At 55.2% G+C, this 69,147-nt stretch overlaps 11 protein-coding genes across 11 annotated transcripts; 3 read left to right on the top strand and 8 right to left on the bottom strand.

The window, feature by feature from the left end:
- Nucleotides 1-16,310: 16,310 nt before the first annotated feature.
- Nucleotides 16,311-19,365, bottom strand: IUM83_16354 (uncharacterized protein; the record flags this gene model as incomplete). The annotated part of the gene is made up of 3 exons (XM_067941230.1): nt 16,311-17,329; nt 18,467-19,024; nt 19,095-19,365. 3 exons carry the CDS (start codon nt 19,363-19,365, stop codon nt 16,311-16,313), a joined length of 1,848 nt encoding a protein of 615 aa, XP_067798477.1.
- A 2,326-nt stretch (nt 19,366-21,691) lies between these two features.
- Nucleotides 21,692-23,430, bottom strand: IUM83_16353 (N(6)-adenine-specific DNA methyltransferase 2; the record flags this gene model as incomplete). Its single annotated transcript, XM_067941229.1, has 2 exons — nt 21,692-22,990; nt 23,146-23,430. The coding sequence occupies 2 exons, from the start codon at nt 23,428-23,430 to the stop codon at nt 21,692-21,694; spliced, it is 1,584 nt and encodes a 527-aa protein (XP_067798492.1).
- Nucleotides 23,431-27,032: 3,602 nt separating this feature from the next.
- On the bottom strand, nt 27,033-27,914 carry IUM83_16352 (Kazal serine protease inhibitor PbraEPI2; the record flags this gene model as incomplete). The annotated part of the gene is made up of 1 exon (XM_067941228.1): nt 27,033-27,914. The coding sequence occupies one exon, from the start codon at nt 27,912-27,914 to the stop codon at nt 27,033-27,035; it is 882 nt and encodes a 293-aa protein (XP_067798476.1).
- Nucleotides 27,915-28,269: 355 nt separating this feature from the next.
- Nucleotides 28,270-29,211, bottom strand: IUM83_16351 (CDK5 and ABL1 enzyme substrate 2; the record flags this gene model as incomplete). The annotated part of the gene is made up of 1 exon (XM_067941227.1): nt 28,270-29,211. One exon carries the CDS (start codon nt 29,209-29,211, stop codon nt 28,270-28,272), a length of 942 nt encoding a protein of 313 aa, XP_067798463.1.
- Nucleotides 29,212-39,387: 10,176 nt separating this feature from the next.
- Nucleotides 39,388-39,945, top strand: IUM83_16350 (Myb domain-contaning protein; the record flags this gene model as incomplete). Its single annotated transcript, XM_067941226.1, has 1 exon — nt 39,388-39,945. The coding sequence occupies one exon, from the start codon at nt 39,388-39,390 to the stop codon at nt 39,943-39,945; it is 558 nt and encodes a 185-aa protein (XP_067798474.1).
- Nucleotides 39,549-40,078, bottom strand: IUM83_16349 (uncharacterized protein; the record flags this gene model as incomplete). The annotated part of the gene is made up of 4 exons (XM_067941225.1): nt 39,549-39,679; nt 39,761-39,778; nt 39,855-39,976; nt 40,059-40,078. 4 exons carry the CDS (start codon nt 40,076-40,078, stop codon nt 39,549-39,551), a joined length of 291 nt encoding a protein of 96 aa, XP_067798483.1.
- Nucleotides 40,079-41,443: 1,365 nt separating this feature from the next.
- On the bottom strand, nt 41,444-41,909 carry IUM83_16348 (Tubulin/FtsZ family; the record flags this gene model as incomplete). Its single annotated transcript, XM_067941224.1, has 2 exons — nt 41,444-41,464; nt 41,550-41,909. 2 exons carry the CDS (start codon nt 41,907-41,909, stop codon nt 41,444-41,446), a joined length of 381 nt encoding a protein of 126 aa, XP_067798482.1.
- A 164-nt stretch (nt 41,910-42,073) lies between these two features.
- Nucleotides 42,074-43,695, top strand: IUM83_16347 (Splicing coactivator SRm160/300, subunit SRm300; the record flags this gene model as incomplete). Its single annotated transcript, XM_067941223.1, has 2 exons — nt 42,074-43,429; nt 43,531-43,695. The coding sequence occupies 2 exons, from the start codon at nt 42,074-42,076 to the stop codon at nt 43,693-43,695; spliced, it is 1,521 nt and encodes a 506-aa protein (XP_067798423.1).
- A 296-nt stretch (nt 43,696-43,991) lies between these two features.
- IUM83_16346 (Splicing coactivator SRm160/300, subunit SRm300) lies at nt 43,992-44,983 on the top strand (the record flags this gene model as incomplete). The annotated part of the gene is made up of 2 exons (XM_067941222.1): nt 43,992-44,348; nt 44,420-44,983. The coding sequence occupies 2 exons, from the start codon at nt 43,992-43,994 to the stop codon at nt 44,981-44,983; spliced, it is 921 nt and encodes a 306-aa protein (XP_067798481.1).
- Nucleotides 44,984-45,231: 248 nt separating this feature from the next.
- Nucleotides 45,232-45,867, bottom strand: IUM83_16345 (E3 ubiquitin-protein ligase; the record flags this gene model as incomplete). Its single annotated transcript, XM_067941221.1, has 1 exon — nt 45,232-45,867. The coding sequence occupies one exon, from the start codon at nt 45,865-45,867 to the stop codon at nt 45,232-45,234; it is 636 nt and encodes a 211-aa protein (XP_067798425.1).
- Nucleotides 45,868-58,687: 12,820 nt separating this feature from the next.
- On the bottom strand, nt 58,688-59,843 carry IUM83_16344 (uncharacterized protein; the record flags this gene model as incomplete). The annotated part of the gene is made up of 3 exons (XM_067941220.1): nt 58,688-58,956; nt 59,039-59,451; nt 59,602-59,843. 3 exons carry the CDS (start codon nt 59,841-59,843, stop codon nt 58,688-58,690), a joined length of 924 nt encoding a protein of 307 aa, XP_067798424.1.
- Between the last annotated feature and the right edge of the window lie 9,304 nt (nt 59,844-69,147).

Here is a 69,147-nt window from a genome sequence, read left to right as displayed (position 1 = left end):
ACTCCTGCCTGCGAGACAACATGTCCTAGGAAATCCACTTTGGACTGACCAAACGAACACTTTGCCATGTGCGCAAAAAGCTTCTCGCGACGCAGTACCATACAAACTGCACGCAGATGCTCCACATGCTCCTCCATACTCTTCGAGAAGACGCAGATGTCATCGAGATACACGACGACAAATTCGTACTTGTCGAACAGCTTGTGCATGAGCCTGGACCATGTCCCTGGCATTCCAGGCACTCCCATGGGCGCTACACACCACTGATACGTTTCCTTGTGTGTTCGAAACGCAGTGTACGGACGACTTGACCTCACCACCAGCATTTGATGATATCCCTGCGCAAGGTCGATCAACGTGTAGATGACACAACCTACCATCTTATCGAACAACTCCTCGACTAATGGCAACGGGATCTTTGCAATGACAGTCACGCTGTTGAGATAGCGGTATTCGAACACCCAACGCAACGGAATCTTCAAATTGCCGCTACGCAACCATTCAGCCCTTTTCGGCATTTGACCTGTGACTGGGTCCTTCTTCGGGATAGCGAAGATGTTCGAAACCCACGGCGAGTTCGGCACTTCAATCCATCCTTTCTTCAACTTGTCTTTGACAAATTCTTCGAAAGCATCCTGTTCCATCTTCGACATGCGGAACGGTGCACAAGAGCTTGGTTGAGCCTCCTTCTTCAACATCACTTCAAAGTTGACTTCACGCATCGGAGGCAATCCGTCTGGTAATTGCTCCGGAAACACATCCTTGAACTCCTTACCGAATACGTTGAAGATCGGTACTGGAATTCCTTCCACTTCGGGCACCAGTTGTATCTTCATCCGAAACACCTGCTCATACTCGCCTTCCTTCAAGTTGTGCGAGAACGACGGTGCATCGACGTCGATGAATTGCATCCGGTCAGGTATGACAACCTCCTCCTTTTGCCAATCCACTTGAGGATTGTAGTCCTTAAACCACGGTTTCCCCAAAATGACGTCGTGCGACTCCGGCAACTTCCATTCCACGAACTCGATCGCTGGAAAGAAGTACCCATCCATGCTCACTGGCGCTTCCGCGTGTTTGACATCCGTCGCCGGCGTTAACGTGCCATCAAAGCGCTGAGCTTGAAGTCGGCTTGACAGAAGCACATTACTAGCCAAACCTGGCATAATCATGTTCGTGCTTGCACCCGTGTCCAACAGAATTCGGACATCTCTGCCATTAATGCGACCCTTCCTGATGAAAATACTACTCGTACGTTCGGACTTCACTGCGTTCACCTTCAAGGTCTCCGTTGTGCTTGTTGGTTGCGATCCTTGCTGAACCAACTTCACTGGCTGCTTCTCATGCAACTCAGCTTTCCTGGTCTGGCGGCGATCCACACACACCAGACTCCAATTCCGGTTGCATCGCATGCAAACTCGGATCGTCAGCTGGCTGTAGTCCACACGAGCCAGCATCTTCCGTCCTTTCTGACGCTGCAGTGACAGTCTCTTCCACTTGTGCACGTGCCGTGTCCATGAATGCCTGTAACTCATCCGCTTGTTCCTGGATGTCAGCCACACTCATAGTCACGCGATCCATGACTACACTATACACCTGTTCGTCATCCTCGAGGACCATGTTCATCCTCGGCTTACACCCTTGATTACTGCCCGAGTTGTTGTACTTCGGCGCATTCCACTTAGCCATTTGCGTCTGCTGCGGCTGTATCGGACATTGGCGAGCCCGATGAGCGCTACTCCCGCACCGGAAACACAGGTTTCGGCGCATACATTCCTCCTTCGACGGTACCCTTACGTTGTCGATCTCCATCGGCACTGGTCCATCGTTGTTGCTCTTCGATCGTCTGTTGTCATACGATCGGTACCTCGGTCTGTCGCGTGCTCCATCCGAGCGTCCACGATGCGCATGAGACCGGTCATAGTCGAGCGCTACGGTAATAGCGTCGGTCAACGTTGCACTCCTGCGATACTCGACTTCCTCTCGAATACTTGGCGGCAGACCACGCAAGAAATACATGATCTTGTCCAGTTCGCTCATCTCCTGGACTTGAGTAATCAAGTGCCTGAACTTGCTGATATAATCGGGCAAGGCTCGACACTGACGCTCCTTCAAGTCATTCATCTGGTCCCGAAGAAGTTCTTGCAGATCCGGAGGCACGAACGCTTCCTCCAGCTTCAAAAAGAAGTCTTCCATACTCTTCACATAGTCCTTCGCGATGATGTACCACTGCGCGGCTCCATACTTCAGCGATCCCGCTAACACAGCCAAAATGTGTAACGGGGTTACACGTACAAGTGGCTGCAAGCCACTTGTGAATTTAACAGATAGGTTATCTGTTAAACGTTTTGGATACTTCCTCACATTGGTGTAAGACACACCGATGGATACATTGAAGTGGACCACCACAGTGAGTGGTCCACACCTACCCAAAGATCCTATTGGTAGAAAGCAGCATTTTTCTACCAATCAGAGTCATGCATATTAGCGGGGCTCTGACAGCCAGCCGCTGTCAACCCTTTCATAGATGATAAACAGTTTTAGCAGATTTTAGAGGAAGATCAATTACAAGCAATACAGTTCTCATTTTACCTTAAACTAGCTACTTGGAGTCTTGTCTAAGCTAACTTATATTTGTGTATTCAAATATAATTAACCTAAGTAATTATTAAGTACTTACGCTTCCTCATACACGTTGCGCAACGTGTAAGCTAAAGTAGTGAGTCAAATTAGACCCACTACACCTGGTAGCACGTTGTAGTCCGTCCAACGACCGACTGCTTGACGTTCGTACGCGGTGTACGAACGCGGAGCCGAGAACCACATGAGCACGGAGGTGCCCATGGAGAGCTCCAACACGCCTGCAACGCATGTTGCACGCGCTGACTGCCCCCACCTGTCTGACCCAGAGTGGGAGGCCCTCCAACGACTGTCAACAGTCATTGGAGAAGCGGCGATAGCTACAATGCTGCGTACGCTATCGCCGACGGAATAACATGGTGTTGCTCTGGGGTTCATCATGAAGGAGCGGCGTGACGCTGCTTCCTCAGTGACGGCGTCGTCAGGGACGACACCGCGTGCTCAACCATTAAAGTTGAGCGTAAGCAATTACGTGGGAAGAGAGGACGAGCCTCTCCTCCGATGGCTTGTCGAGATGGACACAGCCATAGCGGCTCGACGCATCGTCGACCCGCTGTCGAAGGTCGCGTTCGCCATGTCCTGCCTTGGCGGACGCGGAAGGTGTTGGGCGTATGGACGCCGACTCTCCGATCCTACGTGCTTCAGCACGTACGAAGTGTTCAAAGAGGAACTCAGACAAGCGTTTGAGCCCCCGCAAAACGAGTTCCGGTCGAGGGCGGAGTTCCTCGACCTTCAGCAGGGTAAGCATGACGTCCATGCTTACGCGCAGCGCGCACGATATTTGGTATCAAATACCGTGACTAACCCGATTGACGAGGCGACCAAGGTCGTCACGTTCATGAAGGGACTTAGAGATGGGCCTGTGAAGACCTATCTCTTCCGAGAGTACCCGAGTACTCTCGAAGCTGCGATCACTCTTGCCATGCAAGAAGAGTTTAGCCTGCGGCAGGCTAAACTGCATGTGAACGTGCCGAGGCCGCAACCGCGCCCGGTAGCGAAGCCGGGAGGTCCAGAACCAATGGACCTCTCGAATGCAACAACTGCTGGTTACCAGCAGCAGGGAGGTAACGTGCGATGCTTCCGTTGCGGAAGGATCGGTCACTTTGCACGGGAGTGCACAGCTGCCATGCCCCCTGGATGTGGCCGTCGTGGCGATGCTACGCATCGCCGCGGACCAACAAATAACGCGAACATCCAGTAGGCGCGGGGCGCCCTACTGGTAATGCAGTCGCGCGTGCCGACATCGGGCACGCGACACTGAGGACTGCAGCCCCCAGTGAGACCAGCTCTCACTGCAAGAAACAAGATGACAGGCCAAACCTAGTCATCTTGAAGGTTTACTCGAAGAGAGCGAGTGACTCTCTTCGAGCATTGGTAGATTCAGGCGCGTCGAACAACTTTGTTCGACTACGAAGCCTGTCGAGACTTGACTTCGAGGAGGTAGATACACCTCGAAGTCTTCTGGAGGTACGACTGGCAACAGGTGCCATCGTGAAGACCGAGAAGCGCGTCGTGAACGTGCGCTTCTCGTACAAACAACGAGTGTTTGTCGAACACCTTACCGTCCTGGACCTGGACGATAAGTTCGACATGGTAATGGGCATGCCGTGGCTTGCACGGCATGATCCGGTAATTGACTGGAAGAAGCGCACGCTCGTGCGCTTCGGTCGCGACTGCGGAACAGAGAGCGATGGCCCTGTTACCGCAGCGCACGCACAAGCAGGTGCGCGCGGCTCACCAGTCGAGACAGCGCTGAACGCTGCTGTCCCGGAGTGCCCAAGAAGTGCGCGAGGGCGCACACAAGCGAGACCCACGTCGGCAATGCTGCCGACGTCGGAAGAAAAAGATGTGCAAGTTCCGGGAACCAACACCCACGTTCAAGCGTGTAAGGGACAGTCCCTGACCCGAAGTGGTCAGGTCGACAACGACGCGTCGGCTCCGGGAGCCGACGCACCCTCAGTCATGAGGGGCTCCGCCAATGAATGGCGTCGAGGTGACGAAGGCGTGTCAACTCCGGGAGTTGACGCTGCAAACAGTGCGGACGGTTGCAAACGTACCGCACTGATGCAATTTGCATGCTGTCGTGCAGCCGGGCTGCACGACGAAGCGCCATGCGATCAAGCCGGGCTTGATATCGCGCGCCCGCAGACAGGGTCTGCCGGCGAAGGGACACATTGCCGTGCAGCCGGGCTGCACGAAGGAAAATGCGGTCAAGCCGGGCTTGATACCGCGCGCCCGCGGACAGGGTCCGCCGGCGAACAACTGTCCACGGCCGGGCCTGGACCAGAAGAACAACTGTGCGGAGCCGGGCTCCGCACAACAAGAAGACGGCGCAAGCGGAAAACGCTGCGCAAGTCTCGGTCCGGGACCGAGACGCAACAAAACCAGTCTGCTGGGCAGACTGCGGCGGTGACGCCGAATGTCAAGACGCTAAGCGTCTTGACGCGCACCGATACTGGATTCCAGTATCGTGACATGGAACTCGCTAGTCCTCCGACGACGGCGTCGGAGTTGACTTCGCTTCCAGCCATGAGCTGGAAGCGCTTCACGCGCGACTTGCACGATGGACGCATCGAGCAAGTCTGCGTTCTTTCGGACAGCGAAAGAACGGCGAGCGAGAGCGAAGAGCTGAGGCAGCTCTTCATGGGAACTACCACTGAGAGTGAAGACACTCTCAGTGCGAAGACGAAGCGAGAGCGCATCGAGGAACAAGGTTGGGACTCGCTGAAGTCGAGTCCCTATTACGATATTATTGAGGGAGTACAAAGACGTACTCCCGGAAGAGATTCCTGCGGAGCTTCCGCAGGATAAGGGCATTCAGCACGAGATTGATCTCGTGCCGGGCACGAAGTACTGTGTCACGCGGCAGTGGCCACTGCCGCGAGAGCAAGTAAAGCGATCGACGACTTCTTTGAAAGTCGTCGTAAAAACAGGACAAGTGCGGGAATCAAAGTCCCCGCACAGTGCTCCGACGTTCTGTGTCAAGAAGCCACAGGGCGGATGGCGCATCGTTCATGCCTACAACAAGCTGAACGATGCGACGGTACCGGCGCAGACGCCGATACCACGAAATGATGTTATCATCGATTCGATGGCCGGGAGCACCGTTTACAGTGCTCTCGACTTGCGAGATGGATTTTATCAAATCCTAATGCGTGAGAGCGATATCCCTCTCACGGCAGTGAGCACGCCAAGCGGCATGCTCTGGGAATGGCTAGTAATGCCACAGGGGCTTAAGAACGCCCCTGCGACTTTCAACAGGTGCGTGACGCACTTGTTGCGCTCGGTGCGCGACTTCGCACCGAGCTACTTCGATGATGTATTCATCCACAGCCGGGCTGTGGACGGAAAGCCCGACGTAGAGATGCACAGGGTGCATCTCCGGAAGCTACTTGAGCTTATGCGAAAGCATAAGCTCTACGCGAACCTGAAGAAGTGTATCTTCGGGGCGAGCGAGATACCCGTCCTCGGGTGTCTCGTAGGGAAGAATGGTGTTCGCCCTGACCCGGAAAAGGTCAGAGTGATCAATGAATGGCCAACGCCTTCAAGTGTCAAGGAACTGAGGCAGTTCTTGGCCAGCCACGTACTTGTGCAAGTACGTGGAGGACTATGCGGGCAAGATCCGTCCGCTGTCACAGCTTCTCAAGAAGGAAGCTGTGTGGAATTGGACACCCGATTGCCAAAAGGCATTCGATGCAGTCAAGCGGGGCTTGACTGAGGCGCCGATCTTGGCAGTGGCTGACCAAGATCGCCCATTTCACGTAGTGTGTGACGCATCCGACTTCGCGATCGGATGCGCGTTGATGCAGCACGATCACGAGGGCCGTGATCGTGTCGTCTACCAATCGCGTCAGCTGAAGCCAGCTGAGCGCAACTATCCGGTGCATGACAAGGAACTCCTTGCCATGAAGTATGCACTCGCAAAGTTCCGAGTGTATTTGCTTGGGAGTAGACCATTTGTGGTCTACACCGACCATGCTTCACTGCGCACCGCAGTGAAGTCGCCACACATATCACAAAGAATGGCGAGATGGCTCTCATTCTTTGCGGAGTATAACTTCCGGGTCGAATACAAACCCGGAAGATTGAACGTGGTGGCCGACGCGTTATCACGTCGGCCGGACTATGCAGAAGCTGTTGACGTCAATGCCATTGACGCCATGCGATCGAGCACACTCACGTCGTCTCTGCTGGACGTTGTGAAGGCCGCGTACGCGCACGACGCGGACGCCAAACTCTTGCTGGCCTATGGCACAGCGCCTTCTGACAAGTCCCGTCAGAAGCTGCCCAAGCACCTTCGAGCGCGTGCACACCGCTTTCGTGTGCACGACGGACTGCTACTTTATAACGCAGTCGACGACAACGCGGATCGCGTTGTCGTGCCAAATGACCATGACCTGCGACTCAGGATCATGTACGAGTATCACGATGCCCCGACTGCGGGACATTTCGGACGTGAGAAGACTTACGTCCTTCTCACGCGCGACTTCTACTGGCACCACCAGTATAAGTGGGTGCGCAAGTACATCCGTGCTTGCGAGGTATGCCAACGCGTAAAGCCTGCGCCATTCGCGCAGGCTCCACTGCAATCACTACCGACTCCGTCGGAGTGTTGGAAGTCCATGTCTTTGGACTTCATCTTTGGTCTTCCCCCGGATAGCGGAGGGAACACCGGTGTTGTGGTCTTCGTCGACCGCTTCAGCAAGATGTACCATCTTGCTGCGGTGCCGGCAGAAGTGACTGCGAAGCAGACGGCCCGTCTGTTCGTTGACATGGTGTTCAAACACCATGGCATGCCGACCGACATTGTGTCGGACAGAGACCCGCGCTTCACAGCGCACCTGTGGCAAGAAGTGTTTACACTTCTTGGGAGCCAGCTTTCCATGTCGACAGCGGATCATCCGCAGACGGACGGTCAAACCGAGCGCGTGAATCGCGTGCTCGTCGATATGTTGAAGAGCTACGCTCACTCGTTCCAATACTGGAGCGAGTGCTTATCGATGGCAGAGTTTGCCATCAATAACTCAGTGCATGCCTCGACAGGGCATACACCGTTCTACGTGAATGCCATGCGGCATCCACGTCTACCGAGTTTACTCGGGTGATGGCTCCCACTTTAAGTGGGGAGGATCTACGACTGCAATACAGCAGCCGAGAAAACCGCTGACACTTGCACAGTGTCAGCTGCAACAATGGACAAACCACATGAGTCTGCGCAGGGCGCAGACACCGCAAAAGAACCACGCAGAGGCCGGGCCTCTAGCGGAGAGCGAGCTGAATGACTTCAGCTCGGATGCAATCAGTTTCATCACCAAAAGACAAGCCGTGATTCGGTTTGTCCAAGACACAATAGCAGCTTCTGTTGATCAACAGAAGCTGAACGCAGACAATGCGGGCAGAGGCAACACAAATGAATTTAAAGTTGGTTCATTAGTTTTGTTAGCTACACAAAACCTGCCTAGACATGCAGTTTCGGATTTCGGAGCAAGCAAGCTTGCTCCGCGCTTCATCGGGCCGTTCACTGTGTTGGCACGGCACGGCAACGCATACACGCAAGACATACCGTCTAGCATGCGCCTCCATCCGACCTTTTACGTCGGACGGCTGAAGCCATACCTGCAGCAAGAGCCATCTAGCTCGGCTGACCCGAAGCCTCGACAGGAGCCGAGGCAGAAGCGGAGGACTTGGCCTCGGCGACGAGCAGCCTCTCCTCCAGCGCGCGGACGCGCTGGAGCAACCCCTTCATCTGGGTCCCCAGCTCGACCTGGATATTCGAGGCGGTCTGCGAGACCGCCGCGACTTGGGCCTTCTGGTTCGCCAGCTCCTGTTTCAGGGCGGCGAACTCAGCGCCCTTCAGACGCTCCACGGCGGTCACCCGGTCGTGGAGAGGCGCATACTGATCAGCCCGGGGCTGATCATACCCGGGGCGTGTTCCCACCCCCGCCACCGCCGATCCGTGACGCCCGCGGCTCAACCCGCTGGATTGTTGAGCGGATTGTTGACCATAGTATCCCGAAAACGAACCCTCGAGGGGCTCGTTTTCGTATTCGCTGGAGAGGATTTCCTCCCCATCAAGATTCATGGGAGCCGCGGAACGTCTTGCTGGAGGACGTTCCGGAAATGGTGAGGGCGTACGAGGAGCAGTACGCGCTGGCGCAGCGGAAGTAACACGAGCGCTGCGATCATCGCTAGCGCCCGAACCCTCACGTGCTAAGAACTTAGCACGGAGCTCTTTTGAGACTCTCGGGCACACGGAACGACGTGTACCCGTTCAGGTCGCGGTCGTTCAAGCGGACCGCGCCTGGGAAGCACTTCGTGCACTGAAAGCCCTCGGGCACAGCGCACGGCACATTCGCCTCCTCCGCAGCAACGTGGAGTTGCTCCAACTTTCCACGCTTCGAGTACGTCTCGAAGCGATCACGCGCTTGCTTAATCCGATCACGGTAAGCACTCGGCCTCTTGTTGAAGTTCTCAACAAAGGCATTCCAGCTTTGACAAAGTGCCTGCCATTCGGGCACTTTGCTGCGAGAAGAGGTCTTCTTGCTTTGAAACCATCGGAGCTCATGAAAGAGTCCGATGTAGTAATCGCGCCTTTGATGCGTTTCCGCATCAAAGTGCAGCTCGGCAGCCACAGCGTCATCTTTGATGGCGCTGCATACGTACAACGGCACCTCATTCGGAGGTACCGAGTTCCCATACCGGTCCGCGATCTCGGACGCGGACGGCATCCATGGATCGCGCGCTGCAGGCGCAGCGCGCGGAGAGCCTTGAGCTTTGACATCACGCGCTGCAGCAGCAGCGCGCGGAGTACTGAGAGCCCCAGCGGAAGCGAGTGGGGTATCGCTCTCAGTACGCGAACGCTTCGAACTCGAAGCGTCCGATTCGTCCCCCTTCACGCGGGCGAACGTTCTTGGTGTGGGGTCGAGCGATTCGCTCGACACTGAGTCTTTACGCTTTGAGGGCGAGTCCTCCTCGCCCTCCATGTCTTCATCGTCGTCGTCGAAGTCGACGACGTCACCATACTTCGCCTTCTGGCGTTCGAAGTAGTCGTCGATGGAGAGATGACTCCCCATCGACTTTGCGGACTTCTTCTGAGGCGCGCTCATCGTTGAATGAGTGCGGATTTCTTCTCCAAACGCGGAGAATTGACGAATGGTCAATTCCAAAGATTGACGTGCGGGGACCCCGCGCGTCTAACCTTAAGGGGGGATGGTGTAACGGGGTTACACGTACAAGTGGCTGCAAGCCACTTGTGAATTTAACAGATAGGTTATCTGTTAAACGTTTTGGATACTTCCTCACATTGGTGTAAGACACACCGATGGATACATTGAAGTGGACCACCACAGTGAGTGGTCCACACCTACCCAAAGATCCTATTGGTAGAAAGCAGCATCTTTCTACCAATCAGAGTCATGCATATTGGCGGGGCTCTGACAGCCAGCCGCTGTCAACCCTTTCATAGATGATAAACAGTTTTTAGCAGATTTTAGAGGAAGATCAATTACAAGCAATACAGTTCTCATTTTACCTTAAACTAGCTACTTGGAGTCTTGTCTAAGTTAACTTATATTTGTGTATTCAAATATAATTAGCCTAAGTAATTACTAAGTACTTACGCTTCCTCATACACGTTGCGCAACGTGTAAGCTAAAGTAGTGAGTCAAGTTAGACCCACTACAAAATGCGTCCAATCAACTTACTATCCTTCCAGTCTATGCCCTTAGCTAAAAAGTACTGCTCCACCTGCTCCCGGTATAGTTGGAACGATTCCTTGAGCGTCCCCCCGTATCTGGGCATTTTTATCCCATCCAGCTTTAGTTGCGAAAGCTGCCTTGACTTGCGCAGCTCGTCGATCAATTCTGTATGCTTCTCCATGGCCGCCAACATACTATGCGTTAGTTGGGCCGGATCCGCCATCTTGAACACGCGAAAACTTCGCACTTTGTGTGTTCACCCTTGAAACTTGATACCGGTGGGAGCAATATACTTTTAGGGGCACTGACTAAAAGAAAGTAAAAGAGAAAACCTGTTAAAGAAAATAGCCTACGCTACTTCCTAAAATTGGCCGAGTTATGCGCTGTGGGAGGTCTTGGACTTCTTCGATGCCTTTGAAGAGGTCGATGACACGTGAGAGGTCGATGGCGCGTGAGAGGTCGAGCGGTGACGGTTGTCGTCCTGGTCTTCGCTTCGCCAAATTTTGCTGTGTCGGGCTACAAAGAACAAAAACTGACTAACCGGCTTCGAGACTTATAGTGCTCGATTTATATGCGGTGCAGTCTTTTGAGAACAGTAGCTACTTGGGCAAATAGGCTGTCACCGGGGCCAGATACAAAACAAATTTACACCACGGCTGCCCTCCAGTTATTTCCCACGGTCAGCGTACAATAGTAGGTTGCCCTATTAATGTACCAAAGTCTCCCCAACAACTGGGTTGGTCACGCTGACGTAACACTTATGTTAATGTAGCAGGCTTTAGCGCTTGAGAGAAGGACTTGTAGAAGGGACGGTAAAAAAGAGGAGTGAGATTAAGCAAGTTATGGAGCAGGGAGCTAGCCTTGCTGCTCACTCGAGAGAAGTATGTGGTTGCCTAAAACACAGATAAATATCGTGCCTACCAACCATTTGACGTTGAAGATCAAAGTTTAGAGTCACTGTACTGCGCGTGTCCTTTTAGTATTAGAATAAAGGGTCCACACGGTACTTCGGCTAGGGCTGTGTGACGAGCCATAACCTCAACAACTTACACCTCAAGCTGAAAAAGCCTCCCCTTGAGTGCCGTGCAGCAGCTCACGCTGGGCCTGAAGAGTGTTTGTCATTGAAGTGGGTGCGAGGGTTGGTCCTGTCGAGAAGCGCGGTAGTTGTGGTCGATGTGCGGGGTAGACGGTTTATTTGATACTGAATTGCTACTGCTAGCCTAACATGCATGCCACGCTGTGCTCCTACGCGAGCACAGGGCTCTCTTTGCGTATTTCTGGGGTTTTCCTTGACTATGCGCTACCATGCGTCTTTTTGTTTTCGTTTCATTTCTTTTCTACTAAATGCATGTTCCATGTTTCTTTTTCATGTTTGTCCTACAAAATGCATGTTCACTGTGACGGCTGACCCACTCGGGTAGCTGCCACAGGAACTTCAAGCCGCTGGCCGCGAGCAAGCAAGCCAGAGCCTTTGCGCCGCATCGCTCTGGCTTGCTTGCTCAGCAGGCCAGAGGTGGCCATGACACGACCTCTGCGCAAGTGTATCTCGAGGCCCCTACGTGCGGCATCGAATACGGCGTCGACTACGTTGGTAACGATATTGGTTATGAGCTCTCGGAGAGGCCCGATGACTGTTGTGCTCTGTGCAGCGAGGTGGATGGCTGCCGAGCGTGGTCGTGGGTGTGGGTCGAAGGACAGGGGGGCACTTGCTACTTCAAAAACCGCAAGGACAGGACGATCGCCAACGAGTGGGTCCACTCCGGGCAGGTGCGAGCGAACTCCGCGTCTCCGAGTTGTGCGCTCGAGCGGAACGTGGATTACGTCGGCAACGACATCGGCGAGGAGTGGAGTGACGATCCGTACGCGTGCTGCTCCAAGTGCATGGCGACAGAGGGCTGCAACGCCTTCTCGTGGTCGGATTACAATGGAGGCACTTGTTGGTTCAAGAGCGGCAAGGGCGACACGGTGGCCAGCGACGGCGTCCACTCGGCTGTCGTCTAGGCTGGTGGAGGATCGGTTGTACATCAGCGAATCTGTGAACGGGTTCTAGTATATGCTTCACACCTAGTAATATACGGTAAGATTCCCCGAGCTTAACTTTGCGCATTGTACGGCAGTGGATCAGCACAGACAATCTGGAGAATGCGTAGTGGGGGATACTGAACACGTTGTAGCAGTTGAATATTTCGTCTGAGTGTACTGGTACACTGGAAGGAATCCTACGACAACAAAAATGAAACCAATGTAACTTGCGTCGGGCAACTATAACATAGGCGCGAACAGTAAAAGGGCCGACTACGCGAAAGAAATGCTTCTTGGTGGGCTGAGTCGGGTAGATTTCAGCTCATTTTGTGTCAGGTTGCTTATTGCAGTCGACGCCTTTCAGAAGGTTTATACTTTATTCTAAGAGATTCACTATGTCACTCATGGTTATTCGCTCTTCTGGGTCATGGCAGCTCATTCGCTGAATGAGATTCCACTCGGAATCAGAGAAACATTGAGCTGGACGAGGAGGCGGTAACGCCTTACGAACATGAGTGCGGACCGCTGCGTCAGTCATCTCACAACCCCATGGAAGTTCCCCGCTCACGACCTCAATAGCACACATCGCAAATGAGTATACGTTGGATGCAGCCGTAGGGGCTTCTCCGGCTAGGCATTCGGGCGCCAACCAGCGGTGACCATCACCTATGACGTTGCCACTGTCGGTAGTTGTGTCATCCTGTCGCCTTCTGTTCTTCAGAGAGCTGAATACGATGTCGGTGAGCTTGACGACGCCGTTAGCGTCCACGAGTATGTTGCTGCACCTCAGGTCGGCATGCACAACATTATGCTCGTGCAAATAGAGCAATCCAAATGCTACCTCACGCAACATGCGCCGAGCACAAACTCCGCGTTCTTCCTTGGATTGTGAGGAAACATAACTATCGATAGAGCCCTGGGCTGCGTACTCGCACAGGAAAAACTGATACAGCCCAACATGACATGCGCCAAAAAGCTTAAGCACGTGTGTGTGCTCGAGCGTAAACCAGGTTGACATGTCGTCCAGGAACCTCTTGTACGGATCCTCCGTCTGCTCCTCGGCGTTGGATTTGGCACCGCGTCGACTTCGCAAAGGTATCACTCCGGATTCCTCCGATGTGAGTATTTTCTTGACCACCACGTCCGAGTTCATCCACTTCCCTAAATGCACAGATCCAAACGCTCCGCGACGAAAAGCATCCAGCTCATTAAACGCCACCTCGTACGGCGGTACGAACCAAGGTGGTAAAGCCAGTATCGTCTTGGATTCGGTTGTTCTAAAGCCTCGCGTTGCTCCCGGGATCATGGTTTGAAATATTTCCTCCACTTTTACCAACGTTGTCTGTAACAGCTCCAAATCACCAGCGGGGTAACTCGCACTGCGTTCCTTCGCTTCGAATGCAAGCAACGCTCCCAACATGGACAACTCATGCTCGCCGTCTAATTCACCCGTCATCGTTTTAGCATCCTGAACCAAAGCCAGACGCGTTCGCTTCCAAAGCTGCTCACGGTAGGATGCTTGCTTGGACGTCCATGTATGAATAGAAGCACCGGAGCGATTAATTCTGAGCCTATCCATTAGGGTATCGAGTTTTTCATGAAGTTCCAAGTTTGTTTCAATGACCTGGCGCGTTGCAGCAAGTCGTAGAAGCGGGTTCTCATTAACGTGCCTTTGAAGCATGTCACGGAAGCGAAGGATCAAAGATGCTAGGGCCAGGAGATGTGAAGCAATGCCGTCTGTGTCCATCACTTCTAATCGGGCTGCCAAGTCGTCCATCCGTTCGTACAGTTGGTAATTGAGGGCTGAGCTCTCGGAAGCCTCGTCGCACCATGCGTGAACCTCACTAAGCGCGAATGCTATTGAAGCTGGTGTTGCTCGTTGTTGTGTTAGACGCAGAGACGGATTACGCGATTTCTTTCTCCGTTTGGAAGAGGAAAACTCGGCACTGTCCTTTTCTTCGTCTTCGGCAAATACTTGAAAGCTAGCCAGCACTTCAGTAAGTGACGGCCGATCCTTGGGTTCGCGAGAGCACATTCGTTCCACTAAAGCCCATTGCCAGGCATCGGTTAGTGCTGACGGCCTGGGTGGTATTCGACCATGTAGATTTCTGTCTTGAGGGTCTTGACAGTCTGCATTGCTGTTCCAAGTAGTTCCACCAGAAAACGCCTCGACCGCGCACATTCCTAACGCGTAAATGTCGGAAGCTTCAGTTGGACCTAATGAGCTCCTGCTCAAAAGTTCTGGGGCCTGCCAATACTTGTTCCTGCTGATCGCGCAAGAATTTGCTCGCGGTGTCTTGCGAATCACGTCAACGTCATCGTAGCCAGAATCGCTGTTGTCGTCTTCAAGAAGAGGGCTGTCGTGTTCTTCCCCTTTTGTCGTCTTGCTACCGAAAACTGTTGAAGATTCTAATGCGGATCTCATCTGCCGCAGGTTGAATCCAGCCACCATAACGGCATCGCGACCGCCGCTACGGAATAAAACTAGGTCGCTACACGACAGCGAATCCAGCCCAACTCTCCGATCATGAAGGTACCGCAGGGCTAACGCAGCTTCGTGCAGAGCTCTCCAGAGGGGGAACCCATTGTCTCCCAAGCATCGCGTTAATGGTGTTCCTTCGGCAACAACGAAAAACCGCTTTCGACTCACGTGGCAAGCGCCAAAGAGTTTCATTATATGCGGGTGCTGGAGGCGTGACCACGTACTTGCCAACGTAAGACACTCGTGTGAAGTCATTCCACGAGGTGCCTTCTGCACGATCACATCTGTACGTTGCCACTTGAGCTGCTGCTTAGTCCTTTCATACGGAGCAACAAACCACTCAGGTAGCGACATCAAGCTCATATGCGCGTCGATGTTTGTGTTGTTGCTGCAGCAGCTTACAACGAACGCGAATGTACGCTCCAGCAACTCCGACTCGTCCGCAGTCAGCAATGTGTCGAACTTTTGTGCGTCGTGCTTGAGTAATGTTATCAATTCGAGTTGGTCTGTAGATTCACGAACTCGCGAGTTGGAGACAGCGACCACCTCTTGCTCCTCCAGGTAAGATCGAAAGAACACGAGTCGTTCTGCTCGCATGCGACGCCAACGAGACTGCCAACGAGGTAGTGACGGTTCAGCTCCACTTGGCGCGACTACGGCTAGGCCGCACCTTGCGGTGATAGCATCCAGCGTGCGGTGGAAGCTCTCGACTTGCTGCACCACTCGGCCGGTCTGCGCGAGACGCCATAATGGACGCTTCTCGGCCTCATAAATAATGAAAAAGCTGTGGATGTTGTCGAGGAGATCGTCGATGGCTTGTTGCGTCTGGACGTACAGCGCTTCCTCCTTGTCGAACTTGGAAGCCCTCTGCAAGTACCGAGCCAAGAGGTCCAACCGGTCTGAAAGGTGGTGGTCTAGGTGCGGCTCTCGTCGGCGGCGTCGGTGCAATCGTCGGCGCGGTGGCTGTACGGGTCGGGGCGCCGGCGTCTTCGACGACATTTCGCGATAACCTGTGGACGACGTTGGGGACTCGAGTATCACAGGTGCTTCTGAGTGTGACGACGACAACGACGGCGACACCGGCGTCGCCTCCTCGACTTTGTCTAGTCGTGACGCAGAGCGGCGAGAGCTGCTGCTCGTGCAGCCCATTGCCACGCGCGGAGAGACGGAAACAGTCGGCCGTGAGGAAACCTCGTCGTAGAGTACGCAGTTAAACTAGGAAGTGGCAAGGGCTCGCCTGCCGTTGAATGGAAGAAGACCTATTAACTCGGCCTGTGCTCAGTCGCTGCGGTAAGAGCTTCGCGGTGTATCTGAACGTATATGAGCTATTCCACCACGCAGGTGGAAGAACCCTTCTCGCTCTTGATCAGCAGCACCGGCCACAAGATTAGCGTTAGAGTTTGCACATGTCGTCAGCATGCGGCATGGTGTTCGTCGAGTTGAGCCGTCAACACGTGCTCTATGTGGCGTTACTCATCGTGTGGCCCTAGCAATATGTGGCCCGCTGCGTGCAATATGTACGCGAGAATGTCCTGGTACAAGGGCTCTTCACGGCTTTTGGCCTTGCAGATCGTCATGTGGTCCGAGTCGGGCAGCACGTAGAAGCGACCGATGCCTGGGTCGGCCGACTCGGGCTTGACAACGACGGCGGAGAGCCCTAGAGCCACCGGTGCAGCGCGCTCCTCGCCCACGCTGAAGCAGTCGATACCTAGCTGTTTGAAGCTATCGTTGAGGTCTTTGAGACGGCCATTCGGATCCGCGCCCAGGTCTGCGATGGCCGGGTGGGCCTGAATCAACTTCCTGATGGACTCCGACCGCACGCCCTTGGCCAGATCGGATCCAAAGTGGGGCACCGCGAGGAACACAACGCCTGCAGTATTGTCTGCGAGACTAGATCGAACACGTTGCTCACGCCCGACTAGCAGCATCTGCTTGGTTAGCAGTCCGCCCATCGAGTGGGTGATGAAGATAACGGGTCGCGCCGGTGCGTTCGGGCGGCAACGGCCGATATACGCAGCGTACAGAGCCGAGAGCATGACACGCGCACGCTCTTGTAAAGTGAGCGAGGGCCACGGACTGGACCAACTCACCATGCCGGCCTCGTAGCCCAGCGTCACCAAACGCGCAGGCACACCGCTACGCTGCAGGTCCCTTGCAAGCAGCACGTCCGGCCAAATGTCGTTGGTTCCTTCCAGTTTATTGCTCATATCGGTTCGCCATGTGCCGAACGGATGGCCGCGGAGACCGTGCACAAATACCACGTCGACTTTTGGCATTGCTGGTTCATCATCAGTACATTGCTCTACTATGCCTTGAGAAACAATTGGGTGCACGCCTTCACAGTACACATCCTTGGCGAGATGGCCAGTAGCCACCACTTCATCATACGCACGAAGATTTTCAACGACGCGAAAATAATTGGAGCGCTGCATTGGGTCCTCAATCTCGCACCAACGGCGGATATCGCCAAGAAATTGCTTCCCAGACACTGTTTGGTCCAGCAATTTAGCGATGTCAACATGATCACTAGAAATCATGGATCGGGGTGGATTGGAAAGCGCCGAGGTCCGTGGGTCGATGTCTAGGCAATAAGTAGCGACTAAGTTGGCCAATACGCGGGCACACTGTGTATGCTGCGCTGGCGAAGCTAACCTGGTTGCTGACAGTAAAGCCACCAATGGCACAACACCTTGTTGTACTAGCTCTGTGTGATGATGTTCGGCCAGCACTGCCAAAGCTGATGTGCCGGCATCAACCACTGCAGGGTTAAACAGAATTCGTTCGTTCCCCGGAGTCAATTCTTTCGACACATGAGCAATGTCCTCCATTTGCTTGACAGCAAGTAATTCGCCACCCGATAGTATGCGCATCTGCTGTAGCATATTTGTCAGCCAAGCTTGAAGGATATGCTCCTGTTTGTTGCGAATTTCCGCCTCTTCTTCCGACATCAAGCCCGCGGGTGTCGACTGCTTCTGCTCAGCCAGAAAGATCAAACTCGTAATAGCGTTCTCACGCACTTGGTGATCGGTGCTAGAACTCCAAGCCGTCAGAATGTCGACCCAACCGAACTCGACGCTGGCCTCATACTCTTCCGCGCCTATGATGGGCAAGTCTGTGAGGTCGTTTACTCCTCGGAAGAAGCGCGACATGGGAAGATCCCGACGAGACTGCAGAAGTGAGGCTGTCCAAGACGCATCGAACAAGCAATTGAGAGCCATCGCGCCGCTTTGGAATCCCGTGCAAATGTTGCGAAATGTCCAAGATAAATGGCGTTGGATGCTCTTCGTCATCCTTGCCGTGTTTTCATCAACCGGGTTTCCATCTCTTTGTTTCCGTTCATGAATTTGGCGCGATAAACTGAAAAGTGCTGCTCTTGTCCGCGAAGACTCGCATACATAGCGCCGACTCTGCGGGGACGCAGTCAGCGTGCGTAGACACCGTGAACTGATTAATTGAAGCTGCAACTGAAGCCTTTCGTTAACTGTTTTGGCCTTTTCGTCTTCAAATCGACCAGGTCGACCAGACTTCCGTCGAAGCCACGTTAGGTTCTTAGGTTTGGTAACTTCTTCCTGTTGTTCTGCCCCAGTCCAATAATGAAGCTGCTTCATCCAAAGTTCATACGTACCACGCGACACAGTCGCTGGATACTGTCGGGCAACATGCAGTAGCCTGTCCAGCACTGTAGCGGCCTGCAATTGTAAGTTTTCCTCGTCACCAGATCGCGGTAGCTCCAGTAAGTTTGTTGCAAACTTCGGTCCTAACGCCGCTTCCAGTTGTTTTGCCCGGAGAGCGCTCGAGTCCTCTTGGCCCACCGCTTGCACTAACGTGCTCATTGACCACAGTCCGAACTTCTTCATAGAATCTGGCATTTCGGGCGAGCACAGCTCCACCAACGCCGTGCAGCTCTCGGCTACACGCGAAAAGTCTGAATCCTCCAGATCCGAGCGATACACCGCAAATGCTCGAGATGCGTCTGCACCCTCCTCCAGCCTTTCGTGAGCCAATTGCTGCACCTTCGTCAGGGCAGCCCCCAACTGTAGCATATCAACGTAGTTCACGGTATCGTCCTGCTGTTGCTTGAGGTGGGCCAGTGTCTGCGCCAGCGTCACGAGCGACAGATGTAACTCCGTCTGCCCAGTGCGTGTAGCCGCCTCCAGTAACTTCACGTAGCTCTGCACCAGTTCTACAGACACCAACACAAAACACAGGCGTCAGTACCGCTGCCTACGGCTTGAGGGTGCGACGCTACCCACGTTGCAGTCTCCTCGGTTCCGTGGGTTTGTTCCTGGCCGTGTACTGCACTAGTAGAGGCAAAGCGCCTCGCTCAAGCAGGAAGCGCAATGTTTCTTGGCTCTGCTCGTCGTCCTCGAGGCGCAGGATGCAGGACAGCAGGCGCTGCAGCAGCTCGTCCTGCGCTGCCTGCAGCCCCCCGCGGCGCAGGATCTCGCCCCACTTAGTGGCCAGCGCCATTGCGTCTTCTAGTGGCACGTCTGCCTCGCTCTCGTGGAGGACCAACGCGCCCATGTGCGCTGTGCTGCGCAGTCGCTGCGCGTTGTCAGGGGAAGACGTCAGCGCTAACGCCGCCGCGCCGGCCCCCACCGCTACGGACAGCGGGAGCAGCGAGCGTGAGCGTCTAGGCACAGGACGATGGCATCCTCGTGCCGGGCGCGACGAGGCCAGGCGTTGGCTAGAGGACGCCCCGGCTCGCGCGAGGAGGCGCCGAGGCCATTCCGCACGTTGACGCATATTGGGGGGCTGACACGCCAGAGTGATGGTTCAGAGGATATATAGGAAAATGTATACGGTAACGATGTGACTCATAAGTGAACGTGTAGCTTTCGTGTAGATACATCGATCGGATCACATGAATGCGGTTACTACTGTATCCCCCTGGAGCCCCCGAGCAGAGACGATAGACAAGAGGACACGCGCACCGCACCCGCCAACTGAAGCTGAAGTCGGACCAGCCTTGCAGACTGCACGACTGGAGGCGAGCGGGCCGAGAGGGCTGATAGGGCCCCCGTGTCGATGTAGTGGAGACGGACGCCGTCGCACACGTCCATACAGGCGTGCGAGAGCTGCTCCCATCGCGACACAGGGCTGACACCGGCGGCGTTCATGGCGGGAGTGACGACGAGGTGTTTCGCTCCAAAGGCTGCTCCTGCCGAGATCTACCTACATTCCGACCCTTTAACTGCGCGTTCTCAGAATGGCTTCTCAGAGCTGCACCCCAGTTCGAAGGCACGAGATCGGATTCAGAAGCCGCGGAGCGGAAGTACGCGCACTTCAGAATCGGAGCACCGCAAAACCCGACGAGCGCGTTCGAAGTAGCCAGCGGGATGCTGCCCACCACCGGGACTCCCGGCGGGAGGGCTGCCGCAGCTTCAACGGCACCTTCAATCGGGCGCATTCAGCCTTGAGCTTTGCTCAGGGCTCCGTGCTCTGCTGCACAGCTCGCTGCGGCAGACTCGAGCGGCGCCATCGGCAAGAAGGTGGCTCGGCTCGGCAAGGCTTTGCCGGTCATGCCATGCCACGCGCGGCTGATGATAACGGGGGCAGCTCCGCAGCGAGTAAACAGCGGAGTCAGCTGCAGCACCGAAACCATCTGCGGGTCGCCCGTTGAACGGCACTGCAGACCGTTGGCGAACAGTGCCCGCATGGAGCTGCCCATTGAAGCACATGCGCACACCACGCAGGACAAGCCCCTTGCCGCTGCCCGCGGGTCAGGCCGCCGCCGCTGTGGCCATCTGCCGGAGCACATGCCGAACCGCGCTGGCTGAAGAGCGTGGTGCCCCCCATCGTTGAACTTGCCGCCCCTCTGGCGAGAGACGACGGGAGGGGCGCGCCAACTGCAAGCAGTCGTTCGGCAGCACCTCAACCACGACACCTTGCCGATGATGCCACTTTTCCCGGCCAGAGCCGCCCGGAGCCGTGAGCTTTGCGGGCCGAGACTGCTGCCTGCGCTATTAGCACGGCGGCAGCCTGAAAGCGGCGGCGACCACTGCTGCTTTGCCTCCTCGTTGTCGGCAGAACTGCATCCTCGCGCTATGCCAGCCATTTGCTTAGCAATGGGGCGATTTTAACGCCGCCGAGGCTCAGTCTTGAGGCGCTTTCTGAAGTTTGCTGACTGTCACTTGCGTTTAACAAATCCCGAGGAGTCGAAAGGCGTCGTGAACGCCATCCGACCGACGGGACTCCGTCGTCGGCAGCGCGCCCAGAGCAGCACACTGCAGCAGCCCGCTCGAGCGACTTCGACGACGGGCTTGGTTTGGTGCGGCCGGCGCCGCTAGGGCCGGCGGCATGCTTACTGGGCCGTCGTTTGGGCGCCGCTAATTTGCTGGTTTGGGTTCGCGCTTCAGTTTTCCGGGCTGCATGGCCGGGGCTCTGTGTTGAACTTGTTGATTGAAGTTGGCGCACATAGTGAAACGAAGATAAAGCCTCCGATAGGCTATATTCCAGGAGAATGCGCGCTCGCAAGTTAACTGCAGTTGTTATGTTGGGTCGTTCTCCTTTTTTGTTTTGGGCAGTTATAACGTTTTTATGGACTTGCAGTACCGCACACGGCCCGTCGCTGCACTGTTGTCCTTCACTTCAACCTGTCTTCTTCAGTTTGCTCGGGATCCTCAATCAAGTACCAAGACCAGTGCTGCACGCAAATGAATCTCCATTGACTGCGTCGATCGGCGCGACGCTTTCGCTACCACCTAATACTAAACTTACATACTGCTCGCCTTCCTCTCCGAGGCAATTGTGTTTGCAGCGAGCTGGGCTACATGGCCTTCAATCGGTCCGCTGTTAAATATCTCGTCGCCGTCTCGCATCGCCAGCGACCTCGCTTACCGTCGTCTGACTAGTCGTCTCGACGGAGACCGGTGGACCACTCGCTGTTCTGCTGCAGCGACCTCCAGAAAACGCGCTCGAGGTGGCTCAGTTGGTACAACGCCTGGCGCTTGGCTTCTGGGTCGCACTTGCCGGCGGCGATACGATACCAGTGATACTTCCGCACGTAGCCTACGAACTTCTTGCTGATGCGCATCGGGTGGCACACCAGCACCTCGGACAAGAACTTGCGCAGAGAGACGTTGCCGTGCAGCGGCAAGTAGCCCGCCTTGAATGCCTCAATCATGGCCTTGGCGTAATTTTCTTCCTCCATTGACCACCGGCCACTGCGCACCCTACCGTGTTGCGAGTAGTCAGACCGCTTGAGCACACGTTGGGTGGACTTTTTGCCACTTCTGATGCTGGGGCTCGGACGGATAACGTTTGGGTTGGCCATCGCCTCCGCAACGTTAAGCACGTCGGAAACCAGCACCGCGGCGCTAGACTCGTTGTTCATGATTGACTTGAGGCTGAGCGGGTTGAATGACTCGTCGCGTGGGGACACGGGCTCCTCTTCCGGGGCACCTCGTGGACTTGATCCGAGGCTTCGGAACTTCTTGCTTACGCGCATCGTCTTGCACTGCAAGCTGTCCGCAATAAATTTCCGCACAGAGACGTTCGGCGGCAGTACAACCTCACCGCTATTCACCGCCCGAATCAGCGAACTAGCATACTGCTCTTCATCTGCAGTCCAGCGACCTTGCTTTACTTCGGAGCTGGTCTCCGCCTCGGCAGACTCAGTGGCATCTTCACTGTTTGATCTGCTCTTGTTCACGTTGAAAGGAGTGGTCGGCGACGCCGCACCGGAGCCGTGCTCGCTTAAGCTGACATCCGTCGGAAACTTGCCTGTGGATAGCACAGTGTCCCAGACCGAGACACTCGAGTTCGCGGGAAGTCCTAGCGCGCCGGGCGAACTTGATCCTGCGTTGCTGGGGCTCTGTACTTCAGTGGCAGGAGCGTATGTAGTAGCACCTTGATGGTAGTGCTGCTGCTGGGGGATGGACGGGTAGATCATTGCCTGACGAGGCATGTGGCCCAACAAGCTGTACGAGGCCTGCACGTCCAGGCCAACGTCCGATCCCATACGTGCTCTCTTGGGCATCGACGACGTTTCTAGCGGGTAGCCACCCATGGCGTGCATGATAGAGGGGAGTGCATGCAGCTGCGGTAGCTCGCGCTTGAGCGGGCTGGAGCGCCCCAAGAGCGGCGACGTCTCAGCCATCGATGGGCGCACTTGCTCGGCGGCTTCGAGCAGGGGGGTCAAGCCAAGCTGCAAATATCACAATAGCAGCCAAAGGTTAGACTTCAAGGGAACGGATGCAACCACCATCTTTTGGCTGACTGCACATGGACATGCTGGCCTCGGCAATGACTGCCTTCGTCCACCCACGTGCAGCGATCAAAGTAACCAGAGGCAGACTTTACCTTGGCGATCTCGGGCTGCGAGAAGAAGGATGAGGGCGACGACGGTGAGCGCGTGGTCGGCCCGTGCTGCATGGCGGCGGCGGCGCTGGGTCCCTCGGTCTTGACGGGGACTGGCGGCGCAGCGTGATACCCGCCGGCGGGGGCTCGCGTGTCGTCGCGGCCGCGCCCTGTTTCTTGGCGTCCCGCTTCGATTGGGATCCTTAATTTGGGCAGCTCCATTGAGGGCGGGCCGGTGGCGAACGGCCGCACGGCCGTCGACGGCAGTGTCGACGAGGAGGAGAACATGACGATCGGTCAGTCACGCACGGGCGAACTGCAGGTTGACTGGTACTGGTGTGGGAGGCTGAATTTGGGGGACCGAGCTACGCGCCGCTGAATCGAAAATGAAAGCGCCGGGACGCCCAGACGACGGGCGCAGCCGGGTCGCGTCAAAGCAACTTCAATTACCTGCGAGCGCGCATTCTCCTGGAATATAGCCTATCGGAGGCATTATCTTCGTTTCACTATGTGCGCCAACTTCAATCAACAAGTTCAACACAGAGCCCCGGCCATGCAGCCCGGAAAACTGAAGCGCGAACCCAAACCAGCAAATTAGCGGCGCCCAAACGACGGCCCAGTAAGCATGCCGCCGGCCCTAGCGGCGCCGGCCGCACCAAACCAAGCCCGTCGTCGAAGTCGCTCGAGCGGGCTGCTGCAGTGTGCTGCTCTGGGCGCGCTGCCGACGACGGAGTCCCGTCGGTCGGATGGCGTTCACGACGCCTTTCGACTCCTCGGGATTTGTTAAACGCAAGTGACAGTCAGCAAACTTCAGAAAGCGCCTCAAGACTGAGCCTCGGCGGCGTTAAAATCGCCCCATTGCTAAGCAAATGGCTGGCATAGCGCGAGGATGCAGTTCTGCCGACAACGAGGAGGCAAAGCAGCAGTGGTCGCCGCCGCTTTCAGGCTGCCGCCGTGCTAATAGCGCAGGCAGCAGTCTCGGCCCGCAAAGCTCACGGCTCCGGGCGGCTCTGGCCGGGAAAAAGTGGCATCATCGGCAAGGTGTCGTGGTTGAGGTGCTGCCGAACGACTGCTTGCAGTTGGCGCGCCCCTCCCGTCGTCTCTCGCCAGAGGGGCGGCAAGTTCAACGATGGGGGGCACCACGCTCTTCAGCCAGCGCGGTTCGGCATGTGCTCCGGCAGATGGCCACAGCGGCGGCGGCCTGACCCGCGGGCAGCGGCAAGGGGCTTGTCCTGCGTGGTGTGCGCATGTGCTTCAATGGGCAGCTCCATGCGGGCACTGTTCGCCAACGGTCTGCAGTGCCGTTCAACGGGCGACCCGCAGATGGTTTCGGTGCTGCAGCTGACTCCGCTGTTTACTCGCTGCGGAGCTGCCCCCGTTATCATCAGCCGCGCGTGGCATGGCATGACCGGCAAAGCCCTGCCGAGCCGAGCCACCTTCTTGCCGATGGCGCCGCTCGAGTCTGCCGCAGCGAGCTGTGCAGCAGAGCACGGAGCCCTGAGCAAAGCTCAAGGCTGAATGCGCCCGATTGAAGGTGCCGTTGAAGCTGCGGCAGCCCTCCCGCCGGGAGTCCCGGTGGTGGGCAGCATCCCGCTGGCTACTTCGAACGCGCTCGTCGGGTTTTGCGGTGCTCCGATTCTGAAGTGCGCGTACTTCCGCTCCGCGGCTTCTGAATCCGATCTCGTGCCTTCGAACTGGGGTGCAGCTAAGAGTCTTAGCCTAAGACCTCGCCTGCGAAGCCACTCTGAGAACGCGCAGTTAAAGGGTCGGAATGTAGGTAGATCTCGGCAGGAGCAGCCTTTGGAGCGAAACACCTCGTCGTCGTCACTCCCGCCATGAACGCCGCCGGTGTCAGCCCTGTGTCGCGATGGGAGCAGCTCTCGCACGCCTGTATGGACGTGTGCGACGGCGTCCGTCTCCACTACATCGACACGGGGGCCCTATCAGCCCTCTCGGCCCGCTCGCCTCCAGTCGTGCAGCCTGCAAGGCTGGTCCGACTTCAGCTTCAGTTGGCGGGTGCGGTGCGCGTGTCCTCTTGCCTGTCGTCTCTGCTCGGGGGCTTCCAGGCCGCATTCGTGTGATCCGATCGATATCTTTCTGGCAGCACCCACCATGTCGGGCTGACGCATGTCGTGTCGTTGTTCCAAGTTCGAGTTTTGAATAGCTTTCACGCTGTAGACTTGTTCCTTTCGCCTTTTGACGCAGATATGCGAGGTTTCGAACAGAGTTCTTCTCTGAAGATGTTTCTGCGTACGGCTCCAAGAACATCACGTCCGCCTTGCTGAAGTTGTTGGGTAAGAAGTTCTTACTAACAACTGTGTTAGCTGAGGGGCCGGATCACGCCTCACAAATGAAATGCTTAACAGCTAAATTGCTATTTCGCCAAATCAGCCCAATCTTTCTGAAAAAGTGCTACATGTATTTCTAAACACCAAGAGGCGCTCTCAGCTTGCAAATATGCTTTCTTCCTGTTCAGCTACGTAATTTCAAATGTAAATTTGCAGATGCCTCCACACTCGAGCGATTCAGCCGTTTTATTTTGGAGAAGAGGGTTGTATTCTACGTTATCTTGTAGTTGGATCAGATGTTCTTGGAAGCGTTTATTGTTTGGCTGACAAGGATCTTATCCGAGTTTGTTGAACATGTAGCCGAACTTTCTGTCGGAGCTCTGGGTCTCGTTCATGGCAGATTCTGCCAGGCACAAACGGCCTCTTCAACCCAGTGAGTCACCTGCACGCGATCAACTTGGTATTTTCCACCAGGTGGAATTCTCTGAGAGATCTTCCACTGCAGGAATTTCTTTTTAACTGCAGCTTCCATAGGGCGATTGGCGTCCTGGATTCCGCTGCTTTGAGACGATAGTTCTGGAAATGCTTGACGTCGAATCTGATCATTCAAAGTGTTCTTCTTAGTGCGTGCTTCTTGCGCCTTGACCTAGCTCGCGTTCGAGTCATCTTGCAGCAGGAACTTCTACATCGTGGTCGCGAAATGAGGAAGTGTAGCTGCGTACAAAACCCATTGTCAGACTTGGTTTCAAACCGCTTTCTTAAGGTTAAGAAAAAAGCAATTCATGATTTCGTCAAACTATTTCATATGTTAGGCACGGTAATCTAATGTTGTTCTTCAGACACCTAGACATCGAGAGGGCTGTTTCCGTCGGCCATGACTAGGGCGCCTCCATGAGCTGGCGCATGCGCCTCTACCATCTGGAGCGTGTTGGCACCGTGTGCTCCGTAGACATTCCCTACTTCCCGCCGAGCGACCAATGCCCTGGCATCGATGGGCTGGTTGCGATGTCGCCGCAGTTCGCGTACCTGAAGCTGCTCGGTGATTCTGAAGCTACGGCGCAGAAGCTGGTCTCGCGTCCCCGAGCGGTTTTTCAACGCTATCGTTCATCACCGCCGCGCAGACATCCCAGGAAACTTGAAGTGTTTGATTGAGAACGTCGAAGACGGGAATGATTCCTGGTACACGGAGCCGTCTACACTGATAACAAGTGAAGAGCTTAAGTACTACATGCACCAAATTGCCAACAGTGCGCACGGGTTCCTTGGTGGCTGTCGATACTACGGGCAGTGGCAACGCGACTTTGGGGTTGCCACGCGACCACGCGTGACAAATGCAGTCACGCAGCGCAACATCAAATTGCAATGGACATGGTTCAACTGATCCCTCAAAAGGAACTGGTTATTGAGTTATATAGGAGAAGAAAGAAGTGGTTACGGCAATCCTGCTCGAGTGGCTCGAGCGGATTAACTAGATAGTAGGGCTCATACAGCAGTAGGAGCTGCAATGACAACCAAGTCAGGTTTCGCGGATGAAATCTTTCAAATAAAAAGGTTGACACACATTTTGCTTTTCTGTAGCACGTTGCTGCGTATAATCCCTTGTTAATGAGAGCTGCGGCGGCAAAGTGGACATGTCGTACTGGTACTAAACCAGTCGATCACGCAGTCTTCGTGGAAGTGGTGCCCGCACGGCAAACTTACCACTGATCGCGCTTCGTCAGTTACTGGGTCCTCGGTTAGGCAAATGGAGCACAACTGATCGTGTGCATCTTCGTCTACCACGATCTTGAACTCGTCCAAGTCTTTTAGCGCTAGCACAGCAGACTGCCGCTGAATCTCTGCATCTTTTTGAGGCTGTGGGATCTCGAGAAACGTTTCAAGCTCGTAGAAAATCGTGCACAGCTGAGCCCACGACGAGGCGAATCCACCAGCTTGCAGTTGCCTGTTGGTCTTGTACACTGCCAGATCCGTGTACACCCCAAGCAGCTTCCGCACAAAGTTCGGTAGTCCCACGACCCGCTCCTTGACAACATCTGGCTTGTTGGGTCTCATGTGCTTCTTCGGGAAAGAAGGCGAGATGGCGCGCCGCATTGCATTGGATACGACAGCAAACGCTTTATGGCGATCGACGGTCGTCTTGCGAGTGAACTCTCTGCGGACGATGGATTCCCAGTCTGCGATTCGCTTGAGCAATAGTCTTCTGAAAGCTTCCAGCTCCGAGTACCGCTTCTTCAGCATCCAGCGGTCACCCGCATCTACGCGGGTATCACCAACCCGACGGATATGCATGCAGTAGACAGAGAACCAAACACCGGCGCTGGCTTCGGAGCGGAAATCTTGGGTGACGGTGGTGCGGATCTCTAGCTCGCTGCCGACGAGCGCCTCTCTCCGTCGTGTCTGGAATTTGATGAGTCGGCGGAAATGAGGCTCGTCCAGGAGACCGCTGGAGGCCAGCAGCTTGTTCTCGATGGCGCACGTCGTCATAGTCGTTGGGTTTCTTTAGCGCTGTGAAATTGAGAGTGCGGGTTGCTTGGGTTCTCTGAAGTTCGCATGAATTTCGTGTTGACGCCAAAAGGCCAATCATATGTGCGCGCAAATCGCCGCTGGTGCTTTGCCTGGATACTTTGGTAGCATGATTCGCCGCCCACATTTACTTGCTTGCGTGGGGCATCGTGTCATGACTCATGATGCCCCACCCAAGCAAGTCTTGAGCGCATGATTCATGTAGGCAATGAAGATGGAAGGCTGGGCTAGGTTGCTACGAATGCGATGCGCTTGCTTCCCGTACATTTCATGTCTTGGGGGGGAGGCTTCAATAATGGCCTAATACTGCTTGGCGTTACGCGGTAGGGCTGGCCGTCGAGCGGCGGCAAAGCGGACACGTTGTGCTCGCGCTGAACCAGTCAATGACGCAGTCTTCGTGAAAGTGGTGGCGGCAGGGTAGCTGTACGAGCGGCGCGTTCGCGACGGCTGCGGGATCGTCCTCATTCAAGCAGATGCAGCACACAGGCTCCATTTGGTCCGAGCACGTGTCGTTGGGGTCTAACCCAGGAAGCTTCTCGAGGTTCTCGAGAGCCAACACAGCAGATTGTCGGCGCTTCTCCGCATCCTTTTGTGGCTGGGGCACCTCCAAGAACGCCTCAATACCTGTCTGCATCTGGTGCAATAGCTCGTATGACGGGGCAAAGGCGCTCGAATGTAGTTGGCTATTGCTCAGGTAGAGCCCAAGATCGGTGTATACACCCATGAGCTTGCGGACAAACCCCGTCAAACCGTGGACCCGCTCGGCGATGATTTTGGGGGTGTCCACGCGGATGCGCTTCTTGGGGAACTGCGGCGAAATGGCGCGACGGAGCGAGTTCGAAACGACAGCGAAGGTGTTGCGCATATCACCGTGGCCCTTGACAATACTCTTGGTATTCTGGTGAGCGAGTTCGTGGGTAACAGCGTTCTCCCAGTGCTCGATATGCTTGAGAAGCTGCTTACGGAACCTGTGGAACTCTGAGTAACGCTTCTCGAGTATCCACCGACCGCCTGCGTTGGGGGCGCGATCTCGCGCGACCGCCGTGTGGTGCAGCACGTCGTCGGCACTGCGGATGCGCATGCGGTAAACCGTGAATGACAGGCGTGGTTCATCGCACGTAAGCACATGCACAGTCTCGCTGAGGATCTCCAGCTCGCTGCCGCCAAGGCCTTCACGGCGCCGCGCCTGGAACTTGATGAGCCTGCGGAAGCGGGGCTCGTCCAGCAGGCCACTCATGGCAAGCAGCTTGGCTTCCATCGCCGCGGACTCCAGGTGATGCACCCCGTGTTTGCTCAGCTCGCGGGACCTTTCTGCTTGCGCCCCAAAGGACAGATTGGTGCTATCGCAAAATTGGAACAAAATATGTTCCAATTTACGTCGTGTTTGTTACCGCCCAACCAGCACACTAGAGTACATGGCTACACTGGTGACGAGAGACTTGCATTTTGGTTTGATGCAAGGGACCACCAGCCGGCAGCTTGTACTGGTAAGCGAGTTCCAAAAAGCTCGTGCGAAGAAGCGAGTGTTGTCCATGTGGCTCCAATGTATGCTTACATTGGATTACAATGGTCTAACTGTAGATGTGTGTCACGCGTTGGTTATTTGGCGACTTGTGGTGTTGGTGGTAGTTGACAACTGAGCTAGTTTATCGGTCGTTGCAGTGCTAGCTAGACTACACACCTAGATATGTCCTTGTTTACTATCCTACTCCAATAATCGTAGCCATCTGAGCATGAGTCTGCGCAGGGCGCAGACTCCTCAAGCAACAGGAACAAGAAGAACGACTCTGTACAGGGCACAGACTCCACAAGGAACAAGGACCACGGGTCTGCGCAGGGCGCAGACACTGCGAATGATCACGCAGAGGAGAGCGAGCTGAATGACTTCAACTCGAATGCGATTGACTTTATTAATTGTAGACAAGCCGTAAGTCGGCTTGTTCAGGATGCAATAGCATCTTTTGTTGATCAACAGAAGCTGAACGCAGACAATTTGGGCAGAGGCAACACAAATAAATTCCAAGTTAGTTCATTGGTTCTGTTAGCTACACAAACCTGCCTAAACGCGCGGTTTCGGATTACGGTGCAAATAAGCTTGTTCCGCGCTTCACCGGGCTGTTCACTGTGTTGGTACAGCACGGCAACGCTTATGCACTAGACATACCGTCTAGCATGCGCTTCCATCCAACCTTTTACGTCGGGCGGCTGAAACCGTAACTGCAGCACGGACCGCCTAGCTCGACTGACCCCAAGCCTCGGCAGAAGCGGAAGCATGGCCTCGGCGACGAGCAGCCTCTCGTCCAGCGCGCGGACACGTTGGGACAGCTCCTGGTGCTACACACGTACAGCGGTACCCCATTCGGCGGTACCGAATTCCCATACCGGTCCGAGATCTCGGACGCGGACGGCATCCACGGATTGCGCGCTGCAGGCGCAGCGTGTGTAGAAGCACGAACACCAGGATCTGAGAGCCCCAGTAGAAGCGAGTGAGGTATTGCTTTCAGTTCGCGAACTCTTCGAGATCGATGCACCCGATTCGTCCCCCTCACGCTGGCGGACGTTCCCGGTGTGTTGGACGAGCGAGTCGCTTGACACTAGCTCTTTGCGCATAGAGGACGAGCCCTCCTCGTTCTCCATGTCTTCATCGTCGTCGTCGAAGTCGACAACGTCGCCGTACTTCGCCTCTGGGCGAGCGTAGTATTGCTCGATAGAGAGGTTACTCTCTATCGCCTTGGATGCCTTCTCTTTCGGTGTGCTCATAGTTGAATGGGCGCGGGTTTCCTTCTCCCAACGCGGAGAATTGACGAATGGTCAATTCAAAGATTGACGTGCGGGGACCCCGTGCGTCTAACCTTAAAGTGCACAAGTGGGATCCACGTCGGCGGTGCTGCCGACGTCGGAAGATGAGGATGTGTCGGTTCCGGGAACCAACACTCGCGTTCAAGTACGCATGGGACAGTCCCTGACCCGAAGAGGTCAGGTCGACGACGACGCGTCGACTCCGGGAGTCGACGCACCCTCGGTGATGAGGGGCTCCGCCAATAACTGGCGTCGAGGTGACAAAGGCGTGTCAACTCCGGGAGTTGACGCTGCAAACAGTACGGACGGTTGCAAACGTCCCGTACTGACGCAATTTGCATGCTGTCGTGCAGCCGGGCTGCACGACGAAGCGCCATGCGATCAAGTCGGGCTTGATATCGCGTGCCCGCAGACAGGGTCCGCCGGCGAACAACTGTTCACGGCCGGGCCTGGACCAGAAGAACCACCTTGCGGAGCCGGGCTCCGCACAACAAGAAGACGGCGCATGCGGAGAACGCTGCGCAAGTCTCGGTCCGGGACCGAGACGCCATGAGGATCGTCTGCTGAGCAGACTGAGGCGGTGACGCCGGATGTCGAGATGCCAAGCGTCCTGACGCGCACAGATACTGGATTCCAGTACCGTGAAAAGGAACTCGCTAATCCTCCGACGACGGCGTCGGAGTTGACTTCGCTCCCAGCCATGAGCTGGAAGCGTTTCACCCGCGACTTGCACGATGGACGCATCGAGCAGGTCTGCGTTCTTTCGAACAGCGAAAGAACGAAAGCGAGAGCGAAGAGCTGAGGCAGCTCTTCATGGGAAGTACCACTGAGAGTGAAGACACTCTCAGTGCGAAGACGAAGCGAGAGCGCTTCGAGGAACAAGGCTGGGACTCGCTGAAGTCGAGTCCCTATTACGAATTGTTGAGGGAGTACAAAGAAGTACTCCTGGAACAGATTCCTGCGGAGCTCCCGCAGGATAAGGGTATTCAGCACGAGATTGATCTCGTGCTGGGCACGAAGTACAGTGTAACGTGGCAGTGGCCACTGCCGCGAGAGCAAGTAAAAGCAATCGACGACTTCTTTGAAAGTCGTCGCAAAGCAGGACAAGTGCGGGAGTCAAAATCCCCGCATAGTGCTCCGACGTTCTATGCCACAGAGCGGATGGCGCATCGTTCATGCGTATAACAAGCTGAACGATGCGATGGTACCGGCGCAGACGCCGATACCGCGAAAAGATGTTATCATCGATTCGATGGCCGGGAGCACCGTTTACAGTGCTCTCGACTTGCGAGATGGATTCTATCAGATCCTAATGCGTGAGAGCGATATTCCTCTCACGGCAGTGAGCACGCCAAGCGGCATGCTCTGGGAATGGCTAGTAATGCCGCAGGGGCTTAAGAACGCCCCTGCGACCTTCAACAGGTGCGTGACGCACTTGTTGCGCTCGGTGCGCGACTTCGCACCGAGCTACTTCGACGATGTGTTCATCCACAGCCGGGCTGTGGACGAGAAGACCGACGTAGAGATGCACAGGGTGCATCTCCGGAAGCTACTTGAGCTTATGCGAAAGCATAAGCTCTACGCGAACCTGAAGAAGTGTATCTTCGGGGCAAGCGAGATACCCGTCCTCGGGTATCTCGTAGGAAAGAATGGTGTTCGCCCTGATCCGGAAAAGGTCAGAGTGATCAATGAATGGCCAACGCCATCAAGTGTCAAGGAACTGAGGCAGTTCCGTGGCTTGACCACGTACTTGTGTAAGTACGTGGAGGATTACGCGGGCAAGATCCCCCCGCTGTCACAGCTTCTCAAGAAGGAAGCTGTGTGGAAATGGACAACCGATTGCCAAAAGGCATTCGATGCAGTCAAGCGGAGCTTGACTGAGGCGCCGATCTTGGTAGTGGCTAACCAAGATCGCCCATTTCACGTAGTGCGTGACGCATCCGACTTCGCGATCGGATGTGCGTTGATGCAGCACGATCAGGAGGGCTGAGATCGTGTCGTCTACTACCAATCGCGTCAGCTGAAGCCAGCTGAGCGCAACTATCCGGTGCATGACAAGGAACTCCTTGCCATGAAATATACACTCCCGAAATTCCGAGTATATTTACGTGGAAGTAGACCGTTCGTGGTCTACACCGACCATGCATCACTGCGCACTGCAGTGAAGTCACCACACATATCACAAAGAATGGCGAGATGGCGCTCATTCTTTGCGGAGTATAACTTCCGGGTCGAATACAAACCCGGAAGATTGAACGTGGTGGCCGACGCGTTATCACGTCGGCCGGGCTATGCAGAAGTTGCTGATGTCAATGCCATTGACGCCATGCGATCGAGCACACCCACGTCGTCTCTGCTGGACGATGTGAAGGCCGCGTACGCGCACGACGCGGACACGAAGCTCTTGCTGCCTATGGCACAGCACCTTCTGACAAGGCTCGTCAGAAGCTGCCCAAGCACCTTCGAGCGCGTGCACACCGCTTTCGTGTGCACGAAGGACTGCTACTTTACAACGCAGTCGACGACAACGCGGATCGCGTTGTCGTGCCGAATGACCATGACCTGCGACTCAGGATCATGTACGAATATCATGATGCCCCGACTGCGGGACATCTCGGACGTGAGAAGACATACGTCCTTCTCACGCGCGACTTCTACTGGCACCACCAGTATAAGTGGGTGCGCAAGTACATCCGTGCTTACGAGGTATGCCAATGCGTGAAGCCTGCGCCATTCGCGCAGGCTCCGTTACAATCACTACCGACTCCGTCGGAGTGTTGGAAGTCCATGTCTTTGGACTTCATCTTTGGTCTTCCCCCGGACAGCGGAGGGAATACCGGTGTTGTGGTCTTCGTTGACCCCTTCAGCAAGATGGTACATCTTGCTGCGGTGCCGGCAGAAGTGACCGCGAAGCAGACGGCCCGTCTGTTCGTCGACATGGTGTTCAAACACCATGGTATGCCGACCGACATTGTGTCGGACCGAGACCCGCGCTTCACAGCGAACCTGTGGCAAGAAGTGTCTACACTTCTTGGGAGCCAGCTTTCCATGTCGACGGCGGATCGTCCGCTTACGGACGGACAAACCGAGCGCGTGAACCGCGTGCTCGTCGACATTCTGAAGAGCTACGCTCACTCGTTCCAATACTGGAGCGAGTGTTTGTCGATGGCAGAATTCGCCATCAACAACTCGGCGCATGCCTCGACCGGGCATACACCGTTTTATGTGAATGCCATGCGGCATCCCCGTCTGCCGAGTTTACTCGGAGTGGTGGCTCCCACTTTAAGTGGGGGAGGTTCTACGACTGCAACACAGCAGCCGCAGAAAGCCGCTGACACATGCACAGTGTCAGCCGCGACAACAAGGAACAAGACAACCAAGGGTCAGCGCAGGGCGCCGACCCCCAGAACAAGGAAAACGAGTCTGTGCAGAGCACAGACTCCACAAGGAACAAGGACCACGGGTCTGCGCAGGGCGCAGACACCGCGAAGAACCACGCAGAGGCCGGGCCTCTTGCGGAGAGCGAGCTGAACGAGTTCAGCTCGGATGCAATTGACTTCATGAATAAAGACAAGCCGTAATTCGGTTTGTCCAGGACATGATTGCAGCTTCTGTGGATAGACAGAAGCTGAACGCCGATAATATTGGCAGGGGCAACACAAATGAATTCAAAGTGATTCATTGGTTTTGTTATTACTCAAAACCTGCCTAAACATGCAGTTTCGGATTTCGGAGTACGTAAGCTTGCTCCGCGCTTCACCGTGCCATTCACGGTGATGGCACGCCACGGTAACGCATACACGCAAGACATACCGTCTAGCATGCGGCTCCACCCGACATTTTATGTCGGGCGGTTAAAGCCATACCTCCAGCACGAGCCAAGTGGCTCGTCTGACCCGAAGAGACAGACTAGGCAGGGGAAACCCTCCTCTCCAGCGCGTAGTCGCGCTGGAGCAGTTAATACAGTCGGGCCTACAGCCCGACCGGCACGTTCAAGGCGGTCTGGGAGACCGCCACAGCCGGGACACGATGGTATAGAGCGGCAACCTCCGCGCTCGGAAGGTACTCCACGACCGTCACCTGGTCGTGGAGCGACACGAGAGGAAGGTCAACATGGCGTTGACCATCGGGGCGTGTTTCCACCACCTCCGCCACCGCTGCGAGACGCACGCGGAGAAATTCGCTGGATCGTCCAGTGAATTGTTGATCATAGGGAAACAATCCGAGGTTCGGATTGTTTTCGCATTCGCTGGAGTGGTTTCCCTCCCCAACACGACACGTGAGAACCACGGAACATCCTGATGGAAGACGTTCCGGAGATGGTGAAGGAATACGAAACCCAACACGCACTACCAGCAAGAAGGTAGTGCGAGCGCTGTAGTAATCTACAACGCCGGACGGCTCGCGTGCTAGATAATTATCACGGAGACCATTGAACTTTTCAGGTATACATATAGCATACCTGTTGCGGTCGCGGTTGCTAATACGCACCGCCACCTGGACGAAGAGTGCGCACGGCGCACGGACTCCAGTTTCCACCGCAACAGCGTGGAGTTGCTAATACTTGCCTCGCTTCGAGAAGGACTCGAAGTGCTTTGGCGCTTGCTTACCCGATCACGGTAAGCAACATAAATTCGCTTAGAGATGTCGACGCACAGACGCGGTCGACATCGAAGAATCGTACACAGACACTGCGTTGTCTGTTCTCGTGGTAGCGGCGTACCTCGCCCTGCCGCGCATGGTACTCAGCAACAGAGAGCTTACCCTCTGTTGCAACGGCAGTCTTCAGCTTGGTCGTGCTCATTGCGGATGAGCACGGATCTCCCCAACACAAACAAATGACAAGCAATCAATATTAATTGTCGTGTCGAGACCGACACGTCTAAGCTTAACGGGGGGATGGTGTAACGGAGTTACACACACACACACACACAAGTGACAACAGTCACTTGTGCATGACAACGGTGACAAGTGACAACAGTCACTTGTGCGTGACAATTGTCACTTATGGTTTAACAGATAAATATCTGTTAAAAGTTTTAGATACTTCCTCACATTGGTGTAAGTTACACCAATTGATACATTGAAGTGGGCCACCACAATGAGTGGCCTGCATATAACCAATAATCCTATTGGTAGAAAGCAGCATCTTCCTACCAATTAGAGATGTGCATATTGGCAGGGCTCTGACAGCCAGCCGCTGTCAACCCCTTTCATATATGATAAACAGTTTTAGCAGATTTAGGAGGAAGATCAATTTACAAACAATACAGTTCTCATTTTACCTTAAACTAGCTACTGGAGTCTTTATTTGATTTATATTATGCTTGTGGACTCAAGTATAATTAATTCAAATTATTAATAAATTCCTACGCTTCCTCATACACGTGGCGCACGTGTAAGCTAAAGTAGTGAGTCAAGTTAGACCCACTAAACACACCATGTTGCTCCGTCGGCGATAGCGTACGCAGCATCGTAGCTATTGCTGCCTCCCCAATGACTGTTGACAGTCGTTGAAGGACTTCCCACTCTGGGTCAGACAGGTGGGGGGCAGTCAGCGCGTGCAACATGCGTTGCAGGCGTATTGGAGCTCTCCATGGGCACCTCCGTGCTCATGTGGTTCTCGGCCCCGCGTTCGTACACCTCGTACGAGCGTCAAGCAGTCGGTCGTTGGACGGACTACAAAGTGCTACCAGGTGTAGTGGGTATAACTTGACTCACTACTTTAGCCGCTACGTGTATGAGGAAGCGTAGGTACTTAGTAATAACTTAGGTTAATTATACTTGAGCACATAAGTATAATATAAATCAAATAAAGACTCCAAGTAGCTTAGTTAAGGTGAAATGAGAACTGTATTGTTTGTAAATTGATCTTCCTCCTAAATCTGCTAAAACTGTTTATCATCTATGAAAGGGGTTGACAGCGGCTGGCTGTCAGAGCCCCGCCAATATGCACGTCTCTAATTGGTAGAAAGATGCTGCTTTCTACCAATAGGATCTTTGGGTAGGTGTGGACTACTCATTGTGGTGGTCCACTTCAATGTATCAATTGGTGTGACTTACACCAAGGTGAGGAAGTATCTAAAACTTTTAACAGATATTTATCTGTTAAAATCACAAGTGGCTATAAGTCACTTGTGCGTGTAACCCCGTTACAGCTTCCATCATCTGCGGGTGAGAGACCGCATAGAATCGCTCCACAGTGAAAACCCACAGCTTGAGTTCCTCGTCGAGCTTTCGTTGGTAGGTAGGAGGTTGATGCTTGCGGGCCCCTGTTTGCCTTGTGGTGAGCGCATCGACGTGGCTTCACTAGCAGCGTACTGCGGCTACCTCATGACTTGGAAATCAACTTATTGGCGGGCGAGAAGCTGCAGCACGTCTCCAAATGATTGCGCTGTGCTGGCCTGTTCCATCACGGTGTCGCAATTTTTCAAACGAGTCTCGGCTCGATGGTCGGGAATGGACAAGTCGATGCTTGGACTCTTCAAGTGCTACTATGCGACGTAGTGGATCGTAAAGGGTAAAATGAAAAGTGATATTGTAATTTAAATAATAGCTACTCACTTTATAGACACTCGTTGTTGAACGCAATTGCTAGTTGACGGGTCGCCCTGTAAACTTCACTTTGAAGCCGTCCCGTAACTCGTCCCGTAACTCGTCCCATAACTCGTCCCATAACACGTACCACAAAACTATAAATTACGTGCTCCATAGTAAATTACGAAACCAGTAATATATAACGCAGTGCGTTGTATATTCGCTCGCAACGTAAAGTTTCGCGCGCTCGTTAGTAAAACACCAGCTGAGTCAATTTCAAACAAATGAGGGTTTTTCCTGGCCGGCTTAGTTAGGAGGGCAGGCCAAGGCCCGGATTGAAGTGAACTGCTTTACGTACTACCAACATCCATCTGGCCACGAGTCCTTCCTCCTTATTAATCAATGGCTAGCCACTCACCCTGGTCGAGACGACGACGAAGCAGGCGCCGCTGACTTACTCATGCTGAACGGCGCAGAGCACAGGAATGTTCGAACTGATGCATGCAACCGCTTTGCCCCGTGCAGAGCATTGCGTAATTGGATTATGTGTGTGCGCAGGGGGGAGGGGGGGGCGTACTTTACAATTCAACGAAACCAACTGCGACTTCCCCAACTCTCTGCATTAATACTATACATGTATAGGATGGAGAGTACAAGAGGCAGGTTGTCAGTCGTGGAGGCAGTCGACCCGGCACCACCATATTTCCAGATGTGTTAGCAGGTCGAGACTTCGGCCTTGCATGAATGAGGATCTGTGGGGTATTTTGGCCGCTCGTCCTACGTAGAGTGCTCCCTCCGGAGTAAGGGTGAAAGACGCGGCAGGACAAGCAGGGCGCGTTCGAGGGGCACATGGCCATCCTGGAGGACCGCCAGCGCGTGGAATCTGTTGAGTGACGCCTGGCCAATCAGTTGAGCGGCGCCTGGCCTCCGGCGAGCGCTACATGTACTCGTCAAGCAGTGCTCTCGAATACGTTCAACTTTCCACTGGATTGTGGCCTGGCTCAGTACAAAATGGGCGATCTGAAAATCCGAGTCAAAACTGAATTAGCGACCCGAGATTAAAAATATCCGACCTTCCATTGGTTAGTTCCTAACTCTCGAATATCATGTCGCCACCGAGACTCTGATCGTGACTGCGCTCCTGTACAATGTACATGTACTGGCATCGCTATGAACTCGACTGGCATGTTTCAGCGTGTCCCAACGCCTCGATAAAGCGCAATTCAATTATCATGTATCCGGCGTTGAGTGCCAACGTCATTTGCCAGGCGATGCGTGTCAGCGTTGATGGCGGATTGAGCTCCACTTCAAGTCCGTGGTATTCGTCACGATCGTAGCCCTCTGCAGCATTTCGATACCAACGGGGACTCGAGAGTCAACACGAATACATGTAGTGCGGAAAGCACTGCGAAGGCAGTTGCAGTTGCGGTTCTAGCGGGTAGGCGGCTGTCGCAGACATCCAAGTGCCTTTTGCAGCGACGGCTGAGAAGAGGCGCTCGACTCGATATTGATGTGACCGTATCGGCGAGTTAGCGAAGGGATTCGGTCTCGCATGCTTCCCGATTTGATTACCATTCACGAACAAGGAAAAGCGGGCGTAACGTGAACAACGTAACGGTGGGCAGACCAGTTTGGTGTGCGGAGCCTGGCACTCGCGGCACCGCACACCAAACTGGTTTGCTGTCACGCCGATTTGCTGCGCGTGAATGAACTTGCTTGCCAAGAACACCCATTTACACTGTACTAGACTTCACAGCAGACGCTTCCAACAAACACAATTGGGCTAGGAATTGTTCTCGCCAGTCGAAAATCCTGCTACAAATAGTATCCAATCAGGCCGGATTTTCCGCTGGAAATTGTCCTGTAAAACTGTGCGGGACCAGCCCGCTCTTTATGATAAGGGACACTGGCAAGTCATCGTGCTCGGTCTCTACGCCCCATGTCCCAGTTGCAATCCGCAATGCAATTGTGTGAACGGTCCATCGACCGGCTCCGGCGTCCACAACATATATCATTCTTGCATTTGTCACCTCCGAGTGCAATCACCGCACTGCGCCACCACCTCGGGTCCGCCCTAGGAATCGCCTTCTTCACCGACATGACCATCACGCCGCGCGTCCAGAGTCAGTACTTTCAGAGAGACCAGGAGCTCATCCGCCTGGCGCCCAACCAGGACCAGGCCCGCTCGCTGCCCACCAAGCGAGCCGGCACGCCTTGGACCCTCGAAGAGCACGAACTGTTCTTGGAGGCCCTCGAGTGCTATCCGTCCGGTCCGTGGAAAACAATCGCCGCGCACATTGGGACCCGCACGACCCGCCAGACCATGACGCACGCGCAAAAATACCGCGAGAAGATTGCACGGAGGCGGAAAGCGGAAGCCGCCGCAAGCCCTACGAACAAATCAGAGACCGAAGTCCTGGTCACGAGTGATCATCCACGCCCCACACATGAAGTGCCGCAGGCGTACGCACCGTCAACGGTCGTCCAGACTCAAATGCCCCCCAACGACAACCAAGTCATGCACCACGAGAGAGAGTATCTGGATAGCCACGGTCAATTTGTTACGCAAGAAGGCGAACTGGAGCTGGATGACAGCGTAATCGCGCTTTTGGAGACGTTTGAGCCGCTTGAAATGATGTCCGCGCTGGGACCGTGAGATCCACGCACGTGTTTGATGTCCAAGAACTCTACAAGTAACAACCACGATGCTGTGGTTAGTCAAGTGATGATAGTCCGTTCACGCACATGCATACCTACATAGGCACGTACAATGAGATGCGTACTCGCATGAATAAAGAAGTACTTCGAAGTATCAGCGATATCTGCATCTTCCACTTGACTCTTGACCTTCAGCTCTTTTTGTCTGGACGTCACGACGGGCTGTCCACTGTTTCACTATAACATCAGCGTTGGGCAGCCTATTCGATAGAAGTCAGTGCGTCGAAGCAAACTTACCTCACCTTGCCACAGCAATAGGCTTGTGATCAGCCATGCGTGGCATTGAGATTTACAAAGAAGCGTAGTTCTGTGTAATTTGGTCGATTCGGAGAAAAGCTTCTTGAAAGAACGCGCGATCGACACCAAAGCGTTCATACTGGTGCAAATATGCACCGTGGGAGAACATATCGTAAGCCTTGTCCATTGTCATCGCCAAAGTCTGTATCATTGCCTTGGAATTGCTGCAGGATTTTCGAGATTAGAACGCTTTATCGAACAGTCAGGCTGGTTGTAATTGACAATACCTGATCAAAGTCCCCGTTTTATCGTAGGAGTTGAAGTTCGAGGAGGAGGAATAACATCGAAATGGGTCCATACTCCATTTGGTGTACATCCTTGGGTCAGAAAATACAGCAGCAGCAGCTTTCCCGGCATTTTTCCCTCGTAAAATGAGAATGCTACCGACTGAGCGGTTTAGCGCTCTTCCTTGTTCAGATGACAGAGAAATATCCCAGTCAACGCCTTCCTCAAAGGCTGCATTGGCAACTTGCATCTGCAAAAGCAATAGAAATTTAGTCTGGTCTTCAGCAAAACCAAAGGTAAGCAATGGTACTAACCTGGTGCACATGCTTCACGATTCCTTTCCATGTGTGTGTGCTAAACTTCTTGGATTTATGGGGCATCAGTGGAACCATCTTGACATCAAGAAGCTTAAATCCCTGTAACCGTGCCACCCATACGACAAAGAATAGATGTTAGTTTGAGCTCCATGCAGCTATAGCAAACGAATTACGAATATCCAATAATTCGTACGGGATGATGGCACAACCGGTCGCGGATTTCTCCTAGCGGGTCAAAATTCTCGCTAGGTTGGCTCACAGAAGAGGAGCTCACCGGCAGAAACGACGAAGCCAGGTGTGCAGCTAGAACTCCGTTCATCTCATCGAACGAAGGGTGCGGGATACGCAGCAGCTTTTGGCAGATGAGGCTTGCGGCGTCGTTCTGCAGCACGAAAATGCCGTGTGCAACGTCCGCGAGACTCGCCATCGTGAGCATCGCGTTGTAGTTTTGAACAATAACCTCCCCAGATTGGTACGGCCACACCACGACGTTCAGCAAGGATGTCGATGGGTAAAAGTCCGCCAGCTTCTCTGTCAGGAACGACCCCAGCCCGGACCCTGTGCCCCCCGCTGCGCTTTGTAGCGTAAGAAACCCCCTCAGCAGGTCGCAACGCTCGGCTTCCTTGTATCGAAGGTCATAATCACCTTAGTAAGCCTCTGTATAGCCACAACAGGGTCCAGTCCAGCGTGGTACCGCACGCACCGACTGAAGCAAGTCCAGCAGCTCGCTCTCCGCCTGCGTGCCCTGCGTCCTGTACCCACTCGCCCAGTTGTTGCCCGAGCCACTTTGCCTCGTGAACGCGCTTCTGGGCCCGTACTCCCACGTCGCAGCTGCGCTCTCCGTCCTGTAGCACTGCTGGATGACTTTCGGCTCCATGTCCACGAGCACCGCGCGCGCCCTTCGCCTGTTGCGAGCTTGCACCACCGACCGGTCGCTGCGGAAGGCGTCGGCCGAGTGGAAGAAGGCCGAGTCGCCCGCGTCCGCGTCCTGTTCCGCCGCCAGCTTGTCGAACAGCGCGCGCCCCAACTGGTTCCCGCATTGCCCCACCTGCAGCGTCAGCATCTTGTTGCCGAATATCAAGCTCGGCGCTGCAAGTTGTAGTCGTGGAGTGGACGTCGCTTGATACTCTCGACTAAGTACGACGTCGTGTGGAGAATCCATTGGGCGCGCCAAAAGGGGGAAAACGGCAGGAGCGGCGCAGCTTGAGGAGCAGAGCTTGAGGAGCCATGTACAACGGCATCGGGCTGCGCACAGTGCGCGGCTCGGGCACCAATGGCTACGTGCAGCGCAACCTCAGCCACGTGAGCGCGTCGCGCACGCGACAGACGCTGGCGCGCAACCAGCGCGGGGGCTCGTCGGGCGACTTCGGCGCGCACCGGGGCGGCAAGAGCCGGCCGCCGCCCAACGCGGACATCCTGCTGCACGAGCAGAAGCGCAAGGTGGAGCTGCAGCTGCTGGAGATGTCGCTGGAGATGGAGGACCGCGGCTGCGACCCCGAGGAGATCCAGGACAAGGTCAAGCGCGAGCGCGAGAGGCTGCTGGCGCGACTGAACGAGGCAGGCGACCGAGCGCGCGACAAGGCCAAGGACGCGGAGAGCTCGCACGCACGCCAGAAGAGGAAGGAGGAGGAGAACAGGCGGATCAAGGACGCGTTCGGCATCGCCACGGACTACGTGGCCGGCGAGAGCTTCGACCCGGAGGCGCAGGAGCGGCGGCGTCTAGAGCGCAAGGAGCGGAGGGAGCAGGAGTGGAAGGAGAGGGAGGAGGCTCGGCAGCAGAGGCTGAAGGAGAGGGAGGAGCGCGAGGACAAGATGAGGGAGAGGCGTGACCGCTTCCGCTCCCCGCACTCCCGATCGAGGTCGCGTCCCCGTCGATCGAGATCCCCCGCTGACCGTCGCAGCCGCGACCGCCGCAGTCGTGGGCGCGATGAGCCCAAGATGCGTCGCGAATCGAAGTCACCGTCGCGCTCGCCGGTGGCCGAGCGGCGCCCAAAGCGGTCGGCTTCGACCACTGAGAGGAAACGCCGTTCGGCGTCCTCGTCCAGTTCGGGATCTTCGCGGAGCAGAAGCTCCGGCGCGTCCAGCCCTTCCCGGTCTCGCTCGCGCAGCAGGAAGATGGCGAAACGCAGCGAGAAGGCCTTGTCGAAGAAGAAGAGAGCTAAACGATCACGCTCGCGTTCATCCAGCAGGTCGGCGTCGAGCTCCGAGTCGAGCTCCGGATCCGACTCCGACCGCAGTCACAGCCCGAGCCGCGGTCGTAGCGGATACCGTGATAAGAAGGCTGGAGGAAAGGTGAAAGAGGAGAAGCTGTCTGTCAGTGTGTCGCCTGCACGTTCCGCTGTTCTCAAGGGTGAACACAAGGTGCTGAATCTGTCGGGCCGCTCGGCATCTGTCAGTGCAGTAGCCGATGAGTCGCCGCGCCGCGAGCCCGGCAATAAGAAGGAGCCCCGAGACAGTAAAGCTTCGGTGAAGAAGGGAGAGGACAACAAGAAGCGGAGCTTGGTGGCAAAGAAAGAGGAGACCAAGCCGGAGGCATCGAAGGCCGAAAAGCAGGAGACGCTGCCAGATGCACTGCCCGTCCTAGTGCGAAAAGAAGAGAAGGCTGATGCGCCCCGCTCTCCTCGTCGCTCGCGCTCTTCTGCAGCAGAATCACGGACGCAGTCCCGCAAGCGCAAGCTGCGTAGTGCGTCTCCGGAGGAGCGTCGCCGCGGAAGAAGCGCGTCGTCGAGGGCGTCTCGCAGTCCGCGTCGCCGGCGGATGCGGTCTCGGTCAGTATCCTCGGACAGGTCCCGCTCACGTTCGGCCTCGTCGGCTTCTTCTCGCTCCCGCTCGGAATCTCGTCCACGTAGGCGCAGCAGCCCTCGGAGACGCCGCCGCAGCCCGAGCCGGAGCCGCAGTCGTAGCCGCGACCGTAGCAGCCCACGAAGCCGTCGCCGCTAAGATGTGCGCAGCTGTAGGGCATGCACTTCGCCGCTGCAGCAGCCAACGAACAGCGAATTGCGCGGCGGTCAGCAGCGCAACTGCTTACAGCTGGCCTGGGCGGTGTAATCAAATCTCTTGTTCTAAAATTACTTGCATTTTGTATGCTAAGCGTTTCTTCGCACTGCGAGACTCGCCTTGCCGAGAAGCACAGCCAGCAGCGCCAATGTCCTCGTCCAGCGCCTCCGCCGCGGCCGCCACCTCCCAGCCCAGCACCAGCATCGCCATCGCAGATGACGGACGCCCGTTCCTGTCCGAGTCCGGCGGCAGCTCCAGCTCTGGCCCGTCGGCCTCTTCTCGCGCGCTACAGCGGCGCTTCCCGCGTGTGCGTCGCTGCCTCACCCGCGTGTCCCTGGGGCTGCCTACGAGTAGAGCAGCCGGCGGGCTCACGGTGATCGTGGCGCTGCTGATGGTTGGGATCGTGGGCACCTTCGCGTTGCACCAGATGATGAGCCCGGAGATCGAGGCGCTCACGCAGCAGCGCGAGAGACTCAAGGACAACGTGATGGCGCTGCGGCTGCAGGTAAGGCGTCGGCGAGACGAGCTGCTGCGTGTGTGCGGCCTGGCTGATGGCCGATTGTTGCTGCTTTTTAGGTGGAGAACATGACGCGCATTGCTGATAGTCGCCTGGAGACCATCCATCTGCTGGAGACCGAGCTCGAGCGACAGCACGTACAAGCGGCGGAGGCCGCCGCCACCGCCACGACAGGCACAGGGCACGACGCCGTCCCCAATGAGGCTCACGAGGAGCTGAAGAGTGGCGAGCTACGACCGAGCGTGGTGCTGCCCACGATCTTCTACACGCTTCTGTTGGGCTCCGTTCTGCTCGCGTCTGTGCTCTACCGCATCTTCCTCATCATCCGCAGCGAGATCGTCGCGCAGCAGAAGCTTGGGAAGAAGCAGTACGCCGGCGCTGGGAGCACCGGCGGACTGATGCTGCCGTCTCTCTCGGAGTCTGCTATGGACAGCAGGCGGAGTGGAAGAGGAACGCCGCCGCTGTCTCCGACGCGAGGCCCCGTCGTCGATGACTCGGTGTCGAGCGGCGGCCGGGCTGCTACGTCGGGCGGCGCCAATTCGTCACTCAGCCCAAAGCCGAATGGCGAGCCATCGCCGCAGTGCTACAAGCGCGCGCCAGGATCCTCGCCCACGATTGTCTGAGGTAGCCTTAGCCTCTACAATAAATGTTCAACATGCTTCTTCAACGCGAACGAGTAGATCAGCAAGCCATAAAATGGAAATATGCAAGTAGCACGCAAAGCAGCGCTTCAACGTATCCCGAGCAGTCTAACGCTTTATATTGTACTGTAGTATTTCTTGTGCACATTGTGATGCTCCTTAGAGAAGAAGTGAGCCCACCGTAACTTCATCGCCAACTTCGTAGTAGATCAATGACGAAAGCTCAGGATCTATCTACCTAACGCGTTTTGATCGTTTGTGATGGATGCATATAACTGCACACCGAGCGAGAGGCAAACGAACACAATCGCAGCCAGCAACAATAGTGTCTCGAGACGTGTGACCCCGGTGAAGAGCGATACAGCCTCCTCTTCTTCCTCATGTGCTAGTGCCGTGAGTGATCGATCCTTCTTGAGCGAGCGAGCGGCCTTCATGCGGCGAATGGTACTCTCTGGAATCTGAAACTCGTCGATACTGTGTCCTGTCCGGGCCTTCCACGCGCGCTGAGCTTTGATATACCCTCGCACCCACAGGTCCTCCTTCTCGTCCATGCGGCCACGCTGGCGCCGCATTTCGTGCAAATACAGGTCCTCTCGGGGCTCTGTCGCGTGGAGCCGCCACTCGTCCATTTCTGGCTCGCTGTCGTCGAGATCTACATCGCTCTCTTCAGCGTAATAATCGCTGTCGCTGTCATCGTCGTCAGCTTGGAGTCCCTTTTTTCCCACTTCACCTGTCGAGTCTGTTTTGGCAGTCTTGGCGGCGGCGTTTCGCTTAGCTGACGCCCTCAGCAGCTCCTCAAGTGTAGCAGGCGGGTGCTCGTGGTGACGAGACACGAAGAACGTAGTGCTTCCGCTAGCAGCATCCATATCGCCCAGAACGCAAGGTCACTTGTTCAACCGCCGTCTCCCCAGTGGGTGCCTTCCAAAACCACCATTAAACAGTTTAATCCGATTTTTTTAATGCGGCGTTTAGGCGCCCTACTTGCCCTATTAACCCTTTCACTACCAGAGATTTCTTACGGGTCTCCTTGGACCTATGGCTCTAGCAAATCAATTCAACGCACAGAGAAAAAAACGACCAATCAAAAACACCAATTTTTACACGTGGCGACGCTGGTTTACTTCACGGTACTTCCAATCAAAAGTTTGAGAGGTCGAGCTACATGCCGTCGCGCCCTGGTCAGTGTCGCTACAACGGCAATGGTCTACGGAAGTAGGAGCCGTTTGGGGTGGACATCACGGCAAGCCCACTGAGGATGCTGACCTCCGAGCGGCGGCGTCGAAGCCCGCGCGCTCTCGACTCAGCGTCATTTCGTTATAGCATTATCTCAAGTATGCGTGCTTAGCCGAGCACCCCATGTAGTATCAGTTTCCAATCTACATCCGCCAACCGCTCGCACTCCTGCACATGCAATCCTGTGTAATAATCACATTGGCTTGCTATGACGCTATCACTGTAAGCTCATCTACTTTGGTTAGGATTCTGTAGCGTTGCCTGATGTATGAATTTGAATATTAGCTCGTATACATTCGAACCTGCCCCGCACCCTTCCAGGCCAGGGTCCGTGTCGGTCTCCCAGTCCCACGTGTCGTCGTCGGCTACATTGAACAACGCATCTAAGTCCTTTTGTCCACGAATGGGAGGCGGGGCTGCTAGCTAGACGAGAAAACAACTATGGCAGGTCACACGAACTGTTTGTGGCTCCTGCGGTAATGCATTTTACAGGTCCATGGAGACCTGTTAGGTTGTACAGTGCTTTGCCGTCGTCTCGTAGCTTTTAGTTTTGTCCAATCGCATCTTGCGATTAGACCTCTCATGGGTCCCTATGGACCTATAAATCACTCCAGCTGGCTGGTAGTCAAAGGGTTAAACCCCGCCCGATTGAGAGGTTATAAAAACTTAGGCCAAAACTCTCACCAAACACGGTCTATGTCCTGCGAGGTTTGGCACACATTGATGCAGATATAGTTAATTCACTATAGAGTGTAGAATGGGACAAACAGCACTAGGACAAATTTCGAAACGAAATTTCTATTTGTAAAGATCTCCGAAGGCGGGAAAGCTGCGGCGTGCCCTCTCCGCGCAACCGATCCCCCCCCTCAGCCTTTCATTTGAGTTAGCTCATGCAAAAGAAGGATGATGTCAGCGCCAGAAGCGAGCCTGATGCTAGCCCTTTGTGTAGCGTCACAGACGCGCCGGCATTCGCAAAGAGCTCTGGAAGATCTCCGACGCAGGTTGCATGACGAGAGAAGACGTTGGGAGTGGCAGCGACTCGTCCGCATGAGACACTACATCACCGTGAACTGCCTCAAGTCCCCGGAGCAGTCGTCATGGATGGACACATGGCGCAGCGGGACAGACAAGAACATGATCACAATAACTAGCTTGTCAAGGTATATTATCAATTTCCTCAGTCTATTATCGTTGTTAGTATTCTCACTCGTGTTAATATGTGTTAGAGGCTCTTTTAATCAACTCCTGGAACAGTTTTCTCCCCACTACAATATCCCAACCTTCAATCCAAAGGGCGGTCGCCCACGGAAGCTCCAGCACCATCACCAGGTGCTGGGGCTACTACTCGCTTTCTACGTGGGATGCGAGCACCGAAGCAGACTCTGTGTAATGTTTGGCGTTCCTCCATCAACGCTAACTCGAGTTCTCAACGCAGCTGAAGACGCATTGACAATAGCTCTTCGCGACTTTGCGCCAGCCAGAATTGTGTGGCCATCCCTGGCGAGACAAAAGGCTCTAGCACTACTGGTAGCCTCCAAACAACCGATGCTACAATTTACCTGGGGTTTCCTAGATGGAAAAAACTATAAGGTATTGACAATGTATTTAACGATACGATTTACTTGGAGCCTTACGATTAGTGTATTTGTTAATCAGGTGCAACAACCTCCAGATCGAAATATCCAGAATGCTCATTACAACGGCTGGTTGCACAGCGTGTTCGTCACGGGCACGCTGTGTTTTCTGCGGACGGTCTTATCGTCTGGGCAAAGCACAATTGCCCAGGGTCTTGGAATGACGGCGACACCAGTCTCGACTTCCGGCGAAAACTATCATCCCCTGAGTTGAATCCGGATCCTCGCTACGGTGTAGTTGCTGACAGTGCGTTCCCGTGCAGCGCGGATATGACAGGTAAAATAATGACCCCTCTAAAGGAGGGTGATGCGAACCGCTTGGTACCATCCGTACGATCGGTTGCTAAAGCGTTGTCCAGCGCAATAACGTCAATCCGTCAAAGTGCAGAATGGGGCATGGGCTCCATTGAGAAAGTATACCATCGCCTGCTCGTGCCGCTCCCTTATGACAAGTCCAAGCGTCGGCAGCGCTTGGACAACCTGTTTAGGCTCGCAAACTATCGTGTTCGCACGGTAGGGATAAGTGAGATACGTACTACATTCGTACATGGTAAGGAGGATAGAAGGTATGAAACTTGAATTGAACATGTATGTACAACACTTCGAGCTAGCTCTTAACATTTTGGATTGCGTCGAACTCTTCCTCACTTTTACCTTGAAGACTTGAAATGAGCAACATCATTTGCTCGTGACGTTGACGTGCTTCTACGCGGTCAAGCTCCAGTCTCGCTTCGAATTGACGGCGTTTTTCTTCTTGTTCTTCCTTGCGATCAGCGCGATCAGCTGCTTGTTTGCGTTCTTGGTCCTCGCGAAGCTGCTGGGCATCTTTCCGCTCCTCTTGGCGTTTCGCTTCTGAAGCTGCAGCTTCAACGCGGCGCACTTGCTCGCGCTCTTCACGCTCCTTCTTGTCAGCGGCCGCACGTTCTTCTCGCTCACGCTTCTCGTCAGCACGGCGCTCGCCCCGTTCGTCATGACGTCGCTTCTCCTCGGCCGCAGCTCGGCGATCCGCCTCTCGAAAAAAAAACAATAGTTCTTTCATTTCTGATCCAAAAGAGGCGTGGCCGGCCTCTATTTTCTTCAACTCATTGTCAATAGAGTCCATGCGTTGCTTGGCTCGTGTTCTCTTGGCACTAGCGTATGTGGCTGATGCTGCCCCCTCCGATGCAGGTCGCTTGGTCTTTCCTCTCACCACTCGTCCGCCCATTTCTTCGAAGTTGTCTCGTAGCACCCTGAGATCCCTCCCACCGAGTCTATCGCTGCTCGTGCTGAGGCGCCGGTGTCTCTGGAGCTCTTCCACGTCCGATGTAGCTCGTTCTGGGTTACGCGAGAGCATCGGGCCGTCAGGGTTAGCTACAGAAGGAACGGTCTGACGTTCGCGTGTTCGTGGACGGCCTGCAGCTCGTGGAGTTGTTGGACCAGTCGATCTCTGTGTCGAAGGAGTTTGGGGTTCCCCGGCCGTTCTGGCTGAAGCATCGTTCGTGTCAATGAACAGGTCTGCTCTAGCGAATGCCTCTAAGCCAATACCACCACTACAACCCACAGCCCGCGCATTCTCCGCGGTCGTGGTTGGGAGGTCTTGCCCTGTAGTAGCGTCAATGTCGTTTTCGAGGTCAGCGGCAAAAGCCACAGGCACAGTACCATCATGGTGACTATCGAGCCCACCATCGCACCGCTAGTGCCGAATTGCTGACTATGGGGCGGTGTGTGCTGGGCATATTGGCTGATGTCATCGAGGTTCCCCTCCTGCGTATCGTTATCTGAGGATTGGTCGTTGCTCCACTCGACTTCGTCGTCTTCCTCACTCTCGTCGTTGGTGTCGGCCTCGTCGTCTGGGTCGACCTCATCGCCTTCAGCTGACGTGGTCTTATCTTTGGTTACCCCGGTAGCGGCAGCTACCTCCTTAAGGAGAAGGTCATCATCGTCTCCGGTGTCGCGTCCATCGTGTGAAGTGTGGGCTCCCCTTCTTTCGATCGCACCTTGAATCTCATGTGCTAGAAAATCGCCCTCTCCTTTTGAGTTAGCTGGTCCCCTTGGTTTCCCGTTGGCTTGGGTTTGGCGTAAAGGCTGCGAAACTTCCTTCGTAGCGAGTCGTAATCGCGCGGAGCCCACTTCTTCCTTTTAGACGCATTGTACTCCGCCGCGACCATCTCCCACATGTTCCGACCTGTAGGCTTATACTTTGCGACGATGTCGCAAAGCAATAGCTGTTCCCGTGGCCCGTAGTTCTGGTAACCAGGCTTTCGTCCGCGTTGCTACAAGGCATTAACATAGAATGCAGTTAAAGCTCGCGTCAGTACAGCAGCATCCACCCACCGTACGTACGCCCATGCTGTCCTCTGCTTCCTGCGCACGACTCGTCGAGGGGAAGTAAACCCATCGAAGTGGTGGGGTCAAAGATATCGCCTTCTATATGGAATCGAAGAGTACTAAAGCTTTGTATGGGTATAAGTAAAGATTCATTTGTGTTACACAAATTTCACACAATTGTCGGGCATGCTAGTTCAACAACCTGCTACCGCTACTCGAAGCAACGCACGGATTCACTACAATGTCGTGAGATGCTGCAAGTCGCGGTGTTGGCACCCTGACCAACCACAGCGGCACAAGAACCACAACTTGTCCCCATATGAGACTGTCACCTCCTCACCCGGATACACGTCACGCACCGTGACAGCGACGACTGTTAGCCGTTGCCCAGTCTGTACTTCATGGAATCGGGTGCAAGGATTGCACGCATGGTTCATGAATCTTAGCATACCGCCTGCTTCGAGAGCATCGATACCAATGTACTTCTTGCCCGTCGTGCGTGTGCGAAGGTGCATCCGGTACCCTTCGTTCACCGGGCCGTTCTTGCATGGCGGTCCGAATAAATCCATGTGTCCCACGTATTCACCAATAACTTCTCCAGCCGGAATAGGGGCCTTGGTAATTAAACCACGGATCCCAGTACGTGTGTTCCGTGCGATTGCGAGGGCGCGGCTCTCGTGAAGCGCGTTTCCACATTCACCACCGAATGCACAGTTGTATTCGGTACAAAAGCGACTGCTTCTCGCGTTAAGACAAGTGCTTGCCTTGCAGCGAATGACGCAGCCGCAGCCCAGCCTCCTCTCACACCAACACTGACTGCCGGAAAACGCCAGCGGCGCGGGTTATACTGAGCGGTAAGGAACTTCACATCAGCTGGCCACTGCTCAGCTTTCCATTCTTGGCGATGATCCTCAGCACAAACACCAACGACAGTAAATCCCGGTGAACTCGATTGAGAAGCCGAATGCGCATCTTGTGTAGTTGAAAGAGACGACCGGTTGCCTTCCACCGTCTCAAAATCATCACTGTCGGACTCGAATATTTCCAGGTACCAAGCGGGCACGACATCACGCGGCCGAGCGAAAGGAACTCGGGATGTCTTTACTAACGAGCATGGTTCCTTAGGTTTCTGGCATGTCTTGGGCGGCGGTGGCTCCGTTGCCGGAGACCCAGAAAGACCACCTCGAGGTGAGGAAGAGGGAAGGGATGGCTCCGTTTCCGTTCTCTGGCTTGACACTGAGCTCTCGCCACCTCGATAGCTAGCTCCAAATTCAGACGATTGTGATAGCTTGAACTCCGAAAGTGGAGAGACCTGTATGGTCACCGCTTCGTTGACTGGAAGTGGCATAGTCACATGCCCAGAGCGCGTTCCAAAGATGTTGAGCTCCAAAGTGAGGTGTCGCAAGTAGCGGACAGAAGGTTATAACCATCTTCCGCGTTGGCTTTGAGAACGCCATGCTCGACCGGGACGCCACCGCAGTCTTCGCCGAAGTGGTAAATAATGTTTTGACAGCGTTGATCGTCTTCTTCACGGTCTCCGACACGACATCCCTCGTGGCAGGTGGAGCGTTGGATGGTGTGGCCGATCCCCGTCTTGACGGAACGGCATCGAAGAAACACCGGGACTGGCAGCAACGATAGTGTCTTTGGCAGGTGTTTGGGGGCTCGCGGTATTGGAACACTTCTCGATGCAGCGGGGAGAGTTACTGGATCGGATGCTTGACATCGCAGATAGGGACGCTACTGGAGTGGTGCTTCGTGTGAAAACCAGGGTTTTGCGCTTCTTGGGCCCCACGGTGATGTCACAATCCATGCCAGTAGTGGCAGCAACGGTATTGATTGAGTGTTGACGCCGCTTTTTGTTGCTGCAATAGCCATGCATGGTTGTCTACACACAGGATGTTCAGAAAATTGGAGGGCAGCAGGAGAGAGTGATGCGAGTCCTTACCATTGAATACTAGATGCGATTGGGGCTTCTGGGCGCCGAGTCCAATTTCGAAATGAAGGCCAGGCGCCCGAGCGCGCGCGATTTTCGCGCCTTTGGGGCCTTTCAAGATCGCGCCTCTTCAATTTGAAGGATATCTCTACTTGGGGGGCATGTTTGAGTACATACGTTGTTAAAGATGCTTTTTAATAGCGTTGCAAGATGAGGGTGCTATAAAACCGTGACCAAACGAATTGTTTGATGAGACGACTTTTTGATCCCACGAAACAATTCGTTTTTTATCACTCTGTTTAATGACCCGTTTAATCTCGCCTAACCCTAACAATTAAACCGTTTGGTGAGGTTTTGGAAGGCACCCAGTCGCGTTTTGCGCCCAACCATGTGTTTGTGTACATGTACACCATTTCCCATTCCAGCTGCAGCAAAAATGGCCCGTCCGTGGGACAGCTAATCCAAGGCTGTCTAGCGACACACAATTTTTTAATGTGAGGCTAACGAGGGCGATTTCAAATCAGGCTATTTTCAAAAACAAAAGAGCAGATACGTGTTTTGTACAATTTTAAAAGTTCAACGTTGTAGACGGATAAGATCTTTGTAGGCGGCATAGCGAACGTCTTGCAATACTCCTGCTCGGCACTACGCATAAAAAAAACAAATGTACCATACCGCAGGCACATGGCGGCATAGCTGAGAAGAAAGTGAACGTTCTAGACCGTTGACACTCCCGCAGGATTCAGTACTGCTTAGCTCTCACTTGTGAATTCGAGTTCAGTCCCTCACCATCACCTCTACAGCTACGCTATATTGCGACGCAATGCACGTTTCGAACAATGACGCCAGCGTGGCGACGTTTGTAATCCCGCCACCTCCGGAAGAATCGTTTCCATCGGAGGTCGAAGCTGCTGCAGTTCACCGCTAGACACGAGCACACTGTTACAATCTGACTAAGCGTCGGGCTTTCTACACGGATGAGACGAAGGCAACAGTGTGGAAGCGCGGCTTGAATTGTGCCCGAAATGGATCACCCAAACATCTTCCGGATAACGACAGAATGCGACCTATGTGTGGCTCCAAGCGAATTGGGTGCAAGATGAAGTTAGTATTACAAGCAGTATCGAAGAACAACACTGAAGGGTCGTGGGAAATCGTCCATACGCGGAATGGGAGTAAACGGCATAACCATCCGCCCTCTGAAGAAGCGTGAGTCCACTCGTGCCATCGTCGGCGCGCCGCTGCTGCAGAAACAAGTACTGGTACTACCCGGTCTGTTCAGGAATTGGCGGAAGCCCAGACGCTGCTGACGTGTCTGTGGCGAGTATTCACACCGCACTCCAACAGGCCGACCCAGATTCGTTCGTCATTCCTAAGGACATCGCAAATACGAAGAACGTGGTCCGTCACCGCGAGTTGTCTACCAACACAGCGATGGAAGCTCTCTTTGCGGACCTCTCCAAGCGTGGTTTCTTGTATCACTACGCAACAAATCTGGAGACACAAGAACTGCGGTATCTCTATTGGGCGCACCCAAGCACGGCAATCTTGTATTGTCGGTACCATGATGTTCTCGTCGTGGATTGCACACACAAGACAAACAAAGTCAAGTTCCCACTTTTCAACATCGTTGCTGTGACGGGTTTTAACACTGTTCTCCCTGTTGCGCAGTGCTGGCTGCCCAGAGAAAAAGAGGAAGATTACGTGTGGGTGTTGAATATGCTGCGACTGTTTCTGATTGAGAAGGATGTTGAGCTACCCGGTGTGGTGCTATCTGATCGAGACCAGGCATGCATGAATACAGTTGGTATGGTGCTACTTGAAACACCAGTGATGGTATGTCGTTGGCACATGAACTCTAACGGATGGGCAATTGATTGCAAACACCTAGGTCAAGTGACTATGGTAGATCCCATTACTGGAGGTATGACAAAGGTAAATGAATGGGAAACGAAAGCCTTCATGGCGGCATTTCACGAGGCAGTTGACACACGTACGGAGTCAGAGTTCGAGACCCGGCGCTGTGCCTTAAAAGTACGCAGTGCTTATCGGGCATCTTACCTTGACACTAACTGGTGGAATTACAAAGAGAGAATCGTTCGTGCTTGGACGGACCGGTATCCACACTTTGGTGTACGCGACACATCCCTGGTTGAGGGTACGCACGCTAAATGCAAGGCGTGGATTCGCAGCAGCCGAGGCGAACTATTCACGGTTTTCAACAGTCTGTTGCCTTGGTGGGAAGGTGCAGCAGCTGACACTCGACTGATCTCAGCGCGTAATGATGTCATCACTCCAGCATTACTTCAGCCGAGCCAATACGCTGCTGTTGTCCGAGTAAGCACCGTTTACGCGCTAATCGAGACCTAGAAATTGTGAAAAAGATGCATGCAAAATCTTCTACACTCGGCTTCCTATGGATACGTGCTCTGGGACGTTCAGGATGGTACACAGTCGACCGCGTCTACACGGCCTTGCTACAATCATAGAATCGAACGGCCGCATGCGTCTCCTTCCCCAACAGTTCGTGAAGCACTGGTGGATAAATCGTCACTGGGCAGCCAGAGCTCAGCCGCGTGCTCGAACCTGTCCCTGTCGGCGCGCCTACTGGCGCGCAAAACGATAGGCCTCACTCCGAGCCAATGCTGGCATCAACAGCACAAGAAGAGACCCGATCTTTGGTGAGAGGGTAGAACAGAATCACCCAGCCACACACCAAAGTTCTACACAGCAAACGGCAGCCGCTAACGATGTAGTAATACTGCCACCAACTCGAACGATGCCCCCCCCCCCCCCCCTCAACCAGAGATCTACCAACGTACGAAGAAAACTACGGCCCACCAAGAATCATGGGGATGTGCCGGGCGGAGTGTTTGAGCCATTGCTTTTTTCATTTCAGAAGGCATATAATAACAAAGATACGTTTTTAACCACAACTTCAACTTACAACGTAACTTCAATATCGCTTAAGCATGTTTTCACTAAATTAAGTAAGGTTATCTCAACCATCAAGGACGACAGACAATTGAGATGGTAGGTACACATTTTGAGATTTAATATCACAAAGATATGGTAAAGTTGTATCTTAGTATTTTTATAATGGATAGTATTGTCAGTTTTGCTTTTAGAAAAATAGGTATCCCAAAACCAAGAGTTGGTGTCCATCCTTACTCGTTTTACCGCCTGCACTTTAGGCATGTTTGCGATTTGTATGGCTTCTCAAACTACTTTTCACTGGATAACGGAAATTCCCGATTAATACCCTCTACCCAAATAGTACCCTCTCAGAGTAACCCGGTAGTAACCCTACAGTAACTCACGTACCCTACCCTGCTCTGATGACCAGTCATCTTGTTACACCTCACTTCACTATAGAACGCAGCCCCAGCCATTCACTAGCGCTGCCTGCACACGTTCGCAGCACCCCAACACCGCCTCATTCGGCAAAATGCCATCAAGAATCCCCATCAGCAATAACTCAGCAGTAACCTTTTGGTAATACAGAGTAACCTTTCGAGATTTTGTGAGGGGTACTATTAAATAGTGCCCGGGGTATTATTCCGTAATTTCCGTTACATTTTTCCGCATGCGCCGCATACGTACCGCCTCTTGTATTTTGCAGACGCTGTCGGTTCGCGCTGTTACGCGGTCCATCAGGGTTTCAAAGGCGAAAGAAACGGTGGTATCGCATCCTCCCCGATGACGCGTCGGATTTGCCGCAGAATTGACACCGAAAGGTGGCTACAGTAGCCCCCATCACAACATCTAGCACCCAGGCAACCCCGTCGAACTGCAAGTAGCAGTGTGCTTCGTGTATGCACCTCCAGCATGAAAAAAGGTCACCAGGAAAGATAATACAGTGCCCCACCGGGATGTGGACCAATCGCGCCCGCTCACTTTGAAACACCCGACATACACTTTAAGTCGGGTGTTCGGCTGCAATGCAATCACTGCACTACCTGGTATGCTGCGTGGATACAGCCCACGTACAGCTACCACATCAGCAGATGTGTAGTCCGTGCGAGCTGCCGCCTGTTCAGGTTCTCCAGCTCGTGAATGCATGAGAGAGAAAAAAAACACTTGAAGGAGAAAATGTTCGTCCACAGTGCAAGGTATTGCTTGGAGCTTGCCGTGTAGCTTAGTCAAGTTGGCGGATATGGACCGTTGACGCGATTGATCCCTGAAAGGGTCGTCTGCCTTGCGCGGAAGACGCTGCAGTACTCTGATCTCTTGGGCTGTTTTAGCAGAGCCGAAAGTGTTGTCTTAGAGAGGCCGAACGGGTATGTAGCGTAGCCATCAGGAGGAAACATAGTCAGTCTTGGGCTGGACACCAATTGAAGACTAATGAATCGGAGTTCACCAAGATCATGCTTCATGTTCATTTAGTCGGTTTTCATTCGTAACTAACGGAACGCTTTCATCACTAACGGTGCCGTGGTTTGCATCACTAACGGTGCAGTGGTTTGCATCACTAACGGCCTGCGTCACTAGTGGTGCTGGGATTTGCATCATTAACGGTCTGCGTCACTCTGTGTTGTTTTTGTCTGAAACGTTCTTTTTTTCTAAATGGCCCTGATTTGAAATAACCCTCGTTTGATAGTCCCCAGAAAGTCGCGATTTGCAAGAAAACGGCGCTTTTGCCAGACTTGCAAAAATCGCCCGATCGCCATCGCACCAATTTGTAAAACTCACCGAATGCATGACCGCCCTGTGGTATTGCATGCATTGGTGGAGGCCAGTAATACAGCGACGTCGTCGAAAGAGACGAACTTCGACACTTTCCTTGGCGATATTTAGCAGCCAGTTGAAGCACTTCTTCGCGGTCCTGCTTTGCCTGCGCCCGCTTGCGCTGAGCCTTTGTTATTCCACTGATCACTGGGCGCTCCGCGAATGCACGTTACTGTCTTCACGCTCTCTGCTGACGAGACACCAGGTTCGGTGGAAATTTGGGTGGGTCCAGTATCATCTTGAGCACTACCATCGTCTCCAGTCTCCTCACACGCAACCCCAGTTGAATCGGCTTCGCTACTTCCAGTCTTGGGGCTGAAAACGACCGCGCTGCCCTTATCCTCGGCCTTCAATTGTGCAGCACTACCCCCTCCGTTGCTTGCAACCTCGACATTAGCATTTGTACTCAACTCAGACGACATATCAGCAAACGAAAGCTGTGAAAGACGTGCTTCGCCAACTGAAGCCACCTGAGACAACCCATGAAACGGAGGAACCTCACGTTCAACAAAGTCGATCACCTCGCCAGAATTGAGCACCGCATAGAAATCCTGTAGCCACTTCAGTGCTACTCGAAATGTAGACGTTGATTGTAGCGCCATTCCATTCACGATCTTTTCAGCCGTCACTTTCGCTTCGGTGTACATTGCAGCGCCGGACAGAGCTCGCGCCTTTGGTGGAGGGGGCGTGTTCCTTGTTTCAATCCGCCGCATGGAATGTCATCTATGTCGATGCTGTTTTCAGGCTCTGGACAATCCACCTCGTAGGAACCAGCGCTGCGTGGGATCACTGTTTCAAAGTTGCGTGTGCTTCGAATATACATCACTTGACAACATGGCAGCAAGCAGGTTTTCATGATGATGCAATCGCATGTATTATTCCGTTCGACAGACAATGACACGGTTAGTATAGAATTCCAAACTAGACGAATACAACCAAAACTTCACCAAACCCAAACTGAAAACCAAAACATACTCGTGTGTTAACCTCATGCGCAATTCCAGATCGAGGGCTTGTAACTGTTTCCATACCACATATACTATGCTCCACGGCGCAGTCTGCATCTGGGCTTGTTGCCAACTCATGCTGCTTGGCGACCAAGTCGAGCTCAGTTGGAGAGCCAGCAGTATCAGTTCTCGATCTTCGTAATCGCGCGAAAGTCGACTGCCAATCCGATGACATTCGGCGAGATACTGTCTTTGGCGTACTCCTGGCGTGTCATTAATGTCGACGGTAGCTGGTCTATCGTGAACGTGTCGTTAATAATATCCTTGATTTGTCCCCTCTTGTTCTCGATCCTGTTGTTTGTGTTGTTCGTGAGATGTGGACTGTTGCCGCGCCTGTACAACACCCACTCGTCCTGGTTGTTGTCCCAATTTGCCGTAAAGGTGCGGTACAACGCGTGCGTAGCATCGCCTCCGAGTAATTCCAACATAGCCCCTTTTGCATCGGCATATCGCTCTGGTTAGCTGCGTATACCAGCAGTCGAACAAGGCTTTTCACCTCCTTTTTCACCGATGGCGCCAGCCGCGCGTCCTGCTTCTTCAACCAGGTAATGACATGCCATTGACACAGAAGTTGGCGTGTGTCGGGCAGCTCCTCCCGCTGAACGTCATTGTCGTGGACCGTCTTGTCCGACTTTAATCTTGGCCCAGTCCGGATTGTTCGCTATAAAAATCTGCATCACACGCCACAGATTGTCCTTGTGTTCGCTATCTACAAGAGCATGGTGAACATATTGACCCTTTGGCAAGTCCGTTAGATTACTGTTTTATCACACAATACACTCATTCAACGCTGCACCGGTACGTTGCCGAACACATTGTGCAATACAAAGCTGAACAGCTTCTAGCGATTCACGTTCGTGTCGTGAGTGGAGTTAACAAGAATCACCTCAGGAAACGCTTTGAACAAGTGTTTCATTCTCGCCTGAAAAGTTGCCATGCGGGCAATGTTGGTGTCACTATTCACGAGCACCTGGGCCGAATTTCCGCCGTCCTGCCTGCAAAACGCTTCCATCACCACAAACGCGTGCTGCGCATCTGTGAGGCCCGCCTGCTCGTCAAGTTTGTACCGCTGCACCATGTTGTGGACAACTCGCCGAGTCGTTTTCTTGTCTGTTGCAGGCAACCAAACATACACAAAACTTAGTTGACACCAACCAAATTCACACTGAAGATAGAGGATGTTCATATGTACGTTTACGCAGATACTGCCGTATCCCTTGCGTGTTTGCGCCAGCCTTGTGCAGCACAGCCACGTCGCCTGTCAACTGGGGGGCCTTTACTGTCCGTTTCTCCGCGTAGTTGTCCCAGATGTGCTTGTTCAGGTTGTGGTTATGATTGCCCGTGGCGTTCACGCGCAAATACCAAGAGCCACTGAGCTTTGCTGTAACACGAATGTTCACCCCGGCCTTGCACTTGGTGTCACGAACTTTGTCGTGAATGCGCTTGCCCTTGTCATTTGGTTCATAGGGCTGCCAGTGCGTACAAACTATCGCCTTCGGGTGTGCTTTTCTTGCCCTCTTTCCTGCCTTCTTCCTCGCCTTCGCCATGCGAATGATCTGCTTGTTGCTCAGCGGGACCGACGTACTTGTAAAACTGCTGGAACGTCTGAATTTAGAACTCACCAAAGCACTCGTGGAATTCCTCCCACGATTCAAGCATGGTCTTGAACCCGTAAACCGTACGGGGGACACCCGTTTCACGCGGAGATCATGCGTTTCGTGTGAACTTCTGTGTACGATCGATGACCGAACGTACCGAACTTCGCTGACTTCGTCACCTTCACACTCGACTTCGTCCTCCTCATCGCGTTCAGTGTCATTCTCGACCTCGTCGTCTACGTCCGCACTGCCCGCAGTACCAAGTGGATAAGGTGCCTTCTCTTCGTAGTCAGGGTCGTCACCGGCGCTTGCGTTATCCTCGTCGACTTCGTCAAAAGCGGGCATCACATCAGCAAGCTCACTGTCGTCCGAATCTGAGTCCGTCTCTATGCCGAACATCTGATGCGCCGCGCGCGCTTCCCATCGATCGCTGCTTTTCTGGTCGCGCGCATCCGGATTGGGATTTGCCCCACCTTCATCTCGTAGCATGACGGTAGTGCTCCGGGTGCATATGCTTCGGCCTTCGATAACAACTCAACTCTCATACGCGTTGCGGTGTTTTCGAGCGACATCTGCCGCCCGCTGTGCCTCCAGCACACCGCGTTCATAGACTGGTGGCGGGGGGGGGGGCATTCTGTAGCGCTGCGCGAAGGTTACGCTGATGCTCGCGAAGCCGAGTCCGCTGCAACTCCGCGCTGTGGCGCTGCGCGCGCATCACGTCGCCTCCTTGGTTCGGCGGGTCCTCTTGCGTGCTCGTCTGGTAGGCATTTGAGTCAGTAAAAGCAGTTAATCAAGCTGGAGTGTTTTCGAGCGGACCGTGCCGGCTGTTCGCGCCATTCGCGTGCTGGGACCTTCACTCTTGATTTTTCCTCCAAGGGGAATGCCATTCAACTGGAGGGAGTGGGTGTAGCGCTTACGTTTTGAATAATCCGGACCACAAACGGCAAGGAAATTTATCCTTGCCTCCCTCTCCAAGTTCAACCTGACCGTCGAAACCTGGCTTGATCTGGTCTACCAAATATCCACCGCTTTCGACAGTAATCACGCAGAACTTGGGATCTACATTTGGTAGTACCAGCGTCTGCCGAGCCCCTTTGACGTCTGATAGATGTCAGATTTAACATCCCCAACACCTCCCATTTCAGGCGATTTCATTGGTCAACACATCACGAAGAACAGTACCACGTCGTCGGTACAAACATATTTGGCAAATGCAATATCCTACATCGTCGTAGCTGCCACATTTGCAACTAGGCTGGTTGATCCAGCACTCGCTTCGCCTCGTTTTCAAGAGCAAGGAGCGGCTGCAGGCCCTCTCAAATAGAGCCTGAGCACCACACATTAAGCACCCAACAAGATCTGGGCGCTCCTGGTCGTTGAATTCCCATGGAGTCTACCCATTTGGTAGTGGCAATCGCCTCCCAATGATGTTTCGTCAGCGTCGATTGCAGAGCTGTCAGTGTTCAATCTGCCTTCTGCAGAAGACTTCGCGTCGATATCAAGGCCTACCGCAGTTAAGTATTTGAAGATGGACGACAATCGGGACGAATCAGGGGGATGCTTCGGTGCACTTCCGCCTACGCGGCGAGGGATACCGCAAGCACCGAGGGCAAGGAGGGCAATCTCGATCCAGCGGCTCTGATCGACAGCATCACGATCTTCAACACCAGGTGCAAGATCGACCATCAGTCTTGGTGTTTCTGTGTTAACAATGGCTGTGCCGCCAGAGCGTGAGGTTTAACCGGTGGGTAGTAGGCGGCATGTTTGCAGTTCGTATGAACTGTGCTTGCCGCTCCAGGCGAGTTTGTCATCGAACACCATTTAGCTGCATTCACGCTACATTAGGTAACATTAGCGTTACGGCACACAAGTTGCGCCCCCTAGTCATGTTTGCCATTGTGCAACTTACTGTTTAGCAGCACGAAAGTAGTAAAACAAGAGTTTGTCATCGAACGATGTTCAGCTACATTTTGCAGTTCGTAAGAACTGTGCTTGCCCCTCCACGTGAGTTTGTCATCAAGCGACATTAGGCAACCTTCAAGCAACACTAAATAGGCGACACTGCACTTGCGGTGCGAAGTTGCACGATCCAGTCATGTTTGTCATTGGAGCAACGTTATCCATGGTGATTCAGAAAGCAGCATAGCAACGTTAAAAAAAACAATGCAACACAATTCCGAATAAGGCAACAGCGCAGGGTATATAGCAGAACTCAAAAGCAATTAATTTGCTGAATTATCGGAACAATTCATTTATTTAGCAACAATGCAATTGTTTCATGATTGTCACGCAAGGTGGCGATTAATCTGCGCAAGAGCACTGAATGGGTTAGCTGTACAGGTGTGTGTGTGGGATGCTAGGACAGCTTGGCCGAGCGGTTAAGGCGATAGACTCGAAATCTATTGGGGTAACCCGCGTGAGTTCAAGTCTCACAGCTGTCGATCTCTTTATGTCTGCGCCGCCCGCTGATCGTTGCCGTCGCTTTTACGCCGTCTGGAGGGTGCTACCAAGGCGTAGCAGTCTTCGCAGTCCCCGGCCGGTCGTATGGGCGTGTCGCTGGCTGGAGCACGTGCGTGGCGATGGTGCCAAGTTGGGGTCTGTCCGCGGCTGTCCCGCGAGTCCGGGCGGCGCGGACGGGGACCCGGGAGGGTCTAGCGCGTGGCCATAACGATTGTGGTGTTGGGCCGGTCGTCGGCGGGTGCGTGCGAGGCGTGGTTCGAATGTGAGCGCGTTTGCAAGTTTGCAAGTTTGCGACGGCGTGCAGGTGTGTGTGTGGGATGCTAGGACAGCTTGGCCGAGCGGTTAAGGCGATAGACTCGAAATCTATTGGGGTAACCCGCGTGAGTTCAAGTCTCACAGCTGTCGATCTCTTTATGTCTGCGCCGCCCGCTGATCGTTGCCGTCGCTTTTACGCCGTCTGGAGGGTGCTACCAAGGCGTAGCAGTCTTCGCAGTCCCCGGCCGGTCGTATGGGCGTGTCGCTGGCTGGAGCACGTGCGTGGCGATGGTGCCAAGTTGGGGTCTGTCCGCGGCTGTCCCGCGAGTCCGGGCGGCGCGGACGGGGACCCGGGAGGGTCTAGCGCGTGGCCATAACGATTGTGGTGTTGGGCCGGTCGTCGGCGGGTGCGTGCGAGGCGTGGTTCGAATGTGAGCGCGTTTGCAAGTTTGCAAGTTTGCGACGGCGTGCAGGTGTGTGTGTGGGATGCTAGGACAGCTTGGCCGAGCGGTTAAGGCGATAGACTCGAAATCTATTGGGGTAACCCGCGTGAGTTCAAGTCTCACAGCTGTCGATCTCTTTATGTCTGCGCCGCCCGCTGATCGTTGCCGTCGCTTTTACGCCGTCTGGAGGGTGCTACCAAGGCGTAGCAGTCTTCGCAGTCCCCGGCCGGTCGTATGGGCGTGTCGCTGGCTGGAGCACGTGCGTGGCGATGGTGCCAAGTTGGGGTCTGTCCGCGGCTGTCCCGCGAGTCCGGGCGGCGCGGACGGGGACCCGGAGGGTCTAGCGCGTGGCCATAACGATTGTGGTGTTGGGCCGGTCGTCGGCGGGTGCGTGCGAGGCGTGGTTCGAATGTGAGCGCGTTTGCAAGTTTGCAAGTTTGCGACGGCGTGCAGGTGTGTGTGTGGGATGCTAGGACAGCTTGGCCGAGCGGTTAAGGCGATAGACTCGAAATCTATTGGGGTAACCCGCGTGAGTTCAAGTCTCACAGCTGTCGATCTCTTTATGTCTGCGCCGCCCGCTGATCGTTGCCGTCGCTTTTACGCCGTCTGGAGGGTGCTACCAAGGCGTAGCAGTCTTCGCAGTCCCCGGCCGGTCGTATGGGCGTGTCGCTGGCTGGAGCACGTGCGTGGCGATGGTGCCAAGTTGGGGTCTGTCCGCGGCTGTCCCGCGAGTCCGGGCGGCGCGGACGGGGACCCGGGAGGGTCTAGCGCGTGGCCATAACGATTGTGGTGTTGGGCCGGTCGTCGGCGGGTGCGTGCGAGGCGTGGTTCGAATGTGAGCGCGTTTGCAAGTTTGCAAGTTTGCGACGGCGTGCAGGTGTGTGTGTGGGATGCTAGGACAGCTTGGCCGAGCGGTTAAGGCGATAGACTCGAAATCTATTGGGGTAACCCGCGTGAGTTCAAGTCTCACAGCTGTCGATCTCTTTATGTCTGCGCCGCCCGCTGATCGTTGCCGTCGCTTTTACGCCGTCTGGAGGGTGCTACCAAGGCGTAGCAGTCTTCGCAGTCCCCGGCCGGTCGTATGGGCGTGTCGCTGGCTGGAGCACGTGCGTGGCGATGGTGCCAAGTTGGGGTCTGTCCGCGGCTGTCCCGCGAGTCCGGGCGGCGCGGACGGGGACCCGGGAGGGTCTAGCGCGTGGCCATAACGATTGTGGTGTTGGGCCGGTCGTCGGCGGGTGCGTGCGAGGCGTGGTTCGAATGTGAGCGCGTTTGCAAGTTTGCGACGGCGTGCAGGTGTGTGTGTGGGATGCTAGGACAGCTTGGCCGAGCGGTTAAGGCGATAGACTCGAAATCTATTGGGGTAACCCGCGTGAGTTCAAGTCTCACAGCTGTCGATCTCTTTATGTCTGCGCCGCCCGCTGATCGTTGCCGTCGCTTTTACGCCGTCTGGAGGGTGTTACCAAGGCGTAGCAGTCTTCGCAGTCCCCGGCCGGTCGTATGGGCGTGTCGCTGGCTGGTGCACGTGCGTGGCGATGGTGCCAAGTTGGGGTCTGTCCGCGGCTGTCCCGCGAGTCCGGGCGGCGCGGACGGGGACCCGGGAGGGTCTAGCGCGTGGCCATAACGATTGTGGTGTTGGGCCGGTCGTCGGCGGGTGCGTGCGAGGCGTGGTTCGAATGTGAGCGCGTTTGCAAGTTTGCGACGGCGTGCAGGTGTGTGTGGGATGCTAGGACAGCTTGGCCGAGCGGTTAAGGCGATAGACTCGAAATCTATTGGGGTAACCCGCGTGAGTTCAAGTCTCACAGCTGTCGATCTCTTTATGTCTGCGCCGCCCGCTGATCGTTGCCGTCGCTTTTACGCCGTCTGGAGGGTGCTACCAAGGCGTAGCAGTCTTCGCAGTCCCCGGCCGGTCGTATGGGCGTGTCGCTGGCTGGAGCACGTGCGTGGCGATGGTGCCAAGTTGGGGTCTGTCCGCGGCTGTCCCGCGAGTCCGGGCGGCGCGGACGGGGACCCGGGAGGGTCTAGCGCGTGGCCATAACGATTGTGGTGTTGGGCCGGTCGTCGGCGGGTGCGTGCGAGGCGTGGTTCGAATGTGAGCGCGTTTGCAAGTTTGCGACGGCGTGCAGGTGTGTGTGTGGGATGCTAGGACAGCTTGGCCGAGCGGTTAAGGCGATAGACTCGAAATCTATTGGGGTAACCCGCGTGAGTTCAAGTCTCACAGCTGTCGATCTCTTTATGTCTGCGCCGCCCGCTGATCGTTGCCGTCGCTTTACGCCGTCTGGAGGGTGCTACCAAGGCGTAGCAGTCTTCGCAGTCCCCGGCCGGTCGTATGGGCGTGTCGCTGGCTGGAGCACGTGCGTGGCGATGGTGCCAAGTTGGGGTCTGTCCGCGGCTGTCCCGCGAGTCCGGGCGGCGCGGACGGGGACCCGGGAGGTGGCCATAACGATTGTGGTGTTGGGCCGGTCGTCGGCGGGTGCGTGCGAGGCGTGGTTCGAATGTGAGCGCGTTTGCAAGTTTGCGACGGCGTGCAGGTGTGTGTGGGATGCTAGGACAGCTTGGCCGAGCGGTTAAGGCGATAGACTCGAAATCTATTGGGGTAACCCGCGTGAGTTCAAGTCTCACAGCTGTCGATCTCTTTATGTCTGCGCCGCCCGCTGATCGTTGCCGTCGCTTTTACGCCGTCTGGAGGGTGCTACCAAGGCGTAGCAGTCTTCGCAGTCCCCGGCCGGTCGTATGGGCGTGTCGCTGGCTGGAGTACGTGCGTGGCGATGGTGCCAAGTTGGGGTCTGTCCGCGGCTGTCCCGCGAGTCCGGGCGGCGCGGACGGGGACCCGGGAGGGTCTAGCGCGTGGCCATAACGATTGTGGTGTTGGGCCGGTCGTCGGCGGGTGCGTGCGAGGCGTGGTTCGAATGTGAGCGCGTTTGCAAGTTTGCGACGGCGTGCAGGTGTGTGTGGGATGCTAGGACAGCTTGGCCGAGCGGTTAAGGCGATAGACTCTGAAATCTATTGGGGTAACCCGCGTGAGTTCAAGTCTCACAGCTGTCGATCTCTTTATGTCTGCGCCGCCCGCTGATCGTTGCCGTCGCTTTACGCCGTCTGGAGGGTGCTACCAAGGCGTAGCAGTCTTCGCAGTCCCCGGCCGGTCGTATGGGCGTGTCGCTGGCTGGAGCACGTGCGTGGCGATGGTGCCAAGTTGGGGTCTGTCCGCGGCTGTCCCGCGAGTCCGGGCGGCGCGGACGGGGACCCGGGAGGGTCTAGCGCGTGGCCATAACGATTGTGGTGTTGGGCCGGTCGTCGGCGGGTGCGTGCGAGGCGTGGTTCGAATGTGAGCGCGTTTGCAAGTTTGCGACGGCGTGCAGGTGTGTGTGGGATGCTAGGACAGCTTGGCCGAGCGGTTAAGGCGATAGACTCGAAATCTATTGGGGTAACCCGCGTGAGTTCAAGTCTCACAGCTGTCGATCTCTTTATGTCTGCGCCGCCCGCTGATCGTTGCCGTCGCTTTACGCCGTCTGGAGGGTGCTACCAAGGCGTAGCAGTCTCGCAGTCCCCGGCCGGTCGTATGGGCGTGTCGCTGGCTGGAGTACGTGCGTGGCGATGGTGCCAAGTTGGGGTCTGTCCGCGGCTGTCCCGCGAGTCCGGGCGGCGCGGACGGGGACCCGGGAGGGTCTAGCGCGTGGCCATAACGATTGTGGTGTTGGGCCGGTCGTCGGCGGGTGCGTGCGAGGCGTGGTTCGAATGTGAGCGCGTTTGCAAGCCTGCAAGTTTGCGACGGCGTGCAGGTGTGTGTGGGATGCTAGGACAGCTTGGCCGAGCGGTTAAGGCGATAGACTCGAAATCTATTGGGGTAACCAGCGTGAGTTCAAGTCTCACAGCTGTCGATCTCTTTATGTCTGCGCCGCCCGCTGATCGTTGCCGTCGCTTTACGCCGTCTGGAGGGTGCTACCAAGGCGTAGCAGTCTTCGCAGTCCCCGGCCGGTCGTATGGGCGTGTCGCTGGCTGAGTAACGTGCGTGGCGATGGTGCCAAGTTGGGGTCTGTCCGCGGCTGTCCCGCGAGTCCGGGCGGCGCGGACGGGGACCCGGAGGGTCTAGCGCGTGGCCATAACGATTGTGGTGTTGGGCCGGTCGTCGGCGGGTGCGTGCGAGGCGTGGTTCGAATGTGAGCGCGTTTGCAAGTTTGCGACGGCGCAGGTGTGTGTGGGATGCTAGGACAGCTTGGCCGAGCGGTTAAGGCGATAGACCTGAAATCTATTAGGGTAACCCGCGTGAGTTCAAGTCTCACAGCTGTCGATCTCTTTATGTCTGCGCCGCCCGCTGATCGTTGCCGTCGCTTTACGCCGTCTGGAGGGTGCTACCAAGGCGTAGCAGTCTTCGCAGTCCCCGGCCGGTCGTATGGGCGTGTCGCTGGCTGGAGCACGTGCGTGGCGATGGTGCCAAGTTGGGGTCTGTCCGCGGCTGTCCCGCGAGTCCGGGCGGCGCGGACGGGGACCCGGAGGGTCTAGCGCGTGGCCATAACGATTGTGGTGTTGGGCCGGTCGTCGGCGGGTGCGTGCGAGGCGTGGTTCGAATGTGAGCGCGTTTGCAAGTTTGCGACGGCGTGCAGGTGTGTGTGTGGGATGCTAGGACAGCTTGGCCGAGCGGTTAAGGCGATAGACTCGAAATCTATTGGGGTAACCCGCGTGAGTTCAAGTCTCACAGCTGTCGATCTCTTTATGTCTGCGCCGCCCGCTGATCGTTGCCGTCGCTTTACGCCGTCTGAGGGTGCTACCAAGGCGTAGCAGTCTTCGCAGTCCCCGGCCGGTCGTATGGGCGTGTCGCTGGCTGGAGTAACGTGCGTGGCGATGGTGCCAAGTTGGGGTCTGTCCGCGGCTGTCCCGCGAGTCCGGCGGCGCGGACGGGGACCCGGAGGGTCCAGCGCGTGGCCATAACGATTGTGGTGTTGGGCCGGTCGTCGGCGGGTGCGTGCGAGGCGTGGTTCGAATGTGAGCGCGTTTGCAAGTTTGCGACGGCGTGCAGGTGTGTGTGTGGGATGCTAGGACAGCTTGGCCGAGCGGTTAAGGCGATAGACCTCGAAATCTATTAGGGTAACCCGCGTGAGTTCAAGTCTCACAGCTGTCGATCTCTTTATGTCTGCGCCGCCCGCTGATCGTTGCCGTCGCTTTTACGCCGTCTGGAGGGTGCTACCAAGGCGTAGCAGTCTTCGCAGTCCCCGGCCGGTCGTATGGGCGTGTCGCTGGCTGGAGTACGTGCGTGGCGATGGTGCCAAGTTGGGTCTGTCCGCGGCTGTCCCGCGAGTCCGGGCGGCGCGGACGGGGACCCGGGAGGGTCTAGCGCGTGGCCATAACGATTGTGGTGTTGGGCCGGTCGTCGGCGGGTGCGTGCGAGGCGTGGTTCGAATGTGAGCGCGTTTGCAAGTTTGCGACGGCGTGCAGTGTGTGTGGGATGCTAGGACAGCTTGGCCGAGCGGTTAAGGCGATAGACTCTGAAATCTATTAGGGTAACCCGCGTGAGTTCAAGTCTCACAGCTGTCGATCTCTTTATGTCTGCGCCGCCCGCTGATCGTTGCCGTCGCTTTTACGCCGTCTGGAGGGTGCTACCAAGGTGTAGCAGTCTCGCAGTCCCCGGCCGGTCGTATGGGCGTGTCGCTGGCTGGAGTACGTGCGTGGCGATGGTGCCAAGTTGGGGTCTGTCCGCGGCTGTCCCGCGAGTCCGGGCGGCGCGGACGGGGACCCGGGAGGGTCTAGCGCGTGGCCATAACGATTGTGGTGTTGGGCCGGTCGTCGGCGGGTGCGTGCGAGGCGTGGTTCGAATGTGAGCGCGTTTGCAAGTTTGCGACGGCGTGCAGGTGTGTGTGGGATGCTAGGACAGCTTGGCCGAGCGGTTAAGGCGATAGACTCGAAATCTATTGGGGTAACCCGCGTGAGTTCAAGTCTCACAGCTGTCGATCTCTTTATGTCTGCGCCGCCCGCTGGTCGTTGCCGTCGCTTTACGCCGTCTGGAGGGTGCTACCAAGGCGTAGCAGTCTTCGCAGTCCCCGGCCGGTCGTATGGGCGTGTCGCTGGCTGGAGCACGTGCGTGGCGATGGTGCCAAGTTGGGGTCTGTCCGCGGCTGTCCCGCGAGTCCGGGCGGCGCGGACGGGGACCCGGGAGGGTCCAGCGCGTGGCCATAACGATTGTGGTGTTGGGCCGGTCGTCGGCGGGTGCGTGCGAGGCGTGGTTCGAATGTGAGCGCGTTTGCAAGTTTGCGACGGCGTGCAGGTGTGTGTGGGATGCTAGGACAGCTTGGCCGAGCGGTTAAGGCGATAGACTCGAAATCTATTGGGGTAACCCGCGTGAGTTCAAGTCTCACAGCTGTCGATCTCTTTATGTCTGCGCCGCCCGCTGATCGTTGCCGTCGCTTTTACGCCGTCTGGAGGGTGCTACCAAGGCGTAGCAGTCTTCGCAGTCCCCGGCCGGTCGTATGGGCGTGTCGCTGGCTGGAGCACGTGCGTGGCGATGGTGCCAAGTTGGGGTCTGTCCGCGGCTGTCCCGCGAGTCCGGGCGGCGCGGA

Source organism: Phytophthora cinnamomi, assembly GCF_018691715.1.
Source record: "Phytophthora cinnamomi strain GKB4 chromosome Unknown Contig9, whole genome shotgun sequence".
Lineage (NCBI taxonomy): Eukaryota > Oomycota > Peronosporomycetes > Peronosporales > Peronosporaceae > Phytophthora > Phytophthora cinnamomi.
The sequence above is the reverse complement of the archived record's forward strand: the minus strand, read 5'-3'. Positions and strand labels throughout refer to the sequence as shown.